At 32.9% G+C, this 72,089-nt stretch overlaps 3 protein-coding genes across 3 annotated transcripts in view; 1 reads left to right on the forward strand and 2 right to left on the reverse strand.

Moving 5' to 3' along the window:
- The first annotated feature begins 22,900 nt into the window (after nucleotides 1-22,900).
- LOC137406360 (arylsulfatase B-like) lies at nucleotides 22,901-37,660 on the forward strand. The gene is made up of 13 exons (XM_068092928.1): nucleotides 22,901-23,067; nucleotides 24,751-24,862; nucleotides 25,084-25,135; nucleotides 26,079-26,182; nucleotides 27,727-27,827; nucleotides 28,436-28,506; nucleotides 29,254-29,358; nucleotides 30,180-30,258; nucleotides 30,829-30,926; nucleotides 31,879-32,128; nucleotides 32,820-32,979; nucleotides 33,705-33,880; nucleotides 37,084-37,660. Exons 1-13 carry the CDS (start codon nucleotides 23,052-23,054, stop codon nucleotides 37,317-37,319), a joined length of 1,560 nt encoding a protein of 519 aa, XP_067949029.1. The 5' UTR covers nucleotides 22,901-23,051; the 3' UTR covers nucleotides 37,320-37,660.
- Nucleotides 37,661-49,002: 11,342 nt separating this feature from the next.
- Nucleotides 49,003-61,608, reverse strand: LOC137406245 (arylsulfatase J-like). The gene is made up of 11 exons (XM_068092781.1): nucleotides 61,443-61,608; nucleotides 60,132-60,243; nucleotides 58,559-58,610; nucleotides 57,838-57,941; nucleotides 57,411-57,511; nucleotides 56,820-56,890; nucleotides 55,797-55,904; nucleotides 53,680-53,929; nucleotides 51,063-51,222; nucleotides 49,717-49,892; nucleotides 49,003-49,235 (listed from the first exon to the last, which is right to left on the reverse strand). The coding sequence occupies exons 1-11, from the start codon at nucleotides 61,606-61,608 to the stop codon at nucleotides 49,003-49,005; spliced, it is 1,533 nt and encodes a 510-aa protein (XP_067948882.1).
- A 5,061-nt stretch (nucleotides 61,609-66,669) lies between these two features.
- LOC137406248 (arylsulfatase B-like) overlaps nucleotides 66,670-72,089 on the reverse strand; it is an 11,206-nt gene continuing 5,786 nt past the window's right edge. The window contains exons 8-13 of the mRNA XM_068092787.1: nucleotides 71,988-72,066; nucleotides 71,652-71,749; nucleotides 70,468-70,717; nucleotides 69,264-69,423; nucleotides 68,586-68,761; nucleotides 66,670-67,181 (exon numbers count right to left, since the gene is read on the reverse strand). Of these exons, the coding sequence (XP_067948888.1) occupies nucleotides 66,943-67,181; nucleotides 68,586-68,761; nucleotides 69,264-69,423; nucleotides 70,468-70,717; nucleotides 71,652-71,749; nucleotides 71,988-72,066 (1,002 nt within the window). The 3' untranslated portion in view covers nucleotides 66,670-66,942. The remainder of the gene's footprint in view (nucleotides 67,182-68,585; nucleotides 68,762-69,263; nucleotides 69,424-70,467; nucleotides 70,718-71,651; nucleotides 71,750-71,987; nucleotides 72,067-72,089) is intronic.

Consider the following 72,089-nt stretch of genomic DNA (forward strand, 5'->3'; position numbering starts at 1 on the left):
ACCTAGTCATGTGAAGACGTATTAAGAAAATTGTATGTTATTGTTTGAATTAATGGCTTTTAAACTTTGCATGAAGAACAATTGTGTTAAAACTAAAAAATTCAATCCTGATTTAAAAAAAAATGTAATTATTTAATGCTTATTTTTATGTTTATTTAATGTTTTATTTAATTAATTATTAATGTATAATTTAATGTAATGATAGAAAAGCTTTATCAACCCTACAAGTTTGTCTGATCTAGCTATCATAGGTGAGCTGTGAGAGTTGAACTGAAGCCCTCATAAGTTTTATTAAATATATTTGAAAGTATTATAAACTTATTTAAAACAAAAATCACCATAAGTGATATATGGTATCATACTGTTGCTAAATTAAACACACACAAAATTGTTAAAATTACCAAATTGCTTTTTTACGTCATCAAAGTGCTTTGATTAAAAATTAAGTACATTTGCCAGGTTGCAATTTTTATCATGGACCAGTCTGACAAAACAGGTGTAAGTGTGATTTTTATGCAAAAACAGAATAGTGTGTGATTGATTAATTTACACACAAATTACATAGCGATATACTTTTAAAGTGAAGCACATATAAATGTAGATCACAACTTGTCACAAAAGGAAAGCAGTAGAGTAATTGAGAAAGGCGTTTTATTGCAATCTATAGTTGAAGAGCCTAGAAATTTATATAAATTTAAAGTTTTCAGCTGTTATGGAAATAGTTTACTAGTAGGTTTATTTGATGCAAGCTTTGCTAAAACATTATTCAAGTGGAGGAAATTTGTTATGACAGCACTTTTCATCTTCTCATGAGTTTCTGAATTGAATTCAGTTGTACTAAAGCAAAAATAGCAATGTCTCAATAGGTTTATGCAGTCTACTGTGACTTGTTAAATGTTACATTAGTGAGATGAATTCTTCTATGACCTGAAAATATTTAGCGGCACAAAGTGAAAATTTCGATTACAAACGAGTGATTCATGATTGCTCTTTATTTGTATTTGAAAAGATAAAATGTCTTCAACGTCACCAAATTTCAATACTTTCATTTCAAATATCATGTTCTAATTGCGGTTAAATTGATTGTTTAACTGTGTTGTACAAATCTATTGAAAGCTAAGAGAACTTGGGCATAAGATACATTATAATTATCATTGCATATTATTGCAAATTTTGCATAAGGTCTTTAAAAAAAGCGCATTAACTGTGCACAGTAAACAATCATGTTACTGGAGTTGCACGGTCTTAATTGTTTTCTATTGCAAGAGAAGACAATAAGGAAGCAAAGCTTAAAAAATTTCATTTTTTTTTGTTGTTATAAAATTTACATAAATGATTGAGTTTAGTTTTTAATTAAATACAACATTAGGTCAAAATATTTAATGCTAATTGCGATTTTAAACAAAAAAACTGTAAACGTGAATGAAACAGCAAACATAAAAGGATGCTAATCATTCACTTTAAAATGATGCTGTCTGAATTTTTTTAGTTCTGAACAATTTTCATCTGCTTTTGCAATGATTGTTTGACTATTTTGGGCCAAAACATTGCTGGGTAGAATTGTATAAACAACTACAGCAAAAACAACTAGGTATGAATTTCAAAGGGTAATTTTATGATGCTGAAAAAGTTGAACATAAATATTACTTATATATGAGCAATCTTTATTGTGGTAATCAATAGTCATACTTTACAATATGTTTTCCACAAGGTACCACAGCGAGTAAACTAACTAAAGAGCGGTGTACAATAAAAAAATAAAAAGGAACGCAAAGAAACTATAGTCTAACTAAAAAACTAGTGCATAGTCTAACTAATATAATAATATTGGAACTGAATGCATAAAATATGTAAAACGCAAGCTTGAGAATTGATATGAGTATTGTTTAAACAAAAGGTGAACAATTAATAGCTCTGTAAAAATAGTATGCATATCTATGACAACAATTTTCTAGTTATGAAAACAAAGTGTAATATAAAAATGTTAAAATATTTAAGGCTATATGGTGAATGATATTATTGGTCAGAGGATAGTAGGTGTAGTTTGAGTTTTGTTTTAAAAGATTGCAGAGGAAGAGTTCTTAAATGATTGCAGAGATTATTAAATGAATTTAGCAGGTTACTGTTGAGTTTGATGTGGTTTATGGCACCAGGTAATTTGAATCTGTTTCTGGTTTTGTGACCATGGTTTACGGTTTGAAAGCTACAGCTGAGATATTTAGGGCAGTTATCGTGGAGTATTGAATGAGCAGTGAGGCAGGTAAAGCAATGTGATAGCTTAGGTAAGGGAATAACACCGGTAGTGCTTGTTATTAAGTTGTTAGGTGGTAAGTGATGGTTTTTATGGGTTATGTTCAACTCTTTGCATATAAGTCGTAAAGCTTTTTTTGTAAAATAAATAGTGTGTTGGTATATTTTACGGGTGTTGTAGGGTAAAACACATGTAGGCCATATATAAGATAGGAATAGATAAAACTATAGTAATATAGTCTGGCAGTATCAAAGTTCATAAGATGACGAATGTTATAAAATAAACGTAGGTTAGATGATATTTTATTTGAAATGAATTAGATGCGGTCTATCCATGATAAAGAGTCATTGATGATAGAGCCAAGTAGTTTAGAAGTGGATTGTCTTGTTAGGGTACTGTCGAATATAGAAATTGTCAGAGGGAAATTCAATGGTGGATTTACTAAGATGTAGTGAGATTTCGAAATGTTAAGAGGCATCTGATTTGCCACACACCATTGTTGGATAAGTCTTAGGTTTGAATTTATTTTAGATTGGAGGCATGAAGGGTCAGTTTTGGATATACAGAATGAGGTATCGTCAGCATAAGCATGAGGTGTGCTGTAAAGTGGTAATTTAAGTAAATCCTTTATAAAAACTTGAAACAGTGTGAGTGCAAGAATTGAACCTTGTGGAACGCCAGTAGCTATAGAAAGAGCATCTGAGCAGATATTTTTTATTTTCACACATTGGTGCCGTCCATTCAAACATGACCTGATGGTGTCAAGAAATTTACCAGTTATTCCTGTTTGCTATTTTTGAAATAAGTATATTATGATTAACCATGTCAAAAGCTTTTTGAAAGTCAAGAAAAATAATGACTAAAGTATTTTTGTTTTTGACCATGTTTGGCCAAGTGGAGTAAAGATGATGAATGGTAGTAATGCAGGAGTGGTTTTTTTAAAATCCTGACTGTGAGCTGCTTATAGTTTTGTTACTATCTAAGTGTATTTGAAGCCCAGTAAGTATATGTCTTTCGTAAATTTTAGAAAGTACAGGAAGTACAGATATGGGTCTATAATTAGATAAATTATTTTTATCATCACCCTTGTGTAGTGGGGTAACTATAGCAGTTTTCCATAGTTCAGGGAAAGTTGCTTCCTTAATAGCTTTATTAATGATATCTGTGAGCGGGATGATTATGAATGGCAGTGATATGCGAAGAATTCGAATTGAGATATTGTCAATACCTGTGGCTTTGTCTGAACGAATGTGATGCAGTATGTTTACTACGTCGGTTGTATGTATAGGTGAAATAGTATCTGAAGCATGTGAATAGCAATGCGAATTAAAAGTCCAACTGCGTTCGTTTTCGATATTTAAATTTCTAGAAACGTTGACAAAATGTTTGTTAAATGCATTACCCAATGAGCGTTCCGGGGTATCAGTTTCTGATGACATATCTGGATTAGTGTTGTTTCTGTTAGTGTTGCGCATAACTTGCTACAGCTTCTTGGTTTGCTTATCGTTTGACTCTGAAATTAAGTTAAAAATATAAAGTTTCTTCTTTTTACGTATTAGATTTGTTGTGTAATTTCTGTTTTATATTCGTTCCATAACTGCTGACTTTTGAGTTTATTTTGCTTTTCCATATTTTTCAGAATTTCACTGTCCAACCAGGGAGGAAGAGTTGAGGACTTGACAAATCTGGTCTTGGTTTTTAAGTGATGCAAGATAATCGAGTTTAGTTTAGAAGTAAATGAGTTAAGCATAGTCTCAACGGAAGGTGATTGGTAAAGAGTTAGCCAGTCAGCTTCTTTTAATTCTTTTTGTAAAGCTTGAATTGAGAAGCTTTTCCAGTCAAAATATGTTAGTCTTCAACGTGTTTTAGGTCCTGTAGTTGAGATGCCTAACTTTCGAGATGCAAAGATTAGATAATGATCACTCGTACCAGTTTTGAGTACACCTGATTAATGAATGTTATTTGGTTTTGTTTTGTATATGTGGTCAATAAGTGATTGAGATTTTTTCTGGACTCGAGCGTTTTGTTTTACTAACTGAACCAGAGCCAGTTGTTTTAAAATATTATTCCATTTGATATTGGGAGCATTTAGATTTATATTAAGGTCACCTAAAATGATAAGTTCATGACAGATGTATTTACAATTTATTATATAATTTTCAAATGTGTCTGACCATGTAACAGGAAAATTGGGAGGCCGGTAAACAACTGAGGTGAGAAATGGTTTCGAGTATGGTTGAGAGATTTTAATAGTAATAGATTCGGGTAGAATGTTATCAAGATCAGGTAGCGAGATGAAGTCAATAGATGAGTAAATATAGGTCAAAACACCACCACCCTGCCTACCTATTCTGTCTCTACGCTGTATTACATAACCAGGAATATATAACAAATTACTACTTATTGAGTTGCTTAACAGTGTTTCAGAAACATGAAAAATTTTAAAATTGTACTTATTGATTAGATATTTTACATCATCCATTTTGTTAAGAAGTCCACGTATGTTTATGTGAGCGATGGGTAATCCGACAAATTTAACGAACATTGTTGTGTTTATTGAGGTTTGTGTTGGCATAGAGATGCTCTACTCTGAAGATCATGTTTAAGTTGGAAAGTAATAGGCTATTTTTTACTGCTTGTTTTAGTTAGAGTTCATCTTTGAAAGTTATTTTCAGTGTACGTAGTGGTTGCTGGTCTTTGAAAAGCCTAGAAAATGGGGCACCGGAATATTTATTTTGTATAGCATCAAATATTTCTGAGTCAGGTATATCCTTAGGAACTCCTTTCACCATACCAATATGTTCTAATGAGTCTTTGGGGTCGATAGTCATTCTAATAACAGAGCCACCAAAACTATCGGCTTTCCAGTCTCTGGTGATCTTAGCTGCTATCTCTGCAGAATCGAGTTGTACTATAAATCTCGGATTTGACGAGTGAAATTTGTATCTGTTGACCATGTATTATCAGAGGACCATGGTTAACAGATAAAGTACGCCGTATCGTGTCTTGATTGGTGTGTTTGGATAGATTTTTGTCGATGTTTTCTTCACTGGGGCTTATGACAATACAATTTTCAGGTTTAAATACTTTAGTAGATGTTTTACTTAATTTGAGTTGACTAGCGTTGTTTCTGCTGGCTAGAGGTGTAGTAGTATCAGGGACATGACTACTATTGTTTCTGCTAGCTGGAGATGTAGTAGTAGCAGGAACAGTTGTAGAGTTTACTACAGGATTTCTATTGGTATTACTATTCCTGTTGATTAGCGAATATTGGAGTGCAAATGGTTGTGTGTGAGTGTTATGATTCGGATGTTCGTTTTGCATGGTGCAAACATTGGCATAAGTTTGATTTGTTTTTTTCATCTCAGTAAGTTGAAATGTTAAAGAGGTTATTTTGGCTTCAAGCTTTTCTAGTTTTGTACAAGTAGATGACGGTAGAATATTGTTTCGTGGTGGCAGCTGACTTTCTACTGTACAGATTCTTTCTGTCAGCTGACTGACGACCTTTTCTAGCTTTGAGCAGTTACTACAGGAGTTAGCATCAGTAGATTTTGTAGTAGTGGGACTATCTGGTAGGCTAAAGCTGTTCATTGTAGAGTTGAGATTGAGAATAAAATCGTCCTCAATATAGTAAGCAGGAGGGTTAAATTCTGATTTGGCTAGCATAAATTCCTTGGCTTTAGCTAAAGTAGAAAAGCCTTTGAAGCACTGTCCACTATAGCGGTAGACTTGCTTTTCAGCTAAGTTTCAATTGTCATAAATACCAGGCTTGTGACCGTTGGCTACCGCATAAAACTTCGTACTCCTAGATTTTTCTTTGATATCATCTATATTATCGTCAATCATTTCAATGCCCCCAGCCGGCGTTTATAGAAAAACGTACTTATATTTTCAAAATTGATATTGGCGATAAAAATTTAAACTTGCCTTCATGATCGATCTTGACCTCTTTCAAAATAAACTTAAATCAAATTTTGGTAAATTTTATCAAAAAGTATCAGTACTTTTATATCGTTTGCGATTGTTTTTTGTTTGTTTGAGAAGATCTGATTGCTAGGATACTTCAAGATTAAAATTGATAAAACTTCATCGCAATTAAAACGCTCAGCAAACATATATGTGCGAAATGACGTCACTAGTTGTTATTGTTACAATAGATGATATCAGCTATTGCATTCAAATTGCAGCACTAAGTGTCTCTATTATTGCAGCACTAGGTGTCTCTATTATTGCAGCACTAGGTGTCTCTATTATTGCAGCACTAGGTGTCTCTATTATTGCAGCACTAGGTGTCTCTATTATTGCAGCACTAGGTGTTTCTATTATTGCAGCACTAGGTGTCTCTATTATTGCAGCACTAGGTGTCTCTATTATTGCAGCACTAGGTGTCTCTATTATTGCAGCACTAGGCGTCTCTATTATTGCAGCACTAGGCGTCTCTATTATTGCAGCACTAGGTGTCTCTATTATTGCAGCACTAGGTGTCTCTATTATTGCAGCACTAGGTGTCTCTATTATTGCAGCACTAGGTGTCTCTATTATTGCAGCATTAGGTGTCTCTATTATTGCAGCACTAGGCGTCTCTATTATTGCAGCACTAGGCGTCTCTATTATTGCAGCACTAGGTGTCTCTATTATTGCAGCACTAGGTGTCTCTATTATTGCAGCACTAGGTGTCTCTATTATTGCAGCACTAGGTGTCTCTATTATTGCAGCATTAGGTGTTTCTATTATTGCAGCACTAGGTGTCTCTATTATTGCAGCACTAGGTGTCTCTATTATTGCAGCACTAGGTGTCTCTATTATTGCAGCACTAGGTGTCTCTATTATTGCAGCACTAGGTGTTTCTATTATTGCAGCACTAGGTGTCTCTATTATTGCAGCACTATGTGTCTCTATTATTGCAGCACTAGGCGTCTCTATTATTGCAGCACTAGGTGTCTCTATTATTGCAGCACTAGGTGTCTCTATTTGTCAGTTGTGTTGTACTTATGAACATCATAATTGCACATTTGTCTAATCTGAGTTCAATCAAGTTTTATAGATTTTATTTTTGAAAGATTCTGCCAATCAGATCACCTCAAACATAGAAAAAACATTCGCAAATGATAAAAAAATTCTGAAACTTTTTGATAAAATCTATAAAATTTTGTATAAGTTCATTTTTAATAATAAAATGGGATTTATAATGACTACCTGGTAAACTTGGAGCTTTAAGTTCATATTTAAGTTAACTTGACCTATTTATACAACAACAAATCAGTAATCATCTCTTCAACAAATGCAAACTATAATATCAGACTTCAAACAGTTTCATTAAGGTTTTAATAATGAACATATTTGCTTACATTATAGGCTTACATTTTCTGCTTACCTATAAACTAGTACAACTGGCTGTCCCGTGCACCATGGGAGACCATCATGAGTAACCAGAATGTGAGTAATTATTCTATTAAGTGTTAACGTGACCTAATAGTGAAAAGTTTAGCACGCCAGTCTGTAAAATGGAGGATTGTAGTTGAATTCTAAAAGTTTTTTGTTGACAGCTGTTGCATGGGTTTGAACAAACAGATAGAAGCGACTCTTTTTATAGTAAAAATGATACAGCAGACAGTCACATAATGTAAATTCCAAGATATCGTAAAAATTAATGTTAAGTTTTTGCTTTGTACGGTGTAAAAGATTCTATATAGGTATTGTAAAGTGTCAGGTTGGTCGAGTTTTCAAGTTAAGTTCAGTAACTTTCAGCCCTTATGTATATTAAACGAATGTCAAATCACTTCTCTTGAAACTATCAATCTCTTTTTGTGCCTCGGCTTTTCCTAAAGAAAAAGTAGAAAGGTGAGCATTTTTCTATAATTATCCCCAACCTTAGGTTTTTATAAACTGATATTCAAAAAGAATAATGGTAATTTCATTTCTTACAGTTGACAAACAAGTACAGAACACAGGCTAGCAATAGCTTTGCAAGATTCCATGAGAAGCTAACTCTCAGGAAAGGCAGACCTACGTTTGTCAATTAATGTTATATTAAAGGCCAGCTAGTGCATAGCTTGACCAAACAATTTCACCAGTCTTATTCGCACTATATAATGTATACTATAATATATTCTTCAGATTATCGATGAATTAAATTTAGCTGACATTTTCTGTCAGAACTAACAGTTCTAAGAAAAGCAAGTTACCATAAAACATCTAATTGAATGCCACTACTAATTGAACGCTCACCATATTTAACTGCCACTGTGATAGGAAGGTTGAAAAATAAAGTGCAATGGCGTTCAATTAGAGGTTTTACAGTTTTCTCTTTTTCCCAAAGTATCGTAGGGTATGTCGGCCTAAGCAATTCAGAGAACTTCATAGAAATAAAAGAGGCTATTTACCATAAGTTTTTTTGGTGTCACCAAAGAGCTTTGAAAGTTGAAATAGAGAAACATAAAAAGTCGGCTTTTTGTTAAAAATAATAATTTTAACGCACAATTTATGAAATTTATGTTTTATTGAAGCTGGTGTCTCCAGTGACATTAATGACACCACGGCATGCATACAAACCATTTGGTATACCAGGGTTGGTCTCGCAGACTGCTAAATTAAGATAATTCAACCACAAAATATAACAATCAGGTATAGCAAAGACTTCAAAACGATTTTGTAATTTTGTGCCTCCGTGTGACTGGCAGGCCCATGATGTAAAGGCATCTTCTAGTTACTAGGGAACACATCACTTAAAAAGGAGACATTTAATATACTAAGTACCATTAACACTCCACAAAAATTAATAAAGAATACCAATTATACCATTTTATGTCAGACTAACATTAGATTTATATAACAGCCAAAACAGAATAAGATATAAACACCAATAAAATGACACTTGCTCGACAAAACAAAGCAAAGCGGTTACATCTAGTAAATGGCATTGTTAACCAATTTTTAACTGCCTGTGATTATTAATGAAGGAATAAAGTTGAAATTGGCAGTAAACAAATTAAAAATAATTTACAAGGAAAGGATATAAAATTTTTGTCAAAAACCTACCTAACGAAAATTCTTTGAAACCGAACATAACAAAGATAATGAAAAGAGTCTTTGCTTTTTAAAAGAGCAGATACAGGAAGTTGAGCATCAACTATCTTTGCAAACTTAGCAGATCAATTGTATGTATGTAAGTACAATTACTTGCATATATACACGTATGTCCAACTAAGACCGCAGAGAAACTGAAGTTGAATTGCTAACAGAGCTCTTAATAAGTCCATTATTTTTTAGAAAACATTAATCTGCTTGTCCTAGATGCTATTAAGAACATGCTTTGCAAACTTGCCTTTTCTCTTGTAGTCAGCCGAGGCAACTAACACTGTCTATGGTTTGAACTTGCAGAGATTGTCACATTTATCATTTATTCCATAAAGCTGAATGCAAATTATGAAGTGATTTTTGGCTTTTGCTGTAAGAGAATTGCTCTATAGACAAAAATGATATGATATACAGCTTGCAAAAACAGATCAAGACACGGCAGCATTTCCACGCTGTTGCAGCAGCTGGTCAATATATACGGGTATGCTTTTTTTATACTTGTCCTCTAGACACTAACCTAATCTGCCTAAGAACAAATGAATCTTACTTATTGACCCACTAGATTGGCTCGAATGGCCTTCGGTTTGTTTTGATTAGAGCCATTAACCTGAAGGCAACCGAACAAGAAGACAAGTTCAAATAAATCACTGTGACGAAAATGTATTCAACCATTTAGTAATACACTTTAAATATAAAGCTAGAGAAGACTATATGATTAAAATAAGCCATTATTAAAATCAACATTAAACATAAAATTAATATTAGTAAAATAACACTAAAATTTAAAACTGTTTAGCTGATCATTTCAAAATACTTCATAGATTCATAAAAAGGTTTATATTTGAAAGCCGCCAAAAAATTAAAATATACATCTCATTGTCAGCATTCTATGTTAGCTTGTTACAAGTTTACTAAAACAATTTCATTTTTCAGCGATTACACTTTTATCATTTACTGTTTCCAATTGACTCAGCCTTTAGAATGTTTTAAATTTATGAGCAAAATATTTTAGAAGGTAACAGACAGATATATTTATAGTTAAATCGGGTCAATTATTGGCTAATGCATAAGCAGTTCTTTTAACTGCCGAAAGTCACAAAAGTGTGGCACATACACATGGTATTTTATTACCTAGTTTGTCTAGATAACATATGGTTTTATCATTTATTATTGGTTGCTATTACTTTAGAAAATCTATGTTCTGTTTGAAGTTATCTGCACAATCACTATCTACTTATTGCCTGTAAGTATGCAAAATGACTGAAATTGAAACAAAAGTCATGAGAACTTGATGAAATGGCACAGCGGTAGTCAACTGGCGCTTTTATAAATTAGTTTTGACCAATCAAATTTTTTTAAACAAAAACTCCAAACTAAAATTTCCTTACAAACTTTGCAACTAAATTACGTTTGAAGCTGACCCGAAGTATCAAGGTAAAAGGTAAAACGAATTAAGAATAAAATTTGCTTTTGCAGTATTCTACTGATAAAACTATGAGTCATAGAAACTCTGTCATAATAAATCTACGCAGCACAAACAGCTACCTCAAACTACGTGGTGCAAAAAAATAAGATTTTTCCAAATTGTAAATAATACTTTGACAAATAAAGAAAGTTTAGGTCTGGGGCACTTTTTATCATTCACTAATCAATTAGCCATTTTATCTTGCTAGCTTATGTTTTTGTTAGCCGCATATCAAATAATCTTAACAGCTTTTTATCGTAAAAAATTGCTACACAAGAAAATTTAATTTCGTTCAAAGGTGTCTATGTATTTCAGCAGTGGTTCTCAAATAAATTTTAAAAATATCAAAGAAAGCATGGTAATATAAAATATTTTTGCAAAAATAAATTGTTGCAATAAAAAGAAGTTGTGGTAATGCTACTTTGTTTCCAATGTGTTCAGTTTTCTTAACTTTTCTAATATAAAGTTTGGCTTAGTTGTTAAGTCTGGTTTCCATACAATAGCTCAATAATTGTGCGTGGCCCAGTGATTAGGCGCAATGCATTTCTTGGGCTGCGACACAGTACGTGTTACCATAGCGCGTGTAGGCGCCATGCTTGCATTGGACAGGGTGGATGATTTCCTTACTTTTTCGTATGGGAGACCGATTTCTTCGCAAAACAGCCCTCCGTTGCGACCTTGCGCTGTCATAAAAAACCAAGCTTACCCTTTCGTACAAGAGACTGATTTTTTTGGAAAACAGCTCTCTGTTTGAATTGTGGGATAGGGTAAAAAGGTCGAGCGGTGTATTGTGGAATATATCATCGCGCGCACCATCGCAAGGATCCATCCTGTTGGATCCTTGCGATCAGCGCACGCACGTCGCGCAATCGTCGTGCGTTGACGTTTCTACATCACAGCTGGCCTACTCACGACGTCGTGCGCCTTGTTGCGCGCCTTGCGCTGTCATATGGAAACCAGGCTTAAATATCATGAACTATCATTTATTTGAGGCTGTATGCACAATATACTACTCATCATTCCCAGACTTTAATACATGACCAGCTAAATGGTTAGAGCCTTGAAGGAATCAATGAAAGAGAATACATGGTTTTGATTAATTTTACCATTTACACATGTGGCTTTTTATATAAAAAGAGAGCTTTGCATAGTTTACATTCTGATGTCACTGAAACCTATTGAAGTGAACATCACATGAAACTAAAGGTAGAAACGAAATAGAGTATTGGTGTTCCAGTAAAATTGTCAGCTCAGAAACTTCGTAAGTCTAGCGCTCGTATCGTTTCATGTATTATTTAATTTATGTATTTGTTTAAATTTGTGTGTTTTAAATATTTCAAGTTAAAAAGAGGCTTCTTAGTAAGGCAAAGTAAGTTATTGATAAGAATTTCTCTTTTTCTAATAATTTGAAGAAATTTTTCTAATTCTGTTTGAGGCTAGTCCAGGTGTTCACTTTACTCTACATACCAGCTCACTTCTGTTACAAAAATATATGTAGATACAAGAAGAAGATTAGAAACCATCAGTTTCTTTGAATTTGCAACTTCTCTTTGAAAACGCTTACATATATTTAACATGAATGTGTCCTTGAAGATATAAAAAATAAGAAATTAGGAGTATGCGTAGAATGTAATTTGCGTTCTTTGCACCAGTTTCTGTATACTGCTTCGGCTGGCACTCCGCAAATTTATTTGGCTTATAAATATGGTTTTTAATCACCTTATCAGGTTAGCTTGCAGATTTTCAAATAAGTTCTGATCCTCCCATAATCCTTACCCCACGCTACTTTGCAGCAGTGCTAGAGAGAGTGTAAGATAGTATTTCTTCCATAAAAATCTGTCACAAAGTTTTGATGAGATCAGACAAAAACCAGAGCCTTGCCTATCTGAAAAAGCTTACCAACCTATTTACTAACAAAAAATGTAAATAATCCTGTTAACTTTTTGACAAAATATTTAGAAATGAAATAAATATATCAATGGCTTTAAATAATTGTTTAGTGTTCTACAGGTTAATGTAAAAAGCTTAAAAAATACTTTGCATACAGATATAAGGATAGGAACTGATAGGCTGGATCAGAGGTCAAATAAAGTTGGCTTGTTTCTCAACAAGATGACTAGTGATAATATGGAAAGCGTAAAAATTCAAACTACTCTTTCTGTCACAGGTTAGTTTGCTGTGGCCATCTGCAATAGAAGTTAGTCCATGCAGTCAAACCGATACAGGCTAATCCGTTTCATGGCCATCTGCAATAAGGATTAGCAAAGCTAAAAGCTTACCTTAGCCCTTGCGTCCTTAGACGAGTCACTTAGCTTGCCAAAACATTTAGAAAAGTCTAACTAAAAATATTGAAGCACCCAACACCAAAAAATTTTGTTTGCAAAGCTGCACATATACACAATCATGTTTGAGAAATCTAATATCGCATACGGCAAAGCAGCTGTTTATTTAGAGTCGAGGGACACATGAAACAGTTTCTCTTTTTACAAACACGGTTGAGCACTTGGATTATCTCCTTGAGCTGTAATTAATCTGTTAAGAAAAAATTTAGAACTAAAATCTTCTCAATTTTTATGCTAATAAAATGTTTGCTCAAGCTTGCCCGGCTTGAAATGATTAGCTTGTCTAACACAAACTATACTAAATATGTGATGTGTTTACACTCAGTAAGTAGGGTTAAATATTACTTCATAGCTCTGAGGTAATGCTTTTAATGATAATATGGTATTACAAGTTCATTATGACGTGAGCAGCAAATTGGTAAACAACAAAAATGAGTTAATTCAATCAGTGCAAGTGCTATCATCTTTGACAGCATGATCATGAGCAAAAAACTTCAATTTTAAACTATTGAACAAAAACTTAACTCCTCAAATGAGACTTGATTTGGCTTGTTTTGCTATTTAGTAGCAAATAATACTACAACTAATAATAATAATAATACTACTCTACTTTATTTTTTTCAAATTGCCTATTCCCAAATATCATATTATTTTTCCTAAGTTTTCAAAAAGATTCTATTAGAAACTATCACTAACTTTTGTAATCTAATACTATAAAACTTAAAATGAACACTATCAACTGTTCCTATGTAATGAGGCTTATTGGATTTGTTGAGGTCATCGTACTAAAAACTTCCATGAAAAAATAAGAGGATAAGGATTATCTGGTTTTGGAAGTCGAGTCAATCTAACGACAGTTTAAACATTGAGGTGGCCGACATTCCTGGAAACACTCTGCTTTATTAGGCAGCAAGCCTGCAGTACACCCTTATGCTACTTTACACGATCAGACGAATGCTTACGACGTGGCAGCAGAAAGTTGATCTCCCCTTTACTAGGCTCATAGCCATTTTTTCAATTATTGCATATCCTAAGCTACACGCAAAAAGCTGCGCGATCAATATGTGTTACCATGTGAACAAGTTGTTTATAGTACGTTATTAGATTTATGCTTGCCTAATGAGCGAGCAAGCTATTTTCAACTTGCAAACAATATGTATACATCAATTGTACAAACTAAGCTTACACAATGAAAAAGCCATGTTTAGCTTAAGAAAAGCCTTGCTTACCATGTAAACAGAGCTATGATTGTCATGTGAAAAATCTATATTCACCATGTGAACAAGCTTATCACACGAACAATGGCAGCTATGGTTGCCATGTGAACAGTTTATATCCACTACATGAACAAGCTATGGTTGACACAGTTTGTTCAAATGAGCAAGCTATGGTTGTCATGTGAACAGTTTATATCTGCTACATGAACAAACTATGCTTACTAAATGGAAAAGCTATGCTTACTCTGTAAACAAGCCATATTCATCAAATGTACAAAGATATGCTCACTGTATGAACAAGCTATACTTACTTTAAAAACAAGAAATAAACGCGCTACGCTTATCATTTGTACAAACTGTGCTTTCCATGTGAGGAGTTTGTGTTAAATGGGCTTGCCATGGGCACCAGTGACTTGTCTTTTGTAGAAAAGCTACACCATCTTTCATTGAAACCAGCACGAGTAGCCATTTTACTTAATGCCCTATGTGAGTACAGTATGTTAATTGGTTGTTTTTACAGGGCTCTGACTAACCAACATATTCTATAGAGAAATAATTCCCAGTTATGCAAATAATTTTATACGTTTTTGCTACACTGTTTTATTCACTGTTACAGTGTAAAGAGTAATCGTCAGAAAAGTCAGGAACCATTAGTAACAGAGCAATTTAGGTGATGTTACAAATTTAAAATTTGATTGAAAATGATGTACTTCAAAATACAGATTTCTGATTGTTCTTTTGTAAAAGAGTCTGATCTAATGGCGTTTTATCTAGTTTGTTGATTTAAAAAAGGATTTTTGCATAATTTAATTTGACTTTTAGCAGAAACCTTTACAAACAGCTATTTCACATTCAAGTGTACACATAGTGTGTCACATTAGGTCAAAATATCAACCCCAACCAAATTTGTCATACTGATTAATTTTGGACAGCAGAAGACCCTTGCTAATTATATCCAAGTGGAAAAGCACACCACTCCTAGTGTCTTCGAAAAATCATGGGTCAAACAGACCTATGTAGGAATGGTTACGGACACTACATCATGTGGTGATGGAGTCAGTAAATATGTTTTCTTTCCAATGTACAACATTTTCATAGAAAAACAACCCTAACAATGCATAGACATTTTTCAACGCTATACATCCAAAGTGATTTTTTCCCATTTAGGAGATTGTAATTTGCACACCCAAGGAGTCGAAGTGTAAGGATCTTGCATAATATTCATACGATTTTAAATGTTGAAAGTTTACATTAACTAGATGGAAACACAAAATCTTTATTTTTTTCATTTAACTATTCATTAACGGTAAATGAACATATGTTTATCCTAAACAAAATGAATTATTGCAATGCGGTTACTTTCCTTTAAAAATTTCAGGCAGTAGGCATAACTTGTCTCATGGGTATGGACACTACATAGAATATGATTACAGGTATTTGTTCTTAAAGATGTTATAAACGTTCTGAATCACAACCAGGTTTTCAGGAATGAAATATCTGTATCTGCCATCTTTCTCTGGGCAAATTATTGGCATGCATTGCAGGACAATGTTCTTTGGGTGAGTGTCTACATCTGGCTCCTGCGGAATTTACAAGTCACTTTAGCAGACGATAACTACATCTCAGTTTGTCGTTAATTGTTCCCGATGGCTTCATTTCAGAAATTTTTTCTTTCAGGGTCTGCACCACTTCATCACCTGCTGTCTTTCTCAGCACTCCTGCTAGCTCCAGATTCTTTTTAGAAGTTGGTGTTAAAATTCTTCGGAACACTGCTAGCTTTTTTTGGGGTGTGATAGGCAATGCCTTTCTGGCTCTTCTCACAGCTCTTTCCGTTGTACTTTGGGAGTTGTATCCAGACTTACATTGATCTTCTGCATTGCTGTTGCCTCTTCCTAATATTTTAATTTTCATTCTCCATTGCTTTGCTCTAAGTTTCGCAACATTGCGTTCCAACTTCTTGATTTTCTTTTTTTCAAGGGATGTTTGAATTTTTCTTTTCTTTGCCGCTGCAAATGTAGGTGTCTTTTGTGCATTTTTCTTTGCTCTGTACCGTTGTATTTCTAGTCGCTTTTTCTCACACAGTTCTACCTTTAATTTGACGGATTTTTCAGCCTTCTGTCGTTGCTTCTGCCTTGCTTGCTGCTTTCTCAATCTATCTTTTTCTCGCTCAGAAGCAAGTCAAGCACCTCCTTCTTCCTTGAGCTTTGCACGTCTTCTTTGTTGCTTTAATGTGTTTTTACTCACTTCAATATTTACGTCGGGCTGCGTCCGACTTCTTGTAATTCTACCCATCTAAAAATAAAATATCACTCATTTTCGTGATAGGGAATTGTATAGTACCATCACTCATTTTCGTGGATGGTTCTATACAATTCTCATCTCATAAATCTTGTCTCAAAATCTGAAAGCTTTTACATGCAAATAAGCTGAACTGAACTTACCTTTTCTTACTGTGAAGAAGTCTACCACTGACCCAACTGCTTTGGATGCACACTGAGTTATGATGTTATGTACAGCACAACGTAGGACACAACAACGGCGTAAAGATATACTTAATGACATTTTGGTAGTGTCCGTATCCAATGACTGTGGTTTCTATTATTGGCATGTAGCTTGAACAGTAATGTTCCCCAAATCAGTAAACTTTGTGTTATCATAGGTAAGCATGATAAACTAATAAAATCAAACATTTTCACATAAAATAAAACACAGAATTGGAAGGTTCTGTGCACCGATAGACAAAACTAATAATTTATGTATACCTGAATATGCGCATTTGCCAGTAAAATCACAAAAAGTCCATACGCATGTCAACACTTTTGTTCATTTTGACTTAGGGTTCGGTTTCCCTACAATTTAGTCACAGAAATGGATAGCTATAGAACTTCAATTGGCAGTTTAGGTAAGTTTCTTATTATATGGGTACGGACACTACAGGGTTACGGACACTACAATCAGGGCACCTGAGCCCATATATATCAAACAATATTACATTGATGGTTATGCGATCTGGTACATAAAGCGAGTGCATTAGAAGGTGTGTGAAGATAGACTGTAATCATCCTTGTAAATAACCATTTGGTGTAGGATGGCGGGGGTACGGAAACTACACTATTTTGAGTTGGAACACCTGTATAGGTTCTTTCTGCCGTTGTGAGCAACTCAAACATCGAACTTTCAAATCGTTTTTTTCCTCATGCACAGAATTTTGTGATGCTTGTGACTGAATGCAAACCAAAACATATTATTTTAGACACACTTCTTTAAAATTTACTTTTATCTTGAACTTTAAAATTCATAGGATTTCATACTGTCTACCTCAAACTGTAAATTCTGGCCTACCCGACCCAAACATCATTTCACCAAAAAATATTCAATAACAATAGTATGACTAGGGTCACCGTATTTGGGCCCCATGTGAATTATACAGAAAGATTGCTCCAGAACAAATTGGACTACCTGAAAAAATGGCATTGAAAATATGTGTCGCACAAAAACTTTAAAAAATGCACCTCTTTTGACCTTGTATCGGTCATAAAATCGCTTTAAGAATACATAGAGACAAAATTCTTTTTTCACCACAATGCCCGGAATGTCCTGCACGCCATGAAATACAGAAGACTTAAGATTAGTAAAAATCAAATTGGTCATATTCCAATACTGTTTTTCCAATATGTTGTGTACACCTGATTGTGAAATAGCCGAAAACATTTTATTAAATTACAAAATGTCTAGGAAAGTTCATGAGAAGCTTTTTATAAAACAGATTCACATGTTTTTATGTATTTTTAATTTGCATTTGCTTACCAACATGTTGCGAAACAGTTTTATGTTGGGATTAATAAGCGACTGATACAGATTATTGACTAGAACGTTTATTATTTTCCACATTAGCACCAGTGACTGTACCTTAGCTTCTGAAAATATAACACATTTCTAAAAAAAGTGTTCATTTTAGGTATAGATGTTTGCCAACTTCATGAAATTTCCAAAATAAGTTTCAAGTTTACTGAGATTTTAAACAATATAGAGGACAGAGTTTGTGTTACTCGCATTTAAAAACATTGAAATAGTTGCTGTTATTAACAAGCAGTCCGTAGTTTTTGAAACTGACAGTTATCATCTTGTGATAAATATTAAACTAAACTATTTATGCTTAAACTCACATTAATGACTCACATTTTTAATTCATGCTTCCACAAAAAAGAACACATTCACGATGTGACTATTTCATGAAAAAGTATACGAAGTTCGGAAACTCAGGAATTGCTTTAAATCTACGGGCACATTAGCTAATAATCTGTGGCTCCCAGTGTGTGGCCATTAGAACAACTTTCACTGAAAATATTGAGAGCATTTTAAATCCTGCACTCCTGATTATCATTGTACAGCTTTCTATTTTGAACCATATTGTAAAGGATCTGACTCCGGTAGCTGAGTCAGCTTTACGTCCTAACAAGGGAGTCGCAACCTGGGCTACTGGCTGACCTTGTCCGAGGCCTGATTGACCTGCCGGTGGCGGTCAAGTCAGTCCAAGACAAGAATCTAGTAGTCAGGCTTGCTCTGAAACCAAACCCCCGGACTGCCTCTAGATCTCTATCCCAGGCTAGTCTGGATCCACTAATGGCTGGTCTTAAGACTGGATCTCTAGTGCCATGGCACACCTGATCGAGTCTAGACAAGGCCGTGGATCGCCTCCTAGCCTTCTTAGAGTCACCCTGGCAGTTCCGTCTGTTGGTTGCACTGAGTCTGCTTATACAATCGGTGAGCCAACCAGGCAGGCGTCAATAGAAGCAGTTCGTATGAGTATATAGCAGTTTATTATCGATATCTTTAATACAAGTATGCACAAGTATGAGTGAAATCAAGCACACCTCTGCCTGCCTACCGCGCTGGCTTATATAGCCAGCGCCTATCGTTTAACTCCGCCTACTGATCTATTTATAGCACAAAGGAATTGCCAGATACAACATGATGGTTATGTAATCAAAAAGGCAGTTCAGTAATACAAGGGCAGTTCAGTTATATAATAAAAGGGCAGTTCAGTAATACAAGGGCAGTTCAGTGATACAGTTATATAATAATAAAAGGGCAGTTCAGTAATACAAGGGCAGTTCAGTGATACAGTTATATAATAATAAAAAGGCAGTTTAAGCATGCAATAAGGGAAGTTCGAGAGGTTCGGCTAAACGACAGTGCGGATATATATGTGAGTGCAGTAATTAGTACACAGGCATGTCCCGGTCCTCCACAATATTTGAAACCGAGGTTTCGCTTTTCTTTTTGTAGAACTCCCAACTTATTTGATTATTTTTGCCTGCTAAAGCTGCTATTGTAAGTCTATTTCAAGTGACTCTAAAGTGAATGTACTTAAATACAGATAAACATTTAAAATATGAAAATATGGTTTTCTCGCCTCAATTACAACTGTTACACATATGACTGCCAATTTGTTTTGTTAATTAATGCATCAGCTGATGTACATTGCCCATTGATACTATTAGGGCAGAGATATTAGTTATTCGAATTGTTTATCAGTGCATGCTAACCTGCTCTGTGTAACAAAATGAAATGGCACAGGGTTTGTTCTGATCAGTTGCTGCGACTGAAAATTTTTTTCGCTAATCGAACAAGTTCATACTGCAGTTTGCCTGATTTCTTAAACAGTTTATTTAGCCAAAAATAGTTTTGTTTTGAAATATTTCCGCAAATCCATTGGCTAATATACAGGCAGCTTAAGGCATAGTAGATTGATGCTGAAAAAAATACATCTTTATGAGAATTTTCAAGCAGAGAAACAAATATACTTCTTGAAGAGCTTTTAGATAGTTTGATATGATTAAAGAACTCTCAGCACAGCTGTCCTCAAACTTCTGCTAAACAAGCTTATGTTTTTAAAACTCTCAACCTAAAGTGTTTTTAAAACGCTCTTTAAATTTTATAAATCTTTTTCATTTTTTGTACAGTTTTGTTCTTTGCGTAGCGCTAAGCGTTATCATTATTAAAAATTAGTAAAAATTATTATTAACAAATGTTTGTATTGTACTAGCGACCAGCTGGAGTGAATAATATATGAGCGTTGATTTGGTAACAGACGCTTGGAGTAGGTTTATTTGATGGCCATTCATGCCAAACATGTTTAATCACCAACACTTGCGGAATACATGACACATTCACGGAAGCGCTGATGACGTGGTACAAAAATGAACAAAAAGCAGAAGGAGGAACTAAAAGAAAATGGTTGTTTTGTACTTTCTCCTTATTTTTGCATCTTCACAGTTAACGCTGAACTTACACATACTTTTAAAAAGCTTATCAAAAATGTTGGTATGTTTTTATCATTTGCATATGTTTCAAGAACATCTTGGTCATCATAGCACATCATACATTTGATGTTGCAGGAAAACTGGGCAAAATAGAGACGCATAACACTGCAACTTGAACGCAATAGTAAATAGCAACGATAACAACTAGTGACATCATTTCGCACGTATTTTTCTTTTAAGCATTTTAGCTACAGTCATGTTTTCTCGATTCTAATCTTGAATGATCTTAGCACTCAGATCACCTCCAACACCAAAAAAATCTCAAATGATCGAAAACTACTAAGGGTTTCTGATAAACCTTACAAAAGTTTATGTAAATTCATATTTGCCCTTTTAAAATTAATCAACGCTTTGCTAATTCTTGCTAATTCTTTGCAGTCCATTTGCTAAGAGACTGTCTATACATGTTTTAAAGGTTATATTTTGTCACTGACCACCTTAGAAAGTAACCAAAACACTATATTTAATCAAAAATGCATTTTGGGCCGTCTTTACACTGTGGCATTACAAATCAAAAATACTGACAGCGCGATAAATTAACTATTGGCTATGTGATAATTAGATTTAATGTCTTCAACTTTTGTGGTTTTGTGTGTAAAAAGGCATGCAGATAAATATTTTTAATTTTCTAGATGGAATGTAGGCATACCATATCAGTGCCATTGTTTGAATAATTTTGAACACAAGAGCAGTCTTTTGTTTCTAAATAAAATTGTGATAAAGTTATCTGTATTTGTCTGAATCATCGGCAAGAAATATCAGCTAAATACATGATATATTTATTCTAATTCAAAAAGTGCATGTAAAATATTTTATATTTATAGCATTATGAGTTGCAGATATTAAAGTGCTTTTCTTACAAAAGCCTTTTTAGTAACTTGTGCTCTAAAAGTTATAAAACCTGCAGTATATAAATGTTCACTCCATCGAGGTGATGAGCTTAATTTATCAAAAATAGCCAAGATTTTTTGTCTTTATAACTTGGGGTCTGCAGCCTGATTCTATGTTTTACATTAAAAAAAAACTTTTCACAAATTGTGTGTTTGAAACTGTTTTAATGCTAGCAGTAACTGACATTCTGTACCAGTACAAAAAACTGAACTATTTTCAGTGCTACACCTTAAAATCAATTTTTTAATTCACAGTAATCACCAAAAAACAGTCCTAAGTTTGCTGTTAGTAATAGGCCTACACTTATATAACACACTTTAAAAATAAGCTTTAATTATAGCTCTAAAAAGTAATCATGCTTGGATAGTTGGCATCAAGCATCGTTATACATAACTTTATAATCAAGCCAACAAACTGACATGAACATTAGCTGGGGATTTGTAGAATATGCCAGTTTAAATATGTAGTCACTAGTCTTTGCTGGCACATGGTATATATGAGTTTTAATCAATTTCGAGCTGGCACATGATATATATGAGTGTTAACCACTTTCAATAGCTGTTAAGATTTTGGTGATCTGCCTAATTACCTGGTAAGGCGCGGTAGTTGTGACTAAGAAATATCTCGAGCATGCTACTCGTGACAGACGCATGCCAGCACACAATCTGACAAACGGTTTTCTTACGTAAAAAGAAAAAGTGATGTAATATTTAAAACAGGAAAAAAGTTGCATTATTAATAATGATCTTAACATTGTGTCATATTTTCTATTTTAGTCATCTTAAAATACATCATGCCTTTTGAGCAAAACCCTTTTACAACTTTAGATTAAAGACCTATTTCACATGACAAAATGTTGAAAAAGTGCTAAAAAGCTCCCATTATTCAGAAGTAGCTTTGCTCAATGAAAAAAATCCAAATTCTTTTCTTATTCTTTTGTGAGTAACTTGGCTATAGGAATTAAGTAAAATTGATCATTATTTGTAATTGAGTCGGTATGTAGTCTATTACCCAAAATTGCCTTTCTGTTCTGTCCAAGTTTTCAAATCAGTTCAGTCAAGAGATATAAACTGAAATCGTTCTTTTCCATTGCTAGCTGGAAGGTAATTTTACTCAATAACTAATCAATTTTATAAGATTAACCTGTGATTGGGAATCCAGTGATTAATTGATCTATCAGGCAGGGTTCAAAGAAGGTAGGATGGCACAGACAAGAACTGAGGAGTTAACCAGCTGAGTGTGCAACCAAGTGTGAACTAATTACAGAGCTGTGGTTTATATTGCGCTGAGTGAACGTGCTGGACCTTCAGTTTTTGAAAGGAACTCAAAATGAAAGCATTAACAGTGTTTCTGTTGCTTGTTTTATGTGCAGGGGCTGGAGCCAAGCGAGGCAAAAGCAGAAGGTGCAGCCGCAAGTCAATCAGCACTCCAGTAGATCGACAAAGAGACCGGCTCAATCGGAAGCCAAATATTATATACATCATGGCTGATGATTTGGGTAAGAGATTTATACAGAAAGTAAGAATCAGATAGTAAAGCCATTAAAATGGCAAACAGTTTATTAAAGCTGAGTTAACATTTTAGATGAATCAAACCCATCAAAACAGAAACATAGAGTAGAACATGAGACTATAATTTTTTGAATTTTTAAAACTTTCATGTAACAACACAGGGCTCCAATTATTTTTGCAATATGAATCATTAAGAGTAAGTAAATCTTTAAAAAATCTGTTTAAGTGTGCAGAATTAATTATGTCCTTAAAGTTCTGCCACTGAAACAATACCAAAGACTGTTGTCTAAGTTTACCCTATTTTGCTTTTACAGAAAAATAAAGTGAAATCTTTAGAGTAAATTTGACTGTACTTGCATTCAAATTATAGGAGGCTTTGTGTTTTTGTTGGGTTTCTTTGTTTTTTGAGCAGTTGATATTAAAAACTCAAAAGTTTGCTAACTACATTAATTGTATATTAGTATGAGATATCTACATGTAACTGTCATTATAATATGCTCAAGTGTTTTAGATACAGACATCTTCTGTTAGCTAGATTTAGTTTCTTTGACATCAGTAAAATTTATGAACAAACGTAGTATGACTGCAGCGACATGTAGCACTGAGTATTCAACAATTGTTCAAGACTTAATTTGCAACAACTTAAAATATACTTTCAAACAAATCTATTATGAAAAAACACAATTAAATGAAACAATCGCTTAAACCTTCTAAGCGTATATTTTCCAAAATTAGCATACTCTACCACTTCAGTCAATAAAAAAAGTGTTCAACTTTTTTCAGATTTTTGTGTGATTAACTTGGCTACATGAATTAAGAGAAATTGATCATTATTTGTAATGCATCACAATTTAATTGTTATAGAGAAATTATGGCATTAAGAATAAATCTACTCAAAACATGTACTCAAAATCTCTGAATTGGAAATGGTAAAATTAATATGAATTCTCAATGTTATTGTTCTTTAGCATTATTACTTCAGTCTAACTGAGATAGTGCCAGTCAAATGAGAGTAAAATTAAAAATCGCATAAAGCATATTGATAATTTGTTTCTATTTTAAAAATTGATTCTAGTTAACTAGCTAAGAGTAACTGGGGTGCCAGCCATCACAGCGTAAATCACCTGGAATACAATTTTTCTTGATTCATCTAATGCACGCGCTAATCTGAAGAAGCATTTGGCAAAACATGATTTAACTTTTAGTCTAATCTGATAAGAGCTAATCTTGCTTTATGGTAAGATATTTAGGGATAAGCTGCCTTCAGGAAGCAGCTTAATACATTTTTGTACAGGGTGGCAACTCGGGTGTCAAATACAATAAGTTGTTATGGGTGCTTGCTGAGTGTAAATTGCCTAACACAAAACTAAATGGAAAAAGGTTATAACACGCTCGAGCACTAAACTTTTTTCGTACAAATGTTAACTTAAGCTTGAGTTGTGAGTGGGCTAGTCTATAAAACTGTACAGTGTAATCATGGTATCATTCAGTGTAACATACAAACTTTATGAGCTGCTGTCCTTTAAAACTAGTTATAGAATAACAAACTTGTTGATAACAGCATATAAACTCGATAAACACCAAATAAACAAAATAATGCAAAACTTAAAGCTAAAACAATCAAGCGATAGACAAAATTAATAAATAGGCTATGTGCTTTTGTTTGTTAGGATGGAATGATGTTGGATTTCATAATCCCAAAGTCATAACACCAAACATAAACGCGTTGAAGGCCAAAGGAATCGAGCTCACTCAGTCGTATGTCACCCCAGTTTGCAGCGCGTAAGTTTAATTATTTGCTAGCTGAGTTAATGCTTATAGCCATTCCTACAAAATTAAAGAATCTGGGATATATCTGATAATTATTGTTCAAATGAAAGTTAGTTGCTGAATAACAGTGAACCATGGCTTCTTTTAAAATAGCATTGAGCTAAAAGTAATGTAGTCAAATAAAAGTTTTTAAACAAGCTTAGATGTTGATATAACTTATTTGAACGTTTTAGGACAAGGTCAGCGTTTATGACAGGATACTATCCATCAAACAACGGACTTCAGGTAATGTAATTTTCAAACAGTCACAAACTTTTAAACGACTGTCTAATGACTTTTATTCAGTAACAAATCAACTTCAATCCTAAATCAAATTTCTCTTTCGCATTGATCGGGGAAACTGTAGACGCTGTTTACCAAAGACTAAATGTTTTACTCTTTTGACAATAGCATAATAAAAGGAGTTTCCTAAATGTTGATTTAAATATTTATATATTTAGTCACGTCATATGTCAGTTTGGTAGCCTAACATCTGGCTAGCATAATAAATGCAATCCAGTCATTTATAAGAGAATCAAGCACTCTACCTGCACTTCCTTAACTGTGGCTAGTGACAGTTAGACAGAAAATTAGTTAGTGAAAAGAACAATTTATTGAATTCTTCTTAATTACAAAATTATTTTTCATAACAAAATCTTTAGCAGTTGATTTTGAAGTAAGATATTAGCTAAACACTGGCCTCTGCTAAACTTGCTTTTAAAACTCTGTAGCCATATTATTTCAGTCTTACTGCCACCTCACTGTACTAGTAAGTGATGAGTTGTGTTCACTCCTAACCTTACTCTCTTGCTGCACCTGTATATGTCAGCCTACTATTGGATAGATTCTGCCAAAACTTTCATGAACTGATAAATTTTGAAAAACTTTTATTCTTAAACCAGCTGGAAACATTTTGAAAGATTGCCCATACTACAGATTGGACATGCTTTATTTGCAAGTTACTGTGTGATTGAAACAGCCAATCAGAGCAGACCATGCACAGTTCTATTTTTTAAGCAGTAAAAACCATTGCCCGGTAATAACCAATAGAATGACTAATGTATTTGTGAGTGTTATATCAAAACTCTCACAAATACCAGTGATTGGCCCGGATTGACTGATGCGCTTATTTGTGGCTAGTGTACACATGACTTCAAAGCCTGGTAACATATCAATGAATATTTTACAGCTTTTGGTAATTCTTCAAGAATCACAGACATGTCTTCCAGTAGAATTCCGCACAATATATAACTACATGAAAGATGAAGGATACGTTACAAAGCAAATCGGCAAGTAAGTATCAACTTTTAAGTACAATTTACAGTAAGTTAAAATATTATGTTTTAAACCAAGTAGAGAAGTCATACAAGTACACATATTGTATTTACTTTATTTTGGTTCCACATAAATCGATTTACTAGAATAAATTGCTCAGCAAAATATTGTTTCAATGGCAAAATTTGGTAGGAATATTCTATAAAATGCTTGCTAGCAACAAAATGAAGGATAAAAATTTTAAGAAAGAATGTAGTTTATATGTCATAACTTAATGTAGCTTTACAAGATGGTAAATCTAAAAAAAAGTAAAAGAAAATTTTGTTTATTAGAAACTGATCTTTGATAGCTGTTAGGTATTTTTTGCCGGACACTAAGCGTTGCTAGGGAAAATGTAACATGAGGCTTTCAGAGACTTTTAGCATTGAGAGCTATTTATTTTTTCATTTTTCTCACCTGAAAAGTGTTTTCCTGGTCTGCCATTTTTATAACATTGCGGTGAATAAGTGGTTAGATAAAAGTGCATGCAGTCATGTATAGAAAAACATTTTGCACAGCAAAACCCAAGATACTTTTATTTCTTGTGCAATATTTAAAAACTTTGAAAATCAAACATGTGGTAGCATGTTTTATGCTAACATGTAACATGCTAACATTTGGTTGTCTATAAGCTTTGCTGACTTCAAAAGCTTTTTGCTAGTTTGATTTTTTAGCCAATCTTTACCATACCAAGAATCGTGCCCGTCCATCTGTCTGTTTGTTCATTCATACGTCTGTCTGTTTGTCTGTCTGTCAGTCTGAAGCCACACTATAAGCTTTAGAAGAAAAATTTTATGTAACAGGAAAAAACACTAATATTTGAATTCAAAGTTAAGTTTGCTACCACTACACTATTTAATCAGCCTTTTCACATCTAAGAATAGTTGTACCTATAGTTATTACAAATGATGAGTTGGGATTGCCACCACACTAGCTCAGCGTACTAGTAGTAATAGAAAATACCATGTGATAGACTTTAATTTTTTATTAAAGTTCATTGAAAACATCTATTTTTACTATTTTAACATTTATGATATAATATATGACACCAAATTTTTAAACAAGTTACTCAAAACAATTCTACAAGCAAAAATATTGCTAGATATCAGATCACCTTAATATGTAAACATAGTGTAGTCAAGTACAGTACTAATACATAGGGCTTTAGCTTTAGAGCATTAATAATGATAACTCGTATCTGTCATTGATCAGTGCACCTGTTTTCCACAACTTTGCTAAAAAAATTAACAGTTTTTCTTTAAAAATTACACCCATTGCCAACGTATCTCCTTCTTCACCAACTTTATTTTGATATGCTGGCTTGGCAACTATCTCAACTTTTTTGAACTGGCTGTCTTAAGAGTAAAATGAGATTAAGTTAAAAACATTTTCAGCGTATTAAAACTAGTGTAAGAATTTAAAGAATAAACACTGTCTTTAAATAGTGTAGCTAATAAATTGTCAACTCAGAGCTAATATTGTTTTACAAACTCATATTCATATACACTCGGTGGAATTTACAGATGGCATTTGGGTTACTGCACACCAGAATGCTTGCCAGAAGCTCGTGGTGTAGACGTATTCCGTGGTGTCAGAACAGGAGCAGTAAATTATTTTAACTGGAGTAAGTATGAACTCTTCCACATATTTGGTAGCAATTATTATACATATCAGGTACATCCCTGCCAAAGGAATTTTTTCTGAAATCGCAAAATTAGACTAGTATGTAATCTTATATAATTATAGCAGTCGGGGTTTTAGTAAACTATTAAAACAACGTTTTTCATTAGTAAATTATATGTAGTTTGATGTAGCCATGCTTACCTGTAAATGGCTGCGATATTTACCTGTAAATGGTTGCCATATAGCTTTGAGTATGACTCGTAAACCGTTCATCAAAGTGAATTTTAAGCTGAAATACTAAAAGATTTGGATTTTGTCTAAAAGCAGAATCCAATGAAATAAATGCAATGTGCTAAAAATCTTTTGCAATTTCCAAAGCAGATTTAGAGGTCTATGCAAATCTTACCTGTGACAGAGTTTTTCAATGTGCAACTAATCCCAATATTTAAAGGGCTGCTTATAACTTGATGAACGAGTTTGCAACATTTTGCATGCAAATTCAGCAAGTAAACTTATTAACTCATTACAAAAAATGCGGCAAAAATACCAATTACTATTTTTTATACTACCTGTTTATTATTTTTCACTATATGACTCCATCTGTTTCAGCTGAAGCTGGTGTTCTGCAAAGACAGGTGAATGGAGCACCAAGCACAGAGAATATTGGAACACACCTCACTGTATGTTATTTCTGTATTTAACCTGAAGTTAAGAACTTCAAGTTAAAGCCTTGAGTCACTTTTAGGCTAGCAAAATAATTGTTACAGATGTCGTTGATGCATAAAAATAATCGGTAAAAATTTAGAATGTTACAAATTGTTTAAAAAAATTTTTTCTTTATAATGAACAGGTTTTGGAAAATTGGCATTAGATTTCCTTCAGTATACCTATCTGATTTGCAAAAAGATTTTTGTTTTTGCAATCGTTTAGCCAAAAGATTATTTGCAATCGTAATTTCTTTTACCAATTTTTAGTTACGCTAACTTTTATCACTTTATCGATTTGGTGTAAGTAGTAAAATATGTGTGGACATATAGTTAGGAAATTTCTGTTTTTAGTGAAGCCATGAAATCCATCAATAAACTTTTGAAGTTTTACAATATATGCTTTTTTTGCATCAAGTTAATGATATGCTCAAACAGCAAACAAAAGATATTGAAATGCTTATTGTTTAGAAATAAACTGCCTCATGTCAATTTACATCAAACTATTTTGCTAATTTATTCTTTGATTTTGCCTATTTTATTTCATAACTGTCAGGTATTTTTGTTTGTCTTAAACTACTAATAAATTAAAAATGCTCTCAAATTATTCGAGCTCACAAGAAACTGTAAAATATGTTGTGCAAAAAACTTCTATTGCTGAAAACCTTCGAACACAGATTTTTGACAGTTTTTATATGAACAATTTTAATAAATCTTGTTTAGATTCAAGATACTCGTGACATAAGAGAAGTCATTCTTGACCATGCAAACAATCCCAACCCCCTCTTCATGTGGATCACGACTACCGCACCGCATGACCCTCTGCAGGTGAGATACTGTACAGTAAATAATAGCTGTACTTACATTCCGTACAGTGACTATACCATAGGAGTAGGTTTTCAATGACCTAGACCATGCTTTGTGTTTTCTTATTTACATATATAATAGTAGTAATATATATAGTAGGTGTTTTCAAAGCAATATTAATTCTTAAGCAGCAGTTTTGTTAACAGATAATTGACTGTTTGATGTGTTAGGCTGAAACTGACAAGTCTTTGTTTTATTTTAATTAAATGCATTTTTGAATCATTTGTAACCAAATGAGACACTTTTTGTTATTTAAAACTAAATATCACTTTGATAGTTTTTGTCAAGCATGAAGTTATTCAGCTACATAACAAGTTATTTAAAGTTTTTAACGCCACTTTAAAAAAAATAGTTCTTTTTGTAACAAAATTTCTGTCAAACTGCTGTATTACGCCACAAGCCAGAACAAATTTTTAGTTTCTATGAACTGAATTACTTTTAAAAAAAAGAAAAACTACTCTGTTTGAGTTGCGACTATTTGGAAGCAGTTATCTTATAGTAGTACTTATCGCTCAGTCAAGTCCATCTTTCGACTGTAGGGGTTTTTGAAACAAGTTTAATCCACTAACCAGGTTTTTTAATACAAAATAAAAACTTGTTTAAAATCAAGTTTTGAAGGCATAAAATAGTGCGGTCCAAACCCTTTAGGTGTTTGACACATAGTTTTACCAAACTTGCTATTGTATTTGACTATGTTTTAAGTCAGCAATCAATAGCCCTTAAAGTACTAAATTTAGCAGATATTCTTATTTACATTTATGTATTTGTGTAAACTTTTGCAGACTACACCTGAGCAGTACAATGTGCACTCATTCCTGAATCCAAATGATGAATTAACAAACAGCAGAAGACTCTACTTAGGTTTGTATTTAGAAACTAAGGAGAGCATGAGAAGCCACCCACATAATTGCCTCCACATTTTCCCTTTGGGAATTTGCTATAATGCTGAAGGCTTTGCTTTACATGCACTTCATGTAAAAACACAATAAATAAAAATCACTCAAGCACTAAAGATCACTAAAAATCCACTAAAATTAGATTGTGCGAACACTCAGAATGTAAAGAAAAAATTACTTTTTTATTGGTTTTGATATACAAACAACAAGGTTTTATTTAGTGTTTAAAATTCAAATTTACCAGATAATTTGTTAAACATGTTAAAGGTAACAAAGCTATAGAAATTTATTTTTATTATTGAATAGAAATAAAGCTTCATTTAGGTATGTTACAATATATAACTAAGTAGCCAATGATGCAATGGCTAAGATTTCACAAGCTCTTAATACATTATATAATTTATGGCATGCATTGTCATTGATGTTCTTAATACGGAGAAATTGATTATCCTAAAAAGATGATTGTAAAGTTTAACAAAGCATCATCTTTTAGAAATTGACAAATTATCATCATAGGAATATTTTTGTTTACTAGGATTGGTGTCGGCATTAGATGATCTAGTTGGTGGAACTATGCAAGCATTGCAAGATGCAGGAATGGCTAGCAACACTGTGGTTGTCTTCTCTTCAGATGTAAGTTAGAATTCTGTTCAAATCGGGAATTTTGAACATAATAGTAATCTAATTTAGCGCAGTTTATACACTATGAATTGTGGATGATTCCATAAGCTAACATCTGCTATTTGCTGTAGGGTTTTGGATGACAAATGACAAGTTGGTCATATGAGTTCCCATAGTAATAGGACTAAATTGAATTCTAGGTAAACTAGTGTGCAAGGAAAATTTCCAGAATATATAATGACACTAATGTTACTCGTTTAGCTAGGCAGCATCATTCAATTAGTGAAATTAAAAAATAAAAGGTTTCTTTGCTAATGTATTTTGATAAGTGTCCAAATAAATGTTGGTATTATTGCCAATAAAAGTGTGAGTAAATATCAGGTTTATGAAAACAGAACAAGCAGAGGGAGTGTAGGTATAAATGCTGATAAGGAGTTTTAAAATCAACAGTGTCAGAATGATGAGTGCCATCGAAGATTGTCAAAATGAGTGCCATCAGGCCTTGTTAGAAACAAGTGCTGGCATGGAGTGTCCAATGAGTTTCATCAGAGAGTGTCAGAATTAGTGCTGGTAGGAAGTGTCAAAATGAGTGCTGGTAGGAAGTGTCAGAATGAGTACTGATAGAAAATGTCAGAATGAGTGCTGGTAGGAAGTGTCAGAATGAGTGCTGATAGGCAGTGTCAGAATGAGTACTGATAGGAAGTGTCAGAATGAGTGCTGGTAGGAAGTGTCAGAATGAGTGCTGGTAGAAAGTGTCAGAATGAGTGCTGGTAGGAAGTGTCAGAATGAGCGGTGACAGAGGCGTTCAAGATGACTGTCGGGAAACACATCAACGTAGTTTTTTCTACAATTAGCAGAAACAAAAACTTTTGTAAAGAGCTTTATGATTTTATTATAGTAGATTTTTATTTTAGTTCACAATAAATCCCAATTATGTGAATGTTATTAGCATAATTTCTTTTAGAATGGAGGTGCATCTCAGTCAATTACATTTGGTAACAACGAAGACTTTGCCAACAACTACCCCTTAAGAGGAGGTAAAACTACGTTTACCGAAGGAGGTGTACGCACTCCGACTATATACTACGATCCAAGACTGAGCCCAAGTACTAGAGGCACCACAAGAAACTTTTTAATTCATACTGTTGACTGGCTTCCCACGTTTGTACAAATGGCTAGACCAGGAAAAAAAAGGAGCAACTTCAAAATACCAGGTTTGTTTCAGAAGCTCAGCTTTATGTTGGCCAGTAAATATATATGCACACTGTGTAGCTATTTTCTTGTTTCAGTAGGACACACCGCAAAGCATTCAACAAAATAAATTATATTCAATACAAATAGCTTAAAAACCCATAGAAGCAAATTTAGAAAAAATAATTTTTATGTTTTGTTTGTAGATACACTAAATTGGTTTTAGTGAATAAAAGATTTAAGTTTTCAAATGACGCACATGATATTTACAACTTTGAATGAGAATGAGCCCGTTGTACATGTAGGTATAGATTTCAACAATACTTTTAAAAAGCTCACAAGCTGGCTGTAGACAGTACCAATTTATTAGAATTGTGAAATTCAAGCAAACGTGAGCAGTGAAACAATTTGTAGGAAGATTATGAAGTAGGTTTTGCGATGATTCATGATTTAATGATTTAATTATTTTAGAACCTCTCAGCTAGAATTTCCACATATTTAAATTTAATAAACAAAATTTTATATTCCCAATGTACATAGGTATAGAATACTAAAGCTATGCAAAATTGTTTTATTTGTATTATTCATAGGCGATAGTTATATATGTTTGATTCTACCCCCAAAACAATGCCACAACATAAATATGCCAAAGTCAACAATAATTGCAGATTAATAAGTTAAACGCTTATTAAAGGCAGTCTACCATTTTGCCAGATATTGATGGAGTGTCCCAGCTGGCCAACCTGGGCTCTAATTACAACTGTCCAGAGAAAAGAAGATATAACATCAGAGATCAATTTTTGGTTGCTCTATCTGATGCCACAGGCGATATTGTCAATCCATCAGACTGCGCCACAGAGGATGCTGCCTATAGGTACGTTAACCAAGAAAAACAGCAGAAACATACTAAAACTAAATAACTCTCATTACAGATTCTCTCTGAAAACCAGCCAGACATTTTTTACTTTAAAGTAAAGAAAAATGAAAAAATATGCTTAGGAACAGAATGTAGTTTTCTCGTTCGCTACTGTTGTTCGGTTGATCCAAAACTTAGCCAACAATGGTAGCCAGTATCTGCTGACACCTTATGCAATAGCAAATGCTTGTAGCTCTGAGTTCTCACATGCATGATTGTGACTTTTTAGCTCTTACTAGTAAAAATCACAAGTGATAACTCTGCATTTATTTAAAAAAGTTAACGTTACAAATTGACAAGGTGTTGCAGTATGTCTTTTTTTCAATTTTATGATCTTTTTAATACAAATATAACTGATTAGTATCAAATCTGTCTTTGTTAGCTAAATTTTTAACAAGTATAAAAGTAATAAAAATAAAGAAAAATTAATTTTGATAAATACATATTAAAATCATTATGCATAAAATATGGCAATAGTTCCTTTCCATGTTTTCTTTTTGTTAAGCTTGTTTCAACCTTCAGGAGTTTGTTAGTATAGAACTATAAAGTTTTCTTTCCCACCATAATCATTTGTATATATTTAAAATAACAGTTTGCCAATAGCTCTACCTTATATCCGCTTGGCTATAGTTATTCATAACATAGCAGAGAGAATTATCTATATGATCAATTACTTGGCACAGGTGGAGAGACTACAAACTGATCTATGGTGACCAGTACTACCTGCGAGACCCTGCTACTGTTGCCACAGAGTGGACTATACCAGAGGAGTCTCCTGAGCTACCAGCCATCACTGGTGATGACTGCCACAGAATTGTTAATGGACAGAGAGTAGTCAGATGCCTCTTCAATGTCATCGGTATGAAATAGCTACTTGTTTCTTCTGTTGATAAAAGGGTTGTATTTTGTTTAAATATTTGTCTTAGCATATTTAGAAGATGGCATATTGTTTCTTGAACCATTTGTGAATATTTTTTGCCTTTCCTTTATTGAAGCTTTTAAAAAACTACAACTAAAAAAACTAATGGAAAACTAAAACTAGAAAACAATTTTTGTTCGGGTAAAATCTCTTATCATTCCCATTTTTGTTTATAATAATCATGTTATACAAATTGCTTAGCCCAAGTAAAAATACTTTCTGAAGTATAACGATATAAACATTTTATTGCTAGTAGCAAGCATTAAAAAATTATCTTTAAAATAGTTATCTCGGATTTACTTAAATCCTATTATTTAGAATAGTTCTAACTAAAGATGCAAAGTTTAAAGAATAATCTTAGCAAAAAGGTTTTTGCCTTTGAAGTAAGTTTAGATATTAAAAAATCGTTGAAGCTCATTAGAAAGAATGTGCAATAAGTGTGAATAACCCTTCAGTTACCAAAAGCTTGAGCTTCTTTGCAAGATTAGAGATTAATCAGAGCTGTTTCTTGAAACTCATTCTACTAACTATATACACTGACAGTGACGGGTTACTGTACGATTACACAGAGGCTTAAAGGTTCAGATGGTTTGCTTGAGAGTTAAATGTTGTCAGTGTCAACAAACTGTAGGCTTGCTACCACCAGTAGCACTCGTGTTGTCAAAACTGACCCTCTATTTGGGTTACGTAATATTTTATTGGCAATTATTTAAGTTGCCTCTTTCCCACCATCAATTATTCTAACTATTTGTTTGCTGAAGTATTATTGGCTCTGCAATAAGGTGTGGAGTCGTGCAATGATGCTATTTCTTGAAATAAAATTATTGTTTTAAAGATTATCACAATTATTTAAAATAAAAAAGTACTATTTTTACTTAAAGGTGTTTTATTCTTGTTTTTTCATTATGTTGAACTTATGTAAAAGTGATGGTAGCTCGTAACCTCATCTGAAGTTATAAACTTTTTCAATTTTTTCTTCTTCCATGTGAACAACTGCTTATTTTTTGATTAATTCAGTCTATGAAAATTTTGGTGAATCTCGGAAAGCTATATAAGGTTTTAGCCTATGCAAATCTTAAAAAAAAACCTAAAAATAATTAAATAATATTTGATTGGCATGTCATTATTTGTTCAAACAAACTAAAGCATCAATTTAAAGCTGTGTTGGTAAATATATAATATGGCTTTCAACCTTAAAATATTTTCTAGAACTAGGTGCACGTCTTTAGTTGTTGACGTGTTTCTGCCACTAGATTCAGACATGTCTAGCCAACATCACAGAGCTAATTTTCTGTGCAATAATGTTTTTAAAAACACAGCTTCTGCTTGCTGGAAGCTAAGCAGACAACATAGTCAACATTTGAGGACTTTCTCACACTTATTATTATTATTATTTTACATAATAAACATACATATAATGCTATATAGGCATATTTTTACATCTTTGCTTTAATTAAAAGACTAATTAAGAGGATATTCTTGCAAATATTGTACCATATTCATGCTATTGTAATAAAAATTCAATTTATGTTTCAAGTTTTTTTGGGGATGTAACTCATAAATCGTCTGGCAAAAGACTATGCAGTCAGATTAAGTTTAAACTGGTTAAAGATTCTATAAGGTTTTTAGTATTTTTCCACTATTACTGGTACACTATAACACAGCTACACTATACACTATAGCATAGCTTTATTCGAATAGATCTGTGAATCCGTTTTTTAACTTTGTAAAAGACTTGAGCTCAACAGTGCTTTTTAAAAATCTTTCAGCAGAGGTACATATGAAAGCTCCAAAAGCTCTCTAAACTATTCTAACGTGTCATGTCATATATAGTAACTCATTTAGTTAACACGATGAAAGCTCGATGTGGCTTATAGCCTCTTCTTGCAGCAGTATCAAAAGTAATATCAAAAGAGACACAAGTTTTAGTTAAGACGCAAATAAATTATCATGCAAGATAATCCGCAAAGATTAAGCAAAGTTGTTACTGCCACCATTTACCCGTGAACATCTCTATTTCCAAACATTAGCAAATCTCTTATTTATGATGGATATAAATTATGCTTAACTGCTAGATGAGCCATGGAAGATGGGAGTGAAGACAGTCTTCGACTGATACTGGGTGACTAATCCTACATGAATTGGGCAGTACACTTGTTGCAGTTACATACCTTTGGTAAAGTGGGCGGCTGTATCGGGTTCTATGTTCTCTTTGAGTAAAGTGAACTTACACAATGTCTGTGGATCCTACCAGAAATTATTAGCATTATTTCATTATTTGCTATTTCTTTTGATGTTTGAAATGATGTGATTGCCAGAGGGCTTCTAGATATACTGTAGTTTGGTAAAACTTGCTTGCATATAAAATGCTAAGAAAAGAAATTTTCGCAAAATGGCGTTGTTAGTTGTTATCGTTGCGATAGTTGATATCGGCTGGTTTTGTTCAAGTTGAAGCATTTTGCGTCTCTATTTTGTCAGTCTATTTGCTATTTGCTATTTGCTATTTGCTATTGTAGATGTCATGATTGCACTTTTGATTGATTCAAGCATTTTAATCAGGAGCAAGTTTGGTTGGTTTTAATCTTGAAAAATTTTGGCAGTCATACCAACTCAAACATAAAAAAACATTGCAAATAAAAAAATATATCGATATTTGCTGATAGAACCTGCAAAATTGTTGCATAAGTTCATTTTACTATATTGAGTACCTATGATGAAAAAGGGCTATAGGTCAAACTTAAAGAAACAAGTCAATTCATAATCTGTTTACTGTAATGAGAACTGTATTTGTCCGTCTGTCTAAAGCTACGTTTTTTGGTTAAGCAAAAGATCCTTCAGGATTTTAACTCACAACTTTCTGAATGGCGTACCAAAACTATAATAACTGCACCATTCAGCTGTTCAATAGAAACCTTAAATAATTGTATGTTTAGGTATTACCCATAACGATCTCTCATGGTACATTACCCTTCCAGTGTACTAGTGAGTAACAGCTGAACACTGTACACTATATATACAGCTGAACACTGTACACTATATATACAGCTGAACACTGTACACTATATATACAGCTGAACACTGTACACTGTACACTGTATATATGCCCAACATAGCGCTTATGAACTCAATTTTTATCTTTTTAGAGGATCCACGGGAAACAAAAAACCTGTTTGATGCCCAACCAAGAATTGTAGAACGACTTCTTAGGAAAATTCAAGAATTCAAAGAAATATCTGTTAGACCAGTCTTTCGACAATCACTCGGGGCAAATGACTTTACTACACAACCTTTTGGAGATTTTATTGTACCCAGACATGACTATTGTGTTCCATCAGTCAACTTTCCTCTTGTACAAAACGCTCCAGTTTGCTTTATATAACCAAGTTACTTGAGTTTATAAATTATTACAAAATGTGCCCATACAATACTGCCATATGCGCTGGTCATGGTTTTTTTGTATGACATTTATCTGGTTTTGCAAATTTTTCTATTTTAAAATCTATTTGGACAAAAATTTAAACAAAATTATTAAAACTTTTAATATAATCTTTCACATTGTACCACCATATTTTATAGCAGGTGAAGCACAGGTGAAGTTTGAAGCGCTGAGACACGGGCTTATTCATGTAAAAGTAAATATAATTTTACAGGTTGTGGTTATTATATTACTCTGTGATGAAAATTGCTTACTGATATGTTACTAGTGATTCTACTGATACATTTCTAAGCATAGCGATAAGGCAACTACAACAGTTATTAACTCCATATAGATTCAAACTTTAATTGAATATATTTATTCTTATGGGACAGTTTTAGAAAAGGTAATCACAGTTTTATAAATACAAAAATAGACATCGGTAGTAAAACAGAATTTATTTTGAGCTTGCTAAAGAATATTTATAATCTTGATAAAGTCTTGAAAAGCTACTTGCCATAGATGGCAAGTAACCTTCACATTTTAACAGATGATCAGTTTTTATCTGGGTTAGCTATTGGAACTTGGTATAAAACAAATCTATTTATTAAGATCAATGATTCAGCTTTAAAATCATTCATTGATGGTTTTAGAGATAGTTACTAAGTTTATAGAACTTAGAAAATGAACAATTGTAACCATGAAAAAACACATACAAGTCTGTATTTGGTGAGCTCAATTTAACGGAGTGTTTTATATCAACCAGAATTATATTAATGCAAAGGACTTTAATAGATGAAATATGAGATGCATGCACCATCAAACGTCCTAGGCATTTAGCTAGATAACTTTCAAGAGGAATTAGTTTTGTAACAAGTTTTAATGCTCTGATAAAAGTGAAAATCTTTGTCAATTATGTTCAGAAGCAACAGCTAGTACTCATATACAATATTATGAGTTCAGAGAGTCAGCTATGTACAGTTTAACTAAGCTAGAAATACCTATCTTAGTATCTTGACAAATACACAAAAATCAGCGTAAAATTCATAACGGTTGTTATATGCAGTACACATTTTAGAGTTAGGTTGCAGATATAATAAGTATAGATTATAGAGCCTTGATGGTATGTACATTGTATTTAGCTTGCAGATTATAGTTATAGATTATAGATTACTGATTATAAGACATAGGCTATATGTTAAATATTATATCTTATAAAATAACAATTTTATGCTACAGATTAAAATTTAGTGCGTGCAATTTCTAAAAAGCTTTTATTCTTGCTACTTTAAGTTTCTAAACTTTAATTGCAAAAACAAACATTTTTGAAAAATAGTATAACTCCAAATTTGAGCATAGTTAAGCTTCATGTATGAAGCATGTTTTTATGCTTGATTTATTTATCAAGGCAATACTTTATTGTACCTTATGGATTTTAAATTGTATGCTACATAATATGAATTACAAGTTCTTTATTATGTAATATAGATTATATACAATGTACATGTATTATAAAAGAGATTATAGATTTCAATTTGTAAATGATAGACGATAGATTATATAAATCAATTGTTATATGTAACATATTCTAGACTATCGTTATAGGCTGCAGAGATAGACTAGATAAAGACTGTAAGTATACATAGAGTATTATAGAGCACTATAAGTATATTATAGATATACACTGTAGACTATGAACTGTAGAAGTAGGCTATAATTAGAGACTATAAATATACAGTAGACTGTAGATTTAAAATATAGATATAGACTGTAGATGTGGACAGTAAATATAAACTTACATGCTTTAGATGCTGAGTTGCAAAAAACAAACTCATTTTTAATCAGATTTTACTATTCACTTTTCAATGTTTGTGAAACTCAACAAAATAATCTGTAATTAGAATCACCTTTAAGTTTTTGCGTAATTCTCTTCACTTAACTTTGTTTTTTCAGGCTCAGTTAAGCTTTGACCTTTCAACTACATGTATAATTATATTACTAAGTTCATGAATTTATAAAAACTGTTAGAACATGATATGCTATGATTGATGCAGACATCAAACAGAGCAGCAATGAAATAGCCTTATTGTGAGATGCAATGCATAAACTAATAATATTTTGGGTATGTTATTATAATCAATAATTATGTATAATAACAAAGTATTAAAAAAATATTGCTGACTCCCTCTGTGAGTACTTCTTCTTCTTCTTGATATTGGTTTACATGGGATTTAATGAGATGAAAGGTACTGTCTTAAACAAGCTGATAGCTGCCAGACAAAGTTTTTATAACTCAAAACAGCTTATGGACTTGCAAAACTCCCAAAACTTAATGAGTATTTTGTTTTCGTATAATATGGACATATATCTGTCACAACCAATGTGTTTTTTTCATTACAGTCAGCTTTCCTAAACTACAAAATGCTCAACATAAAATTTTGATCGAGAAAGACCAAGCTTTATTTCTAGTGGCAAAACTTAAATACCTACATATTTTTGAAACAATACAATGTTCTGCCATATCTCAGAGTCTAAATTATCTTCAAGCATGTAGCTTCATGTGTTTCAATTCTGTGAATTACATGATATTTGCTATACTAGGGTTCATGTCCGTGTGTAGCCACAGTCAGAAATTAAGATAAAAAATCACTATAAGCTGGTTTTAAACTCGAGACATTTGGTATAGTGTATTGACACCGTAACGCCTGCACCAATCAATCACCTTTGTACCTTCTCAAAATAAATTTGCAGATCTGAATTCTCTGTGTTTTATCATCACACTTAGTAATTTTTCACAACATGCATGACTGTCAGGGTACATGTGTACACAAAAACAAAGAGAGTAGTATTAAAAGTCAACCAGGGATATTATTGATTTTTATTAAATACATTTGATGACTCATCATACAAACTTTAACTCAGATCTACTACCAGAGCATGAGGTATATACAATACTGTTTACGTCACACTGAAAACTAAATACAAATAGCAAATAGCTGTCTATTACAAACACAGTCTAGTGATACTAGGCTCTCAAAACTGGCTGCTTCAGTGAAAATAGAATTTCTACGGAGTAAATCTGTCGAGTAAATATGGTCATCCATCATTGAACTTTCCTTATTGTGTGTTACTTTTCCTGTGTTACTAATAGCTTTGTCCCCTTCTCCACTTATTTGAACGACTCATGTGCATAGTTCGCATTCTAAACTTTGTAGCTACGTGTTAATTTCTTTAATTCTAACAATATCAACACATTATTCATTCATGTACCACTAGCAAAGCTTCTCTATTCATCTAAGCATATTTACAATTATGGTCATGATTCAGTCATTTTTCCATTTTGGCAAATGCTAGTTGGTTGAGTTCAACAGACATACTTGTTATTTTAAATTAATTATCTTAGTATCAGACAATCTATTCATTGTTGACGAATCAAATGCACTTACTGGTGACTAGTGGGTGCATGACTGTAGATTCTAGTTAGCGGTTGAGACAGTGTGCATAAAACAGAAAAAAGTGTATTTGCATCGTTTTATAAATATGAACAGTAGCTGCTGGATAATAATTTCTGAGTCCGATTCTCCAGCCATGGTCCCTGTTACATTCATGTTGAGCATTGGTCATATCAGTGGTTTTCTAGTCCATGAATTATAGCATGCACATGATTTAACAATTAGCTTTCCTTTAAAACACTAAAAACTTTCTCTCTTCTCTCTCTAGTCAGTCAAGGTGACTAACACTGTTTATCGTTGTGGCTTACATATAATACTATATCTCAAATCAGCTCAGTTACAAGCAGTCATCTGCCATAAGCTTGTATAATTTCTATATTTTCTATTTATTTCTTTGATGCATTGGCAAAAGTTCAAGCGATTTATGGTTTTTGCCAGACCAGGTTCACTTTCTTGACAGGAAGAATATGTTATCCAGAACAGGTCCAGATATGCTAGCATTTCCATCCCATTGCAGTAGCTGATAAATAGGTTTATTTATCCTTGCACTCTAGATGCTACCAAAGTGTACTACGTGTATAGCTTGGCATTTTTACATATGTTGATTTTGGTTTTGGCAGGTATCTAGTTCACCCTTCCCATTTGAACAGGAGTAGAAAGGTTAGTCACGTTGATCCGACCCATGCACAGGGCATACAGGGTTACATGTATTATTGGTAGCATGAACACAATTAATTGGTCATTCCATAAGAAGCTGAAGAGCTCATCAAAAGATTGATTGAAATATAATTGGTTACAGTCTTTACCCAATTAGACATGTTCAATGGCTAATTACAAGACAATCAGACGATTCAACAGTAGGCACACATCCTGAAAGCTTAAGATAAGTAAGGCGTGTAAGGTATTTGGTGGTCATTGATATTGGTCAAGGGCAATATAATGCATAACTGTTAAAAGGTATGTCACTTACCTTATGTGTTCTGCCAGATCTCTCATGTGGTTGGTATCAATGCAACTCATTATGATTGCAGCCGTGTTATTCTAGCGATAATTGTAAAAAAACAACTCAACTGTCTGCATAGAAGAAAACTCTGACTCATAAACATAAATTATTTATTAAAAACTTGTTAGGCTCTTTTTCTTGATCTTTCTTTGTCACATAAATTCTCTCCCTTGTTGTTGAAAGCTCTGCGCAACAAATGACTCTGGTTTGTCAGTTTTTTATGATTCTATGACCAGACAATGAACCGAAACCTTATATGGTTAGGTTTTTTACCATTTACTCATTTTGGTGACAAAAAACTATGAAACCTGTAATTGATCGTCATGGCGCTCTATTGTTAAACCTTTCTTCTATAGTGGCAGTCAATTGAATGCAGCATTCAAATAAAGGCTAGCATTGTATTTTTCAAATGGCTCATCAGGATTTTGAAAAGATAAATTTAACCCTATTACGGGCAAAGCAAAGTCACCTATATTTTGTCCTCTCTCTTTCCGGTGGAGTCATACTAAACATTTGGAAAGCAATAAATCTGCTAACTATCTCCAACTTGTCTAAGATCTGTTAATAAATAAGCTTGAGAACCAGAGAAATATCTCTACTAGTTGATATTTATTTCATGCAATTAACCTGCTAGGATATGATAGCCTGCATCCTGCTTTGCAATTTTTTTGAGCTTTCGATTTTTATTTCATTCTAAATTTGAAGACATAATTTTCTTTTATATCCATATTTACCAATGTTTCGTAAAAACTCATTGCGCTCATTAATATGCTTGCTACAATTTGCAGGCAAAACTAGCTTTTCATGTGCAATAGAATATGAATTACAAGTGTCGATCAATTGTAAGATCAGATTACCCCAATGATGCTATCAAAAAATAGGCTACAAATCTGCGAAATTTATAAGTTATATAATCATAATTTACCAAATGCGACAAATATATATTCATGAACAAATGACATAAATGAACCATACTTATATTACATGCAGAAACAAAAATTAACGTTTATGAAGCAAAAATGTTTGCATCGTTTGCTAAAATAGCTGCGTTCTGATTGTTGCTTTAGACGGAACAAACATTTTTTGGTTGTCCAATACTTTCCACAATGTCATCTGGCCTCAATTCTTCTTCTGCACTGCTGAACTAGTCGAAATTAGCGTCAAAACAATTTTTAGGAGAGTAAAAATGTTACACAGTGCGTTTGGCACAAAATTAATGAGACTACTACTCGAGGTCACTAAAACGCTCACTGCAAATAAATTCAAATTGATAATACCCAGTTAAGCTTTCCCTAGTAGAAACAAATAAATTCAGAGCATTTCATCACACTACGACGCTACTATATTCTAACTACTATTGCCAATGATACATTAGGTTGTTCACACAACAATGATGAAATAATAACACTTTTATTTATTTTAGTGCCTTGTTCATTAAATAACTGAACCTACCAATTGTACAGATTCCTGCTGCGCTGGTGCTGACCTCTTCCTAAACAGGAAAAAACTAAAAAAATTTTAGCATAGAAAATATTATTTTACTAAAACCGGTTGTCCTTCTTGCGACCTGTGAGATAGAAGATTTTGTTGCTGTTTTGCAATGTAAAAGGATGTTAATATTATCGATAATTTAAAAAATTTTGATTGGGTATCCTGACTAAATTAGTGCAATGAGTTCACAAAGCGTGAATTGAAAAGCGACTGCGACTTGACAGAGAGTCTACTTTACCAGTTTCTGTATTGAGGAGCTGATCGCTAGTTTTAATGGAAAGACTGATAAAGTGCAACTTCAAATCATTGAAATGGCTAAGTGCAGATTAGTCGGCAGAGGTAAACTCTGATTCCATTCCAAGCATGAAAACCCAGTAGTTATACAAGATAATCCACACTTTTCACTTCAATCTACACACTTAACTAGCCAGCTAAACAAGTAGCTTTAATCTGCTCAATTAACCCCAGATTATGTCGACCATTAAAAGATTATTGGCTATAGCTCATCTGCTGGTAGGAATGGTCTGTATGCTTGCATTCCAAGTATCAGCTTTCAGGCTCGTCTCTCAATCTCTCGTAATCCTCGCTTCTTAATTTTCTCTTCAGTGTCTCTGCTGGCATTATTGAACAATCTAGATACCAGCCCTTCCCTCATTCATCACCTGTGAATATGCCTTTGCATTCTGTGTCAGCCAAATATTTTATAGAGCATTATTTGACTTTTTCAGACAAGATGATGCCGCAACTTTCTGCAAGCTTGAAAGACCACTCCATCATTAAAGCGATTTCTTCGAGTCCAAGTTTTTTAACCAACTTTTTCACTACATTAAAATTGATTAGAGCTGAATTTTGTGTCAAATCGGCTTACCTGTAATTTTTTTATCCACATTTCACTTGTTTATAGGCTACATACATGTAGTTAGCTTAACCAAATGTTTTAGCATGTGTTCCTGGTTTTACAATGGTCAACAAAGTGATATACAAAACTTAGAGAAAGTTCTATGACACCGTTTCTTGTTTCCATCAATATGTAAGTTTATCTTTATAATGCTTACTAAAAATGTTCCAATTACTACTCCTTCAATGTTACCAAATAAACATATCAAATAATTTTGCTACACCAATGCAGGATGATATTTAATTATAATGATATGTTGACTTGCTCGGCTACTGCAGAAAGTGACTAGTTGAGCGTTAACAGATATCACAGTATCTCAATATAATAATTGTGCTCAATAGTTTGATGATTGTATATTCCCACGACCAAACAAGAGAGGAGTGATTGTTTGGGAGATTTATGAAGGAGGCATATGTGCACAAAACTCACGAAAATTATTCATCAACACCGTCGCAAACCCTTGTACCAAAATCTCATAAACAAATTTAACCATTTTTGTGTAGAGTCGTTTAAGTATAATAATGATACAAAACGCATATAAACCTATTTAAATATGTTACCAAGTCCTTATTATTCGTAGACAATATCCTAAACCTTACCCATCTGATCGGATTATACACAAATAGACAGATTAATTTGGCCTAAAACTGCAATAAAACACTTGCAAAGCTTTTTTAAATCATAATTAAAACCAGCCAACGATACGCCAATAGAAACATGCGACAGTTTAATCATAATCCAGTAGAGCTAACACAAAGGATATCAACAAAACGTTTAACTTTCAAATTATCGCAAGTTGGCGCAAATGATGTAACCAAGCTTCTACAAAAAGGTTAATCCAGACAAAGCAACCGGATTTGATAAAATTTCATCAAAATTAGTTAATGATGCAGCAGAAGCTATTGCTCCTGTAATAACTGAGATTTTAAACTCCAGTTTAACAACTTCTCAAGTAAAATAAAAATAGCTAAAGTAAAATAGCTAAAGTTAAAAAAGGCTTAAATAAAATTTGCTCTAATTACAGACCCATTAGTTTGTTACCAGTGCTAAATAAGATAATGGAAAAAGCTGTAAATAAACAGATTATGGAATACCTTGAGGGTAGTTTACTGCTTAATGGTGGGCAATATGGTTTTAGAAAAAGCGCAGCACCAAGGATGCACTAATTAAATTGACTAATAATGTTTTAAAATCCTTAAACGATGGTAAATGTGTTCTTGGCATCTTTCTAGATTTTAGTAAAGCCTTTGACACAATAAATTATAACATACTTTACTCAAAACTCCACATTCTTACATGTAATTTTGACACCACCGCAAAAAACTGGGTCAAAAGCTATCTAACCGAACGTAAACAACACACTATTATTGGTAACACTTTATCTTCCATACTAGAGTTAACATGTGGTGTACCTCAAGGTTCCATTCTTGGTCCAACTCTTTTTTTAATTTACATAAGTGATTTAACACATGTCACCAACTTTTTCACACGTTTGCTCTATGCAGATGACACTAATCTCTTTTTCGAATCCTTCAACATCAAAGATCACATAGACAGTTTAAATAACGAACTTCTCGCTATTCAAAACTGGTGCACTTCTAACAAACTCACCTTAAATGTTGATAAGACTAATTTCATGTTACTAAAGAACCCCAAAAAAAATGTCATCTAGCTAACACTCATTCCTTTTTCATTTTCAACAAACCAATTTGTCAGACAGATCACACTAAATTCTTAAGTATTTTCATTGATTCTAATCTCACTTGGAAAAAACACAGAATATTTACTAAAAAATTGAGACCCTTATAAGGCTTACTCTTACCGCACATCTGAATATTTACTCCGCAAACCTCTGATTTTATTATACAATTCCATGGTTAATTCTAAACTATCATATTGCATCGAGGCATGGGGCAATACACCTCCCACCCATCTTACAAATTTAATATCACTTCAAAAACGTATGATAAGGACCATCCACAAAAAACCTTGCCTCACCCACACCAAACCTCTTTTCAAATCATCATCTATACTACCTATCAATTCACTATATTCATATCGCATTCCACTTTTAGCTTATCAAGAAATTCATTGTAATTACATCCTTCGCACAACACATCAAACCTGTTTCTCAAATTCCTGTCTAAATCTACCACAATCTTCTTCCCGTGCAAGCCATCGCAGGGTGGATTTCCAACAAGCCACTTTTTGGAATCAACTCCCTAAGTCTATCAAAGGCATAGACAAGGTGGCCAGTTTCAAAAGAGAACTCAGGTTGTATCTTTTAATATGTAAATAAAACCGATGACAACAAGCCCAACGCTCCGACTAGCTATGCTATTGCGTATTATGGGCTTTATCACTCCTCTAGCTTTTTTTTCTTTTGCTCAACTAATTTTGTTGATGAAAATAAATCACAAATCACAAATCCTACCAGAGACCTGGGAGTTTGAGCACTCAACCGTTTTTGAATCAGTAGCCCATTTTCAGTGCCTTGCCCTGCTACAGGCAGCGCGGACCTTGTTTGATCGGGTGACGTTCGAGCCCGCATGGCTTTGACTATTGCACTTATCATAGAGGTTGTAGACAATATACAGGCAAGGATCTTGTCTAAGGATTTACCAGAAGGGTGCAGTTGTCGGGGTTTGAACCTAGGACCTAATGATCACTGTCCCAATACCTTACCAACTGCACTGTGCTATATATATAATGTATGTTTGTATATAATTAGATAGGATAAAATTTCAACTCGTTTGAATCAATTTTATTACTAATAGTTTCATATTGCAAAGCAATAATCATCAGATAGAACTACTAACACTAACAGGGTCTTATATATACATGTACATGTAGATGGCAATAAAACCATAGTTCTTAAAATACCAGAAAGGATTGCTAATATGTAGGATTGAAATTAGCAAGCATTGCAATTATGCACAAAGTATAATGAAATAATGAAATACAGCTTAACAATTTAAGCATTTGAAAGTTCAGTCTCAATTTTAATATTATTGTTTCCGCTGAACGAACAGGTGAATGCTGTTAAACGACAAAGATTGCTAAAACAGCTAGCAATAATTTTTTCAAAACAACTGTTAGATGTTATGTGCAATTTTTTCATATCACGTAATTTGAAATGAATTAAAAACCTGCAAATGCTCCGTAAAAACAAAGAAACAAACCATGAAACATGTTTAAACGTTTAATTGACGTAAAACAAACATTTAGCAAAGCTAGAGAAAGAAGATGCAAATATTTGAAAAACCCTTCATTGCTATAACATATGCTGGATTATGATGAAGATTTTCAATTGTTCGGAATGCTTCTTTGCAACAAAAATAAATTAATTGCGACATGCCTTGTGCATGTATCTATATATGCATATAAATTTGTATCAGTGTATAATTATATATAAATATATTTTTACATTCATAAATGTAAATATATTTGTGTAACAAGTTTGTTGGGTCTAATTTCTTTAAAAAGCTATCATTTATGTTAAGTTTTAAAAAGAATTAGAAAGTTATCATGAGTTCCTGTTCATAGAACAGTGAGTTATAGAAATTAGGGAGAACCATGATATTCTACATCCTCACAGAACACGGTATCGAGAAAATACAATAAATGAGCTGAAATTATCCATAAAACTGTTCTATTATAAGTAGAAGCCTAATTCTTTTGAAGGTTTATGTGCCAGAAATTAAACTGGTGCCACACATTATTATTCTTTTAGATATAGTTTGGTCATGTGACCCTCTTTAAAAGATTTCTAAAACACGTGTTCCAGAATTGAACCGAGATCGGTTATTTAAGCTTGAGCAGCTGAATGGTGTGAACCCAGTAAGATTTATCAAAGAATGGTGAATGCTTTTGCTGAAGGCAATCAAAAGCAAATACTTTAATGGTAGGGATGTTTCATTGCATAGAGCGTATGTTAAAAAATGAAAAAAAATTGTAAGCATCTACTTGTTTTAGAACTATTTTTATAATCCAATTCATCTTAGTTATTAATCGGTCCTAGTAATTTCAGAGGCATTTAAAACAGGGTGCTGAGTTGCAAAATTTGGTGAAATGAACCCTGCAGTGTAGTTTATATGTTAACAATAATATATTTAATTATGATCTCTCTTAATAGCAAATAAAGTTGATAACTGCAGATCCGAATATCACCAATTGAAAAACACAGTTTAATCAATTGTTTTACTGTCTCCATCAAAATCAAAGCTAAATTTTTTTCTGAATAAAGTGTTTCAAACCTTTAAGTAAAAACTGCTCATTTCTAGTTTGCACTTGTTTTACATGCAGCGCTAATGCATAGCTCAGACTAAGCATCAAAAACATAATTGAATTTGGAATCAGCTGACTTTGTATGCAGCCTTATACATCTGAACATCGACCGGTCACTTTGTTAACAGACGCTGCAAGTACTAGTGTGTCTAGCAGTATTTTATAAGATGACCTGTACAAATGTAAGCATAACCAGACACTATTTTTAGCTTTCATTTCCGCCCAGCACTCTTTACATCAAGTTAAGGTTTGTAGTGTGGTCTGAGAACCTAACGTTTGCTAGTTGGAGGTGAATGACGAGCTGGCTCTGCCATAATACCTCAAAGTGAGAATGTTAAGAAATGTAAGAAGCTCGCTATTGACATGTACTTATATTTATTTGGTATAGTATTGACTAAACTATAAAACTAACAAAAATATGTTGAATAAAATAGATTTTTGACTCTAATTTGGAATGTCAATGTATAAAATAGTGAGTTTAGAATATTACTCAGTGTGAATAATAAGTCAGAAAGTCTAGTAACAGCTCGGATCATTCGACACGAGAGGAAACTGTACTGTTGGAGTGCAGTAGTCGTGCTTTGGAACTAGGTAGGATCCCCAAGTTTCCACCGTCGTGTCGTTGGTTCCAAGCGAAGGAATGTAAACTGGTTTCACTGAATCCTTTTTAGCGGCTTCAATTTTCTCCAGCAGTCTTTCTACCATCTTTGGTTTTTCATCGAACAAGTTCACAGTTTCACTCGGGTCATCTATTATGATAAGTGAAAATATTATTTATCTCCTTGAGAACAGAGTTTGAAGAATTTCAGAAATATATCTTAAATTTTTATTATTTAGAACGGTTTACATTTGTTAACTTTAGAGGCTCTAAAAAATTTATTTAAAAACCAAAATTATAAATTTGATAGCTCATAAGCCATAAATCTGAAAGGCAAAACTTCAACTAACCAGATTCTATGTCGCTGTCACAGTTGATCAATAAGAGTTGAGGTTACTATCATCGTTGCAAATTTCAAGTTAGAAAATCAATGTTTCAATGGCAAATGTTTAAGTTAGAAAGTTTGTGGATCATAACAAAACAAACTTTATTGCAATAAGTTGCTACCTGTTTATATTATATTTTATCCTTTCCATTGTATTACATGAAATCGTACTATATTTATTATATTATTATACTTAAATTATTTTATCTAATATTATATTATATCATATTATATTGCTGTACAGTACCTATGACATTGAAGAGGCATCTGACCACTCTTTGTCCATCCACTATTCGATGGCAGTCGTCACCAGTGATATTTTTCAGCTCAGGAGACTCTTCCGGCTTGGGCCACTCATTTTCAAGGGTAGCTGGATCTCTCCCGTAGTACTGTTCACCATAGATCAGTTTGAAGTCTTTCCATCTAGAAAAGATCATAATATCTGACTTTGTGGTATGCTAGTAGCCTAGGCATTATCTGTAATGCCTCTCGAATTAATATATATTTGTTAACAATTGAATTACAATTTTTATCAAAATGGTTGCTGAATGTTTCAGAACAAAAAAAATTTTGATTTTTTCTATCTGGTGTTTTGAATCATACGTAAAACATTTTTGCAACCGTCAAACTGATAACTTGACTATAAATCTTTATTATGTTTCTGCAGTTTACCATTTATAAATTTTATATGAGTCTAGCAGCTAAAATGCTATAGCACAGCATACCATTTAGGAACTCCCTTTTATTCCTGGCAGCATTGTTAACTTTCTTCTCTTTACTTTACTTTGTGACTGAACTTAGAACTGGCTTCTCTTTGAGTCAATTCTTTCAGACAAATAGTGATGATTATAACTACGTTTACAAGCCTCAGTAAATTGAAATCAGCTTCTAAAAACAGCTTAACCATTGTTGAACTCGTATAATCTTTATACTGTATATCACAGTTAAGCCACAAGTTAAACCAAAGGCTAGGCTTTGCTTTTTCTGCTCACATATGTATATGTTCCACTTTGCTTGTTAAAAGGTTGATCAGCTCTTTTGCTAGAAGTTATCTGCTCAATTTCATACACAATTATTTTTATTTTTCACTCGCATATACCACTTTTAAACTTAGCTTCACGACTCAATTTATTTTTTGAATTGAATGCAAATTTTTTAGTGCCCCTGATAAAATAGAGAGTATTTATAATAGCTACATTTATAGGATCAATCAAGAATTTTAACAATGTCAGACTTTTTATTTCAGCTCAAGATTACGGCATTTTAATTTTAAAAAGCTAACATTTTGCAGTGAAATCAAGTTTTATTTGAAGATGGTAAGCATGTACATTTATACTAGCTGTGATCCACCCAAAAAATTACCAATCATTTTCCAAAAAATTAAGAATTCAACTCTATTATTATAATAAGAAAGTAACTGTGACAAAGGTGGTTTCGTTAAGAGCTGTCTCCTTTTTAGACATTTTCAAGGTTTGTGCAATACAAGCAAGTAAAGATGACACCATGAACTTTGAGGGTTTTTATGGAATAGATTGAAAATTGAAGCATGCATATCCTGTTCATGACAATTAAAAGTAATTTTAGTCTGTGCACCTGAATGCTGAATCTTCAGTAGCGCAGTCTGATGGCGTAAAGACATCCTGGGTTGCATCTGACAGAGCGACCAAAAACTCTTCTCTGAGGTAATACTTTCGCTGCTTCGGACATGAATATGTTGAACCTAAGTTGGCTACTTGAGACACTCCATCAAGTCCTACAAGTGGCCAATTAGAGATGAGCAACCACTGTGTTTAGATGCAGCGTGGGTGAGTGTTGTTGCAATAGGAAACTGAATGTTGGTGAGCCAAATCTGAAGCTGAGCCACCAAGGGTTCAACATCATAGTTTTATTTATTTTATATGTTGACTACTCTCAGCAAAAATAAGATCAGCTGCAACAGCAATAATACTTAGAAAATTATTTTTCAAAATTGCACTTTTAAGAGCATGAAACTTAAATGATCAATGCACTAAGAGACTGCACAAAGAGAATGCACTAAGAGACTGCACTAAGAGAATGCACCGATATTGATAAAAAGCCAAAAATGTAGCAGATAGCCTTGTAAAGCCCTAGTGGTATGCAAGTGCATTGGAGTCTTATACATACAAGGGTCATCTAAGGAATGCTAAAACCATGAAATTTTCCCTTTTCATGCTTCACTCCTGACAAATTATGTCAGAAGTGAGGCGAATAAAAAAGCTATTACGCACTTGTATGTTTTGTATTTTATTTCAAAATTATCACTGACTATATCATTAATACTGATATGCTATGAATTAGTCTGAAATTGACTCATCAGCAATACATTCAAGTTTTTTTTCACAGGCTGACTAAAAATGTGAATCTTTACTATAAAAAGAGCCGTGTTTGTCTGTTCAAATTACATGCTTACAATGTTAGGGAAACAACTGCTTTTGAAACTCGAACTCAGAATTTTCATCTTGGTAGACCCACAGTCTAACACCAGCTCCAATCAAACGGTTTACCTAATTTTTGAATAATTGTGTAGTTATTTATAACACTTGACAACCTTTAACGGTGCCGAGCTGCCGGGGTAATAGTAATAAATAGTAATGATAACAACAATAAGATTTAACAAGAAACCTCTAGAGCTACAAATATATACAAATTATAAAATTGACTAAAACGCAGCTACTAAAGCGTTAGGTCTTGTAGTTTGAATGACATCAGCTACCTGCTAAACCATTCTTGCACTAAATTTCCATTATTGCAGTAAGAATCCTAGTGAGAGTCTAATTGCTAAACAGTAAATAATTTAGTAATTAAATAGCAATGTTTGCTTAAATATGAATATTTGTAAGTTATTAAAAATGCCTGGCGTTGTTAAAGTAATATAACTTTTGAAAAAAAAAATTAAATTTGATTTAACATCTACAACATTTATCATTTTAAGTTTGAAATTTCAATTTATGAGAAAGGTGTGTTGCGAAGATCAAATATATGAGGACAACAAATAAAACAACAGTAAAAATTTTTAAAATGTGAAATAGTTAATAAATACTACCTAGATATAGCCTGTTTTGCTATAATGGTTACGATGAAAAATAATTTTATACCGATACAATTTATATGAACTGAGATAACAAAATAAACTCATTGTATTCAAAGTTTTGGTGAACTATACTGGTGCCTCTTGATACAGGTATCAAGGTATAGCAGTGAAACGTATGAGGATACTTTGTCTGACAAATAGAGAGTGAATGTAGAGGTAATTCCTAATCAAGATAACACAACCGTTCATGTAAAAAGTATTTGGCTTTTACAGAGTTTACGACTGACTATAGGAAGTATTGAAAATAAAAGTCTAATGGTACATTTGAAATTGAAACGGCATATTTTAAAATTGAAAATTCAAAAAAATAGGTAAGGCATTTTAAAATGGTTTTTAAAAAAACTATATAAAACAATTACAAAAGGTAATATTAACAATAAGAAGTACATATTTAGCGAAGACGCAAGCGCAAGGTGTTTTTATTATAGAGAGTAATAAGAACACTTAGTTGTTGCGCGCTTGTTTGTAGACTCACGATTCTACCGCCATGCAAATCTTTCATTGCTAAATTTTAACTATTATAACTGGACGCAGAGACAACAACCCAACAAAAAAAGACAAGCAAACATTGAGATTTATATAATTATATATAAATGTTTGTGCTGAAAACAGGCTCATTTTGACTCATTAAGCAGTTAGCTGACAGACGATAAGCTCTCAAACGATTGGCTCACGAATGACTGGCTGACAGATGCTCAGTGCACAGACTGGCTAGCATAAACATTGATGGACAAATAGGTAATTGCGTTGCTCTCTTTAATGTAACGATCGCTTAGGCGTTTCTCTGTTCCGCTACTTTCATTTTGCTCCTTGCGCATCATTTCATGACAAGTAGGTCGCTAGACACTAGCACATTATTTAGAAGCATTGCAGCTGTCACGTATCCATAAGAGCCTCTCTGTTTGAGTCACGACTAAAACTAACTGTAAATACTTTAATAGGTAACTAAAAAAACATGACAAAAAACTTAAACCAGAAGCTTTTCATAACGCTAAAAAGTTATGTGAAAATTTTTGTATCCAAAGGTAGAAAAATAACTTTTTAAAAAAACTTGAATATTTGCTAGCTTACTACAAACTTTTAGCAAACCATTATTACCTGATATCTGATATCTTCGACCACGATTTGACTTTGAACCAAGCTGAACAAAGGTTGGCAACCAATCTGTTACGTGAACTAAAAAGTCTCTCGTTGTTCCCCTAGTTCTGCGGTGTAGCCTCGGATCGAAGTACAAGGTTGGAATTCGAATGCCCCCTTCAGTGTATGTCGCCTTCCCATTTCTCAAGGGATAGTTGTTAGCATAGTAAGTATGGTGCCCAAACTCAGCCGCCTGGTTGGCACCTCCATTCTAAAAAATTGTGCAAAATAAAAAATACTTATGGCATATCAGAGGACTTGACAGCTAAATAATACTTATGGCATATCAGAGGACTTGACAGCTAAATAATACTTATGTCATATCAGAGGACTTGACAGCTAAATAATACTTATGGCATATCAGAGGACTTGACAGCTAAATAATACTTATGGCATATCAGAGAACTTGACAGCTAAATAATGAAAAGACACTTGTCGGTTAGTTTATTTTTTTTTAATCAACTCAGGCACTTGCTCTTGACTCAAGTACATTATCACCTTGACTGGTTTACTACTTCAAAAACCTTCAACCGGTTCACCGGTGAGTACTAAAACCGATAAACTAAAACTTCTTTTTGTAAAAACAGCAATTTTGAAATTTCTAAGCTAAAGCACTATTAACAAATGGAACAATATTTATTTATGTAGATAAATATGCAACCTATCAAATACTTACATCAGAAGAAAATAGAATTATTGTGTTCTTATCCATGCGAGCATCTTTCAGTGCCTTCCTTGTCTCTCCCACCAGATTATCCAAAGCAGAGACCAAACCTTTTCAAGGTAAATTGGTGAATGAAGTTACAAAAATTTCTGGAAATATTATCACAAAAGCAAAATGTATTAAACTGTTATTTGTTGCAAAACACCATTTTTTCCTACAAAATTTGGTTGTCTATGTTAAACAGCTTAATGTTAACAGAGCAATTGCTATATTTGCCGATATCCAATGTATCCTCAGAAGTGACTATTGTGTCGGATTCAAATCTGCCTAAGGAAAATTTTTGATCTACCATTGGGCATAAACACATTCCTTACAAAATAACTGCTCAGCCAAAGGAACTATAATAGTGGGATCAAAATATAAGATACCCAAAAATTTTCTTCTGTAGATCGAATGCTCATCCGCCTCATTGATGAAGTCGTGCACCGCATACATAGCATCAGTGTTCTGTAATTAGCATTAGTAACTTGACAACCTTTCATTTCGATAGATCACGGTGGATTATCTGACAGATTTTGATAGCTTTATATATTATTGTCTTAATCATTGATGACTTGAGCAGCTATGCCACAAGTGATGCTTGCTGTCAACAAATAACAAGCATTGTAAGCTTACTAGTCACAGTTTAGAAAAGTTTCTGCCATTAAAGACAAACTTGTACAAAATTTTATCAAACTTTATCTAAAATTATAATTATATTTTCATCATTTACACTTATTTTTGTCTTAAAGACAGTACAATTGCCATAATGTTTCAAGAGCAGAATCCATAAAACTTGATTGCCGTTCAAATGAGCGATCAAATAATAGAATGCAATTATGACATCTATAGTTTCAAAGCAGCTGACTGAATAGAGATGTATAACACTGCAACTTGAACACAATACCTGATATCAACCATAGCAACAATAACAACTAGTGACATCATGACACACATATTTTTCTTCAGAGCATTTGAAACGCAATCTGTATCAAATTGTTTCGTCTTTCGTATCTGCATTGATTTTAATCCTAAAATATTTTGGCAGTCAGAATCATCTCAAACATATAAAACAATCCCAAATGATAGAAAAATATCAATAATTTCTGATAAGATCTAATAAAATGTTATGTATGTTTATTTTTAATAGCTCATAATGCATTCAGAAAACATTTTTCAAGAGTTAGCAAGTCTAAAGGTGCTAAAATATTTTTAAGTAATTAGAGCAACTGGTTTAAAACATTTCTCTTGTATCTGTTAAAGTTTCAACTATTTATAATATAGTTGAGACTAATACAAATTAAGCTACAAAGGAAAATCTACTATTACTCACTAGTAGTATATACACAGACCCCTTTTTAATCCTTATTCTTACCTGAAGAGGATCGTGTGGTGCTGTTGGAGTCAGCCACAAGAATAATGGCTTGGATTCTGAAGCGCTATGATTGGTTATAACTCCTCGAATATCAATCGCATCTTGGACCTAACAAATAGTTACGACCAATATTTAAGCATATTGATTTGTCTATGTACAGACTTTGGAAAGTAAAAATTAGCATTTTAAAAATACTTCAAATTTTAAGATAGAAAATTTTGATTATAGACTAAAACTTTTTAGCTGCAAGCTTTTTATATATATGCAACGGAAATTAAAAATATAGCACAATAATAAAGCTGTAAAATGCTTAACAAGCAAAGACAAGCAAATGTATTTGAGTTTGACAGATAAGTTGCCCATTTTAAACTGTGTCAAGATAAAATAAAACTCAGAAACTTTTCAGTTTAGTATTTTTCTGTTCCCAAAACCTTTTTGATGTTTGCTTTTTTATTTGGCGTTACCATATGATGTAAACAACTTTCACAAAAATTTGGGGCTATTGAGGTTTAGGCATAATTAAAGTTTTACGACATTAGCAAGTTAGAGTTGTCTTACTCCTGACAGGTTCTCTAAAACAAAGTAATTGCTTTTGCTAATTCATCATCTGTTAATTTCATGAATTTATGGAAACTGTGTTTGCTGTTAACTTATTAATATGATTTACTATGTTATTATTTCTTTAGTAATTTTTTGTTCTGTACCTTTGAGTTGTATTAGCCAGGGGCGCTAACTACATTAAAAATATTTGATAGAAAATATAACGCTTGCTCTCTGAAAGTTGTTTGAACATAAAAGGTTTTGAAGTATGTACATTGCTTAATCTCAGTTACCTAAATAACATTCATTGACTATACTATTAAAATAAGAATGCTTTCTGATATACTGTTTGTATCTGTATGCAAAAAATGGTTGCAAAAGGTTTGATAGATGGTTTTTGAGCAAAAAAAATGAAAACTTGACATTTTTCATAAAGTACAGAAGTTGCTTAAACTAAATTGTAAACAATTATAAAGGCTTTACCGTCAAATGAGTGCCAACACCATCATCATTTGGTTGTCCATCAACGGTTCTCTGTAGGATATCGTGGTCAGCTAAAATTAAATGTTCAATTTACATAAAATTCTTAGATAGTTTTAGTTCATAATTAAGTTATAACACTTAAGTTTGCTATATGTTGATGTTTTTTTAAATACTGAACCAGAAATAATATGTAATTGTAAATATAATTTTCAGCAATGCTGTAGTTAACAGCCAAAACGAAGGTGTGTCATGATTGACAACAATAAAAGCTTAAGTCAAAGATTTTAAACGATTTTGAAATCATTAATTTTAATTAAACACAAAACTTCTTAAATTTAAAAAATTAACTATTTTCTTATTCAATGTAAAATTTCATGAGATATAAATAATTTGATACAAAAAATAACAACCTCGCATTACTTTTCTATTTGCTCGAGTATGCGCATAGTTCACCAAAGCATTAATTACCATTTTTAAAGATTTACACTACAGTCTGTATCCTGGTCAAAACAGCTACAAGACTTATTGAATTCTGATGAAATTGATACACTAGCAGACTTCCAAAGGTATTTTTACCGATGTTCAACTTACTCCAGTTGAAATAGTCAACAGCTCCAGTTCTGACACCAATAAACTGGTCAGCTCCTCGGGATTCAGGAAGACATTTTGGGTGGCAATAGCCTAAATGCCACCTAAAGCAGACAGAGACATTTATAGGTGCTTAGATAAGCATTCAGATACCCTGTCAGCAGCAAATCAGCTCCGAAACTGTTGAATGCTGCAAAGGTTTCGATTTAAACTAAGTTTAACATTTAGCTAATACATGTAGATACAAAGCATAGTAAAACATGCCTGTAGTAACAAAGAAAGAGGGAACAATTGGTTTTGAAAATCTTTTTGCTCAAGAACAACTGCTTTAGACTAACAAAAACTAAACCTGCTTTGTTTCCTTCTGGCTACGTGTCTCCAATTACTGAAATACGACTCTCCGAGTAGGAAACGTAATGCTCAAACTTACTTTCCGACCTGTGCTGTTACGTAACCCTCATCCTTCATGTACTGAAATATCGTCTTATGCTCTAGAGGGAGGCATGTTGGGGCTTCCTGCTGTATTACAAGCAGCTAAAATAAACCCTAAACAGATTACGTTACGTTATTAGGCTATGTAAAAAAAAACGTTTTATAATTGTGAGAACAACAAAACTCATATTATGTTTAAAAGTAAACTTTTAAAAAACTGAAATTGATTTGGTATCTTATTTTGTCATCTTTACTTTTGCATAAGAATAGGTTATTCTTCATTTTTATTAGTTTTAAAATTAACATAACATAAAAGTCAACTTGCATATGATCACATATCAACTAGTAAACGCCAAAAAGGTATATTTATAATTATTACAGTGATTTTCAGAGGAAATTGCTAAGTAAAAAACAGAACGTTTGAATTTGATGTTATTTTTTTGCTTTAAGAGTATTTTAGGCCTTGTAAGCAGTTTCAGAAAATAAAACTTTCCTGGACCAACTATCATGCTGGTCATTCAGCTGAGTAAAAAGGAAACTTTATGCAACTTCTAGTTCATTTGTCCTTCTGCTGTTGTCAGACTCCAAGCTATCACACACTCTTGTGCTTTATGTTGCTACAACTACCTGCTGCCGAGTGTCAATATTACTGTCATCTAATTAGAGTTAGAGAATAATTATGTACAGCGAGACAAAATAATTGGTAATTCAATTAATACCTGGAGTCCATTATTGGAGGGGTATTTGCCTGTTAAGAATGCTGACCTTGATCTAAAATTGTAAAACAGATAAAAAAATGACGGTACTGGCTTTCTGAGACAACATTGAGGTTTTCAAAATAGTGAATACTAAAATAAAACATTACATCATGTCTCTAAATCAAATATCAGTTTTTTTTCTTCCTATCTTCTAGTCTCAGCAAAAGAACTTTCGCAACATTGTCATGATCACACTATATGTTCTAATCTTTTCTACTACAAGATGTCTTTCTGTCTATCTACCTGTGCAGCACTATGGTCAGAAGCTAATATGAAGGATTTCTCTGTACAAACCCAAACTCATGACATTCAGTTTATTAAACCGTCACTCTAACACCTGCTCTAGCAGATCACTTTGCAGTATTTCAGCCGAATTGTGCAAATAGCTATTTACTCCTGACATACCCGACACACCATGAAATACTGGACTGTCAGATTTCCGACACTATTATTTCAGAATAAATGGGCGAGTGTCTATTCTCTGTGTTTAATGATATAATAGGCTAACAGAAATAATACAAGCAGGGCTTGAAAAATGATCGTTTATTGATAATCTTTTGTGGTACACCTGATTATATCCTATGGTACACCTGATTATATCCTATGGTACACCTGATGATCTCCTATGGTACACCTGATTATATCCTATGGTACACCTGATGATCTCCTATGGTACACCTGCTGATCTCCTATGGTACACCTGATTATATCCTATGGTACACCTGATGATCTTCTATGGTACACCTGATGATCTGATCTTCTATGGAACACCTGATGATCTCCTATGGTACACTTGACTATATCCTATGGTACACCTGATGATCTCCTATAGTACACCTGATTATATCCTATGGTAAACCTGATTATGTCCTATGATACACCAGATTATATCCTATGGTACACCTGATTATATCCTATGGTACACCTGATTACATCCTATGGTACACCTGATAATCTACTATGGTACACTTGACTATCTCCTATGGTGTAGCTGATTACATCTTATGCTACACCTGACTATATCCTATGGTACTGAAAATCCTTAGCCTAGTTGAAAAGTAGGCTCTCACCATTGTAAAAAGCTTTTTTATGAAGGAAGCCATAGGCTGTAAGATATGATGACACACGCATCAACCGAGGGTGAAAAGAAACTCCTTTAAAAATTATTTCTGCTCGGTAGTCAACTCTGCTACTAAAGCTATGACTTCAGTATTTGTGTGACATCATGCGTAAACAATAGTGTTAGTATTGAGTACACCAAAAATTTTCAGTTTTCAGTTAAACAGAGAAAGCCCTTTCTATCTTCGGGACATCCAATGTGAGAGACGCAAGTATTGTTTAAAAGTTAAATTAAGTCCACACAGTGGTAATTTCAGTTTTATAGTATTTGTTTAAAAGCTGATAATTTCATTGTAACAAATATCATCTTTTGTGAGAAGATTTTTAATTAATATTTCTACCTCTCCAAATTAAGTTAAAAACCAAAATAACCATTAGAAACTGTGTTTTGAAATGAGTAAGGTTGGAAACCCACGCGCTGCACACTGGCTGCATGTAAGACTGGGTTAGCTCAATTCCATCCCTTTTCAGTTTGTCAATATGCGGGGTCTTTACTTTAGGATTGTGAAATCCCACGTCGTTCCAGCCTACAAACACGAAAGGCATCATTTACTAAATGCATGGTCAGAGCTGAGGTAAAGTAACTCCAGTCACATTGTGTCTAATATACCAGTAAACTTATTTTATTAATATTATATATATTATATATGTTAATAGTACTAATATTTTATTTTTACATTTCAGCATTATAATAGTTTCTAGCAAAAAATGTGCTATTTCATTTGTAACGAAACTCCTTTGGTATTTAATATTATCTGTATTAATTAATCATTTTGTCATTGTGTCTGTCTGTTAGTCTGTATAATCTCGATGTGTTTCTACAGTTTTTGGCTGATTTTACTCAAACTTCCAACACATGTTTTCCATACCTTTCGCCAAATCATCAAAAATATTTGGTGTCAAAGTTTCTTCTGACTTTCGAGAGCCATTTCCTTAAACACTTATTTGATTAGAATATCAACACTGTGCCTTCGCCACAAATTAAGGACAATTGCACTCAATGAATGCTTTCATTAATTGTTGCCATTAAAAGCGGTGTAGTAACTTGCATTGAAAATATACATGCATGCTGCTAGATATTAGGTTAAAAATGAAATAAATTCTTAGCAATGTTGGGCTCAATGTTAGTTACTAATAAAAGTGGTGATGACGCTGCAGCCAAACAAATTTAATTTTTAAAATATTGTTACTGAAAAACTCATAAGGTTCGAACCATTTTCTGATTTCGGTAAATAAATGCATAGAGATTTTAAATAATGAATTCTTTTTAGATAACCATGCAATTAGTGCATGAGCTCAGCCAATAAAAGATGAAAGCTTTGGAGAACTATAGCTGAGAAAAGCTTGCACCAACTGATCTTGTGTAAGGTCACAAGGTCACAATGCCATAAAGTGAATTCTTATTGACAGAGTTTAAATGCTTGGCTCTTATTGGATTAAAACTATGCAAAGTTGTTAAAATTAGAAAGAATTAAAACAACTGATTTAACCCAATATCTAAAAATATTTCATTATGAAAATATGTTATTTCAGTTTGAGTGAGTAGATGTGTCAAATTATTGTAATTGCAAGAGTGCAGATGCTAATAAAAGTTGACGAGCAGGGCAGCTTAACCTATTTGCCTCTCCCTAATCAGTATAACATCAGGCAAGATTTACTGCATATGAGGATTGTTGAAAATAAGTATTTCATTTTGAAATTTGAAAAGTTGTTAGCATAAACTTACCCAAGTCATCAGCCATTATGTACACGATGTTAGGCTGCTCGCTCTTTTGATCCCTGTTTTTGTCTTTTGGAGAATCAAGTTTTCTGTTGTTGCAGTTACCTCCTTTCCTTGCCACCGCTAGACAAGCTAGCATTAGGAGAATGACGAATCTTAAAGATTTTTCCATGATTGCCGTTGTAAGAGTGAAGCTCTCAGGGTGCTTTCAGTGCTTTTATAGTACACCAGCTGGTCATTCATCCAGTTGTATGAGTAATGGCTTAGAGGCAGTCAACCTCACGGTTAGTGATTCCATTAAATCTTTTATCTCGGCTAGTGCCAATATAATATGAATGCAAAATATTATTGGAAAAATAAATCAATAAATTTGAATACTTTCAAGATCTTTTTAGTTAGCCACTAAACAACATAATGTTTTTTGCTGACGGATTTAGACTACTTTTCAATTTTTTTAAGCATTTTTAGCTTGTAAGACTAAATTACTTGTAGTATTATAGTGTTATGTTAAATGTTTAAATAACAATTAAATTAAAGGTTTTTAGTTTAAGAAAATAATCCTGATACTATGGACACCCACCTTGTATAGAATAGTGTTTTGTGTGAAGTCATTAAAATAGATTAGTTCATATCTAGTGCAGAAAAAAGCATTTACGGAAGGTAGTGCATTGATATTTTGCATCAATCTTTTAAATTTCAATTCATTCGTTCTAGGTCTGCTAAAAAGACATGTGCACCATGCAATACATGTACATGCATTACATGCATTTCATGTACCATAAAACGCATACCACAACACCAACCCAATGAATAAAACAATACTTTTTACAAATATGTACTGCTTGAGCAGTTGTTACCATTAAATCCTTTTGCGAAATCTTTTTGGTAAGTCTTAACTTCAAAAATATTTATATAGCTCTTAAGAGCTTATACAACTACATGTACTTTTGAATTTGCTTATGGAAAACTATCACAGCTTAAAATGTCCTCACAATTCTAAATTTGTAACCCTGAACCTCAAAACAGGAATACTTTGTGTGAAGATTACTCCATAAGCAATATTGGCTACAAGGCAATATTCTACTAGACACTATTGAAACTTATAAACAGTATATAATATTCATTAAAGTACAATAACATATGTACTTTAATTTGGCTGCTAGGCAACTACATAGCTAACTAAAAGTCAGCAATAAATACTATAGTAACTGACGCTGATGTCTAAAGCTCTTGAAGAACTAAGAACTGAATTAAAGACGAACTTCTGAATAGATTTAGTCATCATTGCTACAAACAAATGGTGCGATAAATGACCAGTTTTTTAACCAACAATAAAACCTATTTAAACATATGATAACATATATGATAAGATACATGTTATAACATAACATATAAAATATATGTTATATGTTAGATAACTTATATGATAACTTACAAAGTTTTATTGAGTGCAAAAGCTGTTTTATTGTAAAAGAAAAACCTTTATAAGATTAGCTGCATTTTTCTAAACACCTTTGGCGGAAAAACTTACAATAAATACTTTAGCTTACTAAATATAGTATAAAAGCATATTGCATGAATCTTCAAAAATATTAACCAGCAAAAAATCTAAATATATGCAAAATTAAGTCAAGGAGGTATTAGCTAATAATATAATGTTATTATGACTTAGCTTTCACTTTAAAGAGAGTTAAACAAGAAAAGGAGACGTGAGACAAGAAGCGCAGTGTTGTGGTGATAAACATATTGAGCTTGTGTAACCTCGGCTATAAAAGATTTAAACTCACATAACATTTTTATATTTTTCTTTTTGATATGTTTTACATTTTACTTTTAATTACTTGTTTTTCTATTCTCATTGCAGTCTTTTTTGACTGAGTAGCTTTTTAATACAAAAAAAGTTTGCTTACGCTATTTCGCAATTTTCTGGCTTTAGTTTTTAAAATCAATTCAAATTTTTTTATCACCTCTGCTATGACTTACACTAATTTTTCTGGCATTTATAACTTTGAATTAAACAAAGGAAGGTGTGGAGCACTGCTATTTGCATGCATTATTCAAGCTCTAAGAAACCAAACTATGGGGTGTTGAACTGTGTACATATGAGCTGACTTTTGTAGCTACAATATTTAAAAAACTCTGTATACCATGGATTGGAAAATTTTTTTGGCTTCAACAGAAATATTTTTTAATTAAAGTGATTACATTTATATCATAAATGCACTTTTCAGATTCTTGTGAAAATATACCGGTACAACTCTATTAGAACCCAGCACATTTTAGAAAGCTGCCACAATTTATGTCATCATTACGATATTCCTTGTGCCAAAAAATAAAGTCATGTTGCAAGTGACCTTTAACTAAAACCTATTTTCCAAATTACATACAAATAATAAAAACATTATTAAAGCATAAAGAGCTTCTAATGCTACTTAAGTTGGTGGCTTGGTCTCCGTGTGAATTGGCGTGCAAATATTAGCATGTGAGAGTATCTTACATAAGATTGTTTAGCAATGCCAAAATTGGGTACAAAGGAGCTCGTTTAATACCGCGTAAAGCTGTCATTGAACCAAAGAAAATGTAACATTAATAAAAATACATGTAGTACAGCAAAGTAACAGCTTGTGTGGGTAAGAACAGAAAAATATTACAGCAAGGCTTCAGCTCGCATAAGCCAAAGCAGCTGATATCTTTCCTACATTGTCAAATGATCAATTCATGCAACATACGGTAGGTTTATGACTGTTTATTGCGGACAAGGAACCGCATCACTTAAAGTTTAACAGCCAGAATATATTAGAAAATGAATTTCATTCACCTCTTTCATTGATTATGAAAGAGGTTGAATGAAATTTGTTTCTATAGGTGAACAGGCTGAAATTTAAAGTGGCTCATCTCATTTGCCAATCACTGTAATATAATTGATTTAACCCGGCCTCTGCTCAGGTAATTTAAAAGAAGCGGAGTTCAAGTAAAGGTTGCTACACCAATATTCTATAGCGGCTCAAAGTAAAAGTTTATTGTATAGCCAGGTCTCTGGCTTATCTTTTATTCAATTATAGGGGTCAAGATTTCTGTACCAAAAAATATTTATATGATATTTACTTCAGTAATACAATGTTTCAATCGCTAATCAACAAATCATTTTACATCTGACCCAGTGTTAGCTTCTGTCAAGTTTTAACATGCTCATGCGCATGAAGCTCTTTAAGAGCACAAATAACTGCTATGCATTCTTAATTCCATGTCGACCTTACAAAAACATGCTTCATTTCAATTTTAGCTATCATCTGATTTTGCCTGCTTTGCCGGCGTACGCAAAATTATAAATTTTCAAATCTTTTTCAATGTTTAAGAGCAATCAGCCAATAAAAACTTTAGACAGCGCTGTCTACAAAAGTGAGATAAACTGGCATGCTGCAAACACGTATCCTACGGTGATAAATTGCCAACTGACTCATGAAGACTTTGCGTGAGAACTGTATGGTAAAAGACCTTGAAGTCTCAAATACTTGTACAGATTGTCTATGGTGTCCTATTACCTCACAATCTGAGAGTCACCGTTGCTGTCAGTCTGTTGAAAGGCAAGTTTTGCTACTTTATGTATATTGTACAAGCTGGCTTCGCAAACAGCTTTCAGTCAAATGATCTTTTACAATAGAAAGAGTTTCAAACAAGCTCTCTACTTGTTAAAGCGTTCTTTTCAAGAATTTTCAAAGCTTCTTTGGTGGAATAATAACACAAAATTGTTATAGTAGGAATAGTTATGAAATAAGTTTGTAAGCTTTCATTTTTGTTAAAAATAATAATATAATAATATAGTCACACCAAAGAGATAATTTTAAGCTTTATAAGTGAAAATTTCTTGCCAAAGAAGGAAGTGAAAGCAAAGCAATCTAGGGCTGTTGCTGAAAGTAATATGAAGTAAAATTCGAAAATCAGGTTTTCAAATCAGATATGCTTGACACTAAAGTAATCAGCATTCATTGACTAGAGTAACTTTGGTTGTATCATCACCACTGAAATGTTAGTGTTTTTCACAACCACTTGCCATTTTAAAATTAACATAAATTATTGCTATACTGCTCTAGATTAACATGCTAGCTGGCTCACAAAACAGTAAAAGCTAACTTTTTATTCAATTCTTAACGAAGTCTTCTGCTTACTCACATTTCCTAAGCCTGATCAATTCATGAGTCTTGTATTTTCTAAAAAAAATTATCTTTTCCAGATTAGACATTTCCCAGTGAGAAAGGGACACTGCTGTTATGAATCATTTCAGCTAATTTCTCAAAGTTTTCAAATAGCTTCTGCTGAACTTTCAAAATGTGTTAAAATTCAAATGCATGCAAGTCTTCCGATACAAAAAAAACTACACTTTTACATTGAGTCAAACTCTAATGCCTGTTCTGGTGAACCATTTATAAATATACCAAAAATTATTATCGCTGCCTCCTTTAACTGTGTCCCACCCCTTCTCATAACAGAACCATATATTTCAAATGCTATAAGTAATACAATTTATTTGATTTTATTGATTAACTGCTACTTTTTTGTCTTTATTTTGTTACTTTTATTTTATGATTGTTGAATAGCATTTGGAAATGGAATAGCATTTAGAATAGCATTTGAATAGTAATTTGGAAACAAATTTGTTTTTAAAACAAAAGTAATGTCAATAAAGTTTTATATATGGTATGCCTAAACTATGAAGAGCAAATGTTTAAGTTTCTACAGAAACCCTTTCAGGAATTTTGTATACAGGATTAGCATTTCCTTAGGGAAGATTAATTGCATCACTGTACAACACTGGTGCAGCTGATATTGTCATCAGAAATGCTACTGGAGGGCTTGAACCATTGCTAGTGCAACCTTTATATATGCGAGCGCTTTATTTTATCACTTAACAAAAAACTTCGACAAGTAATTCTCTTTAATAAGAATAATTGTAATAATATAGCAACAATGCGCGTTCAAACCTAATGAGACAATTGAGCTGCCAGCTGAATAATGGCTATTTGTGGGGGACAGACATCTTATTTTATTTATCATCTGATACATCTGCTTCTTTTCTCATAGTCAGTTCAAACATCTGACTAACTTATGTGTGAGTATAATTCATTCAGCCTTTTTAAATAGTTTTAGAATAAAAAAGGCTTTTCAAATTGTCTTTCGTATTGTCAGTTGAATAATTTGCTTTACTCAAAACTCTTTAAATTTTTATACTGATAACAACAAGGTTTTTTTGTGATTTTATTACTCACAAAGTTCAGCAGAATATATAAAATTGAAACTATATATATAATGCTTTAAATACATAGCTGTTTGCAAAAAAATAAAAAATGCAGTGTTGTGTATAAAATTATTTAAAATACTTAAAAGTGCTAAAATTAATATCATGATAATAAAGTACCTTAAATAAAATAAAAGTTAGTAAACATAAAAACAGAAGCTGACTCTCACTAGTAAAAGTCATCATAATGTTGCTATTAATGAGTGTTTATACTCAGACTTCCAAACAACCCGGGTCGTTAGAAGCTAATGGGTAATAGACAGACGGCTCACAATAGTCGTGTCTGGGTACAAGGTAATTGTTCCAAACTCTAGTTGTGATGTTGCTAGCCCCAATGGATGGATGAAAAACAGGAACTACAGATTGCAGTCTGTAGTCTTGAATTTTCTGCAGCAACTTCTCCACGAGTCGTGGGTGCTCATCAAATAAGTTTGTTGTTTCACTCGGATCATCTGAATAAAAAACAACCACTGTTACTAAACATGCTAAAAACTAAAAATGGAAATACCAAACAAATATGAAAATAAAAGAATTGTGGAAAAATGTGATGTTAGTAATCATTTGTTTTTTAATTGTTTTGTACCGTTATTTATTTTAATGATAAACTGTTTTATGAGCTTGCCTACTGAAAAGTGTGTGCCCAAGGTATTGATACCCGCTATACGCATATAAAAACATTTTCAACTTTAGGTACTATAGCAAGCTGCACGTTATCTTTTTAAAACAGAGAAATATATCATGAAATGCAGGTTTACCACTTGGATTATCCTTGTTGGAACCCTTAAACCTTTTTGGAGTTATCTTCTTCTTTGTTCTATTGAACAGCATTATTTAAAATTTGTGTGGAAAAAGTTTTTTGTCGGTGTCGAATATTTGTTTTAATTTAATTATAGTCTTGAACGTGATGATAAATACAACTGGGACATGTTATGTAGAGAGATAGACTAACGGAGCTGCCAAGTTTGAGCCAGTGTATTACCATAGCTGTCTGTGCTTATCTTCATGCAATAGACAAAGAATAACCCCTACATATACTCAAATCTAGTATAATGAGCTTTGTAATACGTAATAATTCTTTTTAAACAGTTGATCAATATTATTTATTTATTGAGCCTCTTCATTAATATGTCAAGAAACAGCATAACATTAGAACAAAGGACTTCTGAATAAATGTTGATTAGAACTGACCACCTGGTTACGTCGACATAAAACACAAAAATTTAAAACCTGCCACAATTAATTCAGAATATTGGGCTATGTTTTGCTAAAAACCGAACTAGCTAGTTTTTTCAATTAATAATTTGCAACATAATGTCACGGTTTTCCAATTTTTCAATTTTCTGTCGAGGATGAAAATAAAAAATTGTAAACAGCAGCCTATAGTATTTTCTGCTTGTAAAATCTTTTAACACTGAGCTTTAGATTTTTCTGATAACTATATTTATATATTATAGAATTATGTTTTGTGTTTTGGTCCAAACTGCAAAAAACTATCCGGCTCTTTTTTTCATAGAAGTTGATTTGTGTGCAGAATTTTCTGCCAATTACAAAAAGCTTAGACTAAAGCTTTATCACAGAAACTTTAGTTTTTGCATAAAAAATAACACGTGTAAGTCATCAAAGCTTTTTTGCCATGAATAATTTTTGCCAGAATGCTAAAAACATCTGTAGTGTTAGAATTACAAAAAGGATTCTGTAGTTAAAGTATAAACTCTCTTTTTTCTCTTCAAGTAAACTCTCCAAAAACAAACTTGTGCTAGCGTTTACGTGTGAATAACCATTTACATGCAAATCATGTTTTTAATGTCTAGAAGATCAATGCTTTGTGATGTATATGTACACACATAATAACTTACTTATGACATTGAAGAGACACCTCACTACTCGCTGGCCATCAATAATTCTGTGGCAATCATCACCTATGATATCTGGGAGTTCTGGAGATTCTTCTGGTTTTGGCCACTCGGTGTCTTTAGTTGCAGGATCTGGTACATAGTACTGCTCGCCATAAATCAGTTTAAAGTTCTTCCATCTAGTTTAAACAAATTATTAATGAGTTCAAAAACCAATCAGCTAAACAGATACTGATAAAAACATGTATTTGGTTATATTATAGTCAAGCTTATTGAAAGGTTTTTGTTACTTAAAAAGTTGCTATTTCAAAATTTGGCCGCTACAGTGAACTTAGTTTGTGAGCAAAGCATTAAACATGATAGTGGAATGCCTTTTTCTCTTTCTTCTATGATAAGGTAAATTTCATGTCTTTCTACAGTAGACCCACACTCTCCTCTCCAACTCAACGACTGTAAATAATAATACCGCATGACTGCAGACAAAGCCTTGTGTCAGATTGGCAGGACAGTCATAAATTCTCAATGTTAAAGTATTATGATTATACTCACAATACCACTCCCAATCCTTGGCTATGTACCAAAAATTTGATAGGGTTCAATATTTTGTATCACCACCCTACTTTACTTACACGTATGTGATTTGAGTGGTCTTATTTAATAGCAGCATTGAATCGAACATACCTGTAGGCGGCATCTTCTGTTGCACAGCTCGAAGGGTTGAAGGTGTCTTGGGTGGCATCACTGAGTGCAACTAAAAATTCCTTTCTTAAGTTGTATTTTCTCCTATCTGGGCACTGATAGACTGACCCCAGATTGGCTAGCTGAGACACGCCATCTATTCCTGTAAAGAGCAACTTTAAAATAAACTTCTACTTGAGGAAAACATTTAATATTTGGTTGTTTTAAGAAGACTGTATAATTCTAGCTCTCGAGTTTAAAAAACAGTTTCCAAGATTTTAAAAGTGGATCCAAATGACAATTAATACATGTATGATAACTTGCTTGCAATACTTAGGCAGCAGACACTTTTTGTACTGTTGACATCAGCAAACACAAACAAAGCAGCGTTAATGCAAACTATGATTATAAATTTAACAGTTTTTTTGCCAGTGAATTTGCTGGCAAAAAAGGCTAAAGGCAAAAAACAAAAAAAGTCTTTGCTGGTTTTACGATTTGTTGCCTTGATGTGTATATTTAGTAACTGCACACGGCATTGTTGAAGCACACTTTAATCATAACCAAATAAAATTTAAAAATTCGAATTTTTTGCAGCCATATTTTGTTTCCAAGTCACAAATAAACCATGTGCTTTGTGACAGATAAAAAACCTTTTTGATATGTTTAATTTCACACAATATTGGCCTAATAACTAAATTCAGTTAAATTATGAAGCCAATTGTTGCGTTTTCATTCCTCTATTAAGAACTGTATTTTCATTAGTTTTAGAAAAAACAAGGATGACACTAATAGAAAACTTTTTAACTTGCATATAGCTTGGATTTACTAATACAAAGCTGTATCCTGCAGAAATGTATTTTAAACAAAATTGACCTTTCATGGGAACTTTCTAGAAGTTCTGGTTTTATTATCCTGCCAATACAATTATAGTAATATTACTTTCCTGTTTTTCTAGAGCGATTGACTGCGATGTTTGCTGTCTGAGTATAAACTAAGGTATTGCATACCAAACTTGATGAGTTATACCTTAAAGAGGAGATTTATCAGTGCTGCGCTAATTGTTCCACAGTCTAGATTACATTATCCCAAGCTCATTACAGAGCTAGGCTTTGCACTAAAAATTTAGCATTTCTCAATAGACTATCAGCTGAGGCAGTTGAGGGAATGCAACTTCCACTTTCAATTAGTTCAAATGAATGGTGCTTACCTTCAATCTTAAAGCTTCTCTTTTTTGGTCCGGACTGAGCGAGATGAACAAATGTGGGTAACCAATCAGTGACATGCACTAAAAAGTCTCTAGTGGTTCCTCGGGCGCTCGCTTCTAGTCTGGGATCAAAGTATACGGTAGGAATACGTATTCCTCCTTCTGTATAGGATGCTTTTCCATTCCGGAGAGGATAGTTGTTGGCGTGGTAGTTGTGATGAGCAAATTCGGCAGCCTGATTTGATCCACCATTCTGAAAAATAAATAATGATAAAAAATAGTTACGAGTAAAAATGGACAGATATCATAGTAAACAATTACAGATATGTTAATAAGAATATTCAGGTTATTATTGTTGGTTTTAGGGTCAAAACTAGTTACTTTCTGTTAGAAAAGACATCACTTATGCCTGAGTACAAGTGCATCCTTTCTCACTTGCCAATGCAAATAGGATAAAACGTGTTTTTAAATCGACATAATTGTAGGCTTAAAACGCTACTCTAATATGAAAATGTTTTGATTATTTCCATATCATACTGTACGTTTATTGCTGAAACTATGTAGAAACTTTTTCAATATTCTCAAAGATTTACAAAGACTTACAAAAATCTAGCAAAATATCTCTACTCAATAGCTACAATGTACTATGTCTCTATAAAGCGACAGATTTGCTGTTGGCTGACAGGTTTGGTGGATAACTATATCAGCCAAATAAAAAAAAAAGTGTTCCTAGCTAGATCACAGCTAATTCTTTTAAAATACGTTTGATTGGCACATTGGTAAGCAGAATTAAAAATCTGCTAAAACCTAGATGAGTTTCATAAAAAACGGAAATTCGCCATTTTAAAGATAATTATACTGCAGCACCATTGTAATTAATTTACAGACCAGAATCAAATATTATTATCTGTAGTTAAATGCAGATCTAACAAAAATAAAGCCTCAGCTACAATGTGAAGGACTTTGAACTTACATTCAAAAAATGCATGTATTTTGAAGAACTAATTTTTTTAAACCTGCTCAAATGGTATAAATTTGCTACGATAAAAGAATGCGCAGAACTACTTTCTCATGAAATTAAAAGTTTATTTTTGAAAACATAAACCTAACAGCTATCTGTGCATGCATTTTATTTGTTTGACCTCTCGCAAAGTCCTAATAAATGATTAAAGTTAACGAAAACTCACATCGGATGAAAAGAGTATGATTGTGTTGTCAGCCATTCCAGCTTCTTCTAAAGACTGCATAGTAACTCCTACTAGGTTGTCTAGAGCCGATACCAATCCTGTCAAAGTAAATCTTAATTGCGAATAACTGTGTAGTGCTTAGCAATGATATGTGCATTTTTAGGCAAATTGTATCATTTTTACCGAGTCTCACAAAGTATTTTGTATAAGAGCACTTTAAATAGGTGTCAATCTTAACTATTTGGCTATATGTTAAGTAAAAAACATTTAGTATGGCTTTTTGTAGTTACAACACGCTTTTTAGAAATAATAAATATATAAAAAAGCTTTGCTGACCTAAATATGACCTTCTGTCTTTTGTTGCTTCCTCGCTTGGGTCGATAAAATCATGTGAATTAAACATCTCGTCTGTAACCTAAAAAAATATCAAAATGTTTT

This window comes from Watersipora subatra, chromosome 10 (genome assembly GCF_963576615.1).
Source record: "Watersipora subatra chromosome 10, tzWatSuba1.1, whole genome shotgun sequence".
NCBI classification, from domain to species: domain Eukaryota; kingdom Metazoa; phylum Bryozoa; class Gymnolaemata; order Cheilostomatida; family Watersiporidae; genus Watersipora; species Watersipora subatra.

Coding starts and splice junctions, on each gene's coding strand:
- LOC137406360 (XM_068092928.1), top strand. Junction 30,927..31,878: donor TGGTTGTCTTCTCTTCAGAT/GTAAGTTAGAAT, acceptor AATTTCTTTTAG/AATGGAGGTGCATCTCAGTC. Junction 32,980..33,704: donor ACAGAGGATGCTGCCTATAG/GTACGTTAACCA, acceptor TACTTGGCACAG/GTGGAGAGACTACAAACTGA.
- LOC137406245 (XM_068092781.1), bottom strand. CDS start 61,608: ATGGAAAAATCTTTAAGATTCGTCATTCTCCTAATGCTAGCTTGTCTA. Junction 55,905..56,819: donor GTGTTGGCACTCATTTGACG/GTAAAGCCTTTA, acceptor ACTATTTGTTAG/GTCCAAGATGCGATTGATAT. Junction 49,893..51,062: donor ACTGAAGATTCAGCATTCAG/GTGCACAGACTA, acceptor GATCTTTTCTAG/ATGGAAAGACTTCAAACTGA.